Source organism: Chrysemys picta, chromosome 1, assembly GCF_011386835.1.
Source record: "Chrysemys picta bellii isolate R12L10 chromosome 1, ASM1138683v2, whole genome shotgun sequence".
Taxonomy (NCBI): Eukaryota; Metazoa; Chordata; order Testudines; family Emydidae; genus Chrysemys; species Chrysemys picta.
This window is the reverse complement of record NC_088791.1, coordinates 352497187-352569097: the sequence shown is the minus strand read 5'-3', so window position 1 is coordinate 352569097 and position 71911 is coordinate 352497187. Positions and strand designations below refer to the sequence as shown.

Here is a 71911-nt window from a genome sequence, read left to right as displayed (position 1 = left end):
CAACACTAGCAAATACCTTTGATGCCAGAATCCTAAGAGAAGAAAGCCTTTTCCAGGCTCTTCAGCCTGCAACAATTCAGCATCAGGTCATTTGGCCTCCACAGGGTGTCAGTGAATTTCAGAGGCTAATGGACTGCATATTACAAATGAATGGGCAGTATGCAGCAGAACGCTGCTACGATCAATTGAAAATGGTTTTTGGTTCCGTGTCTCATGGCAGCATTCCCACACACAGTGCAGAGGGCATTACTCTATGCACAGAAAAGACAGCCAGAATCAGTTGCTAGGCTGAACAGTCTGCAAGACTCAGTTTGCTCTGATATTCTGAGCCCCTGGTATCAGCAAATCATTTCTTCACTCCCACGGGATGATCTGAGGCTGAAGTTCTCCAGGGTCTATTTTCTGCTCTTCCCAGTGCTCATGGTGGCAAGGGAATTGTCTGGGATTCCTTCCAGCTTGAGAGTCTGCAGAGACTGTACAGGGGATTCATAAAGGTCGCTGTCCAGCACGCCAAATTTCAGACATATGAGATTCATACACTTATTCTCAGTGCTCTGCCTTCCTGTCACCATAAGGAGATTTCCTCTGTCTGCTGAGCAGGATTTTGGTGAGTTGCCTGTTTCTGCATTAAAGTTAGTGCTCAGGGTTCATGTCATCCTTTGATAGCAGACTCCTAGGAGAAGAAAGCCTTTTCCATGCCCTTCGGCTTGCACCAATTCAGGATCACATCATTTGGCCTCCACAGGGTGGCAGTGACTTTTCAGAGGGTAATGGACAGGATATTACAACTGCATGGGCAGTATGCGGCGGTACACTGCCACAATCAGTTGAAATGTTTTTTGGTCACATATCTTGTGGCAACATTTCCACACATAGTCCAGATGACTGTACTTTACACACAGAAAAGACAGCCATCCTTCACTGCTAGGCTGAACAGTCTGCAAGACTCATTTTGCCATGACAATCTGAGCCCCTGCTATTGATTAATTATTTCTTCACTCCAGGGGGAGGATCTCAAGATGTAGTTCTCTAGTGTGTATTTTATGTCTTTCTGCTGCTCACAGAGCTTAGGGAATTGTCCGGGAGTCCTGCCAACCTGAGAGTCCGTAGGGATTGTACAGTGGAATCATAAAGGCTGCCCAGTGAGAGGAATGCCAGACATGTGAGATTCATAAGCAGATTCTCAGGGCTCTGGATTCATGTCGCAGTAAGGAGACTCCTTCTCTCTGTTGAGTGGGATTTCGATGAGTTGCCTGTTCCTGCATTAAAGTCAGTACTAAGGGCTCAGGAAGAATTCCTGGGGTCATGTCAAGAACCATCTGGGCAGGAATTCACCAGGACAGCGACTTTAGTATTGACAGAAACACCAAGGGATTTACCTGGTAAAATTGGAACTACAAATGTATTGAAAATAGTTTAGACAAATATTTGTTTTTAAGATCAGTTCCTTGTCTCTTACTGTGTTCTTCTATCTGTCTCAGCAGCTTCCTTTTTTGGGGTGGTGTGGTTTTTCCTCTGGTTCGCACAAGTTTCCCAATTCAGAAACTTCACTTCTCTGTTAGGTAGAATAACAAAAACCTCTGCAGTGTGTATCTGATGGTATGGCTGATGTGATTAGGTCCTATGATGATGTCACGTGAACAGATATGTGGACAGAGTTGGCATCGGGCTTTGTTACTAGGATAGGCTCCTGGGTCAGTGTTTTTGTTCAGTGATGTGTGGTTGCTGGTGAGTATTTGCTTTAGGTTGGGGGGTTGTCTGTAAGCGAGGACAGGTCTGTCTCCCAATCACATCAGCCATACCATCAGGGGCTGGTTCACCTGCACATCTACCAATGTGATATATGCCATCATGTGCCAGCAATGCCCCTCTGCCATGTCCATTGGCCAAACCGGACAGTCTCTCCACAAAAGAAGTAATGGACACAAATCTGACATCAGGAATCATAATACTCAAAAACCAGTGGGAGAACACTTTAACCTGTCTGGTCATTCTATGACAGACCTGCGGGTGGCTATCTTACAACAGAAAAACTTCAAAAACAGACTCCAACGAGAGACTGCTGAGCTGGAATTGATATGTAAACTAGATACAATCAAATCAGGATTGAATAAGAACTGGGAATGACTGAGCCATTACAAACATTGAATCTATCTCCCCTTGTAAGTATTCTCACACTTTTTATCAAACTGTCTGTACTGGGCTATCTTGATTATCATTTCAAAAGTTTTTTTTCTTTTATTTAATTGGCCTCTCAGAGTTGGTAAGACAACTCCCACCTGTTCATGCTCTCTGTATGTGTGTATATATATCTCCTCAATATATGTTTCACTCTATATGCATCCGAAGAAGTGGGCTATAGTCCACGAAAGCTTATGCTCTAATAAATTTGTTACTCTCTAAGGTACCACAAGTACTCCTGTTCTTTTTGCGGATACAGACTACATCTGCAATTATGGTGCCCATTCACCTGTCTTGGTTATCTCCCTCTGAGGACTTCTCTGGACTTGGCTTTGCCCTGAATAATCAGGTGACATCTGTAAATGTTGACATCTCACTGCTCACCCCCCTTTCTAGATTGGTGATAAGTATAAAATCGTTATCGTACTATTTGTTAAAAACCGTGTAACCCCCCTCGCTATGCTTCTTTTCTTTCACAGGCACCTTGAGTATTTCTAAGCCAGATCACTGCATCGACCACCTCATGGCAGCTTTCAACCTCACCCACTCTGACTATTCAACATTCTTCCTAATGGGCATCCCTGGCATGGAAGCTGCCCATGTCTGGATTTCCGTCCCTTTCTCTATGTTCTACATTATCACCCTGTTGGGAAATTTCATGGTTCTGTTTGTTGTAGGCAAAGAGCAGACCCTGCACAAGCCAATGTTCCTGCTGCTTTGCATGCTGGCGCTCACAGACATTGGCATGACTAACTCTGTCATGCCAAAGGCACTGTGTATCTTTTGGTTCAATTTGAAAGGCATTACTATGGGTGGATGTCTCACCCAGATGTTCTTCCTTCATGCGGGTTCTATTGCACATTCAGCTGTCCTCGTCACAATGGCCCTTGATCGGTATGTTGCCATATGTAAACCTTTGAGATACGCCTCCATCCTCACCAATGCACGAATAGCTAACCTAGGGCTACTGTGTTTGATGAGGGCTGTTCTCTTCATCCTGCCTCTGCCCCTGCTCCTGAGCAGGCAGCCATTCTGTAACAACCACAATATCCCCCACACGTACTGTGACCACATGGCTGTGGCGAAGATATCGTGTGGGGACATCTCAGTCAACATTAGGTATGGATTGGTAATGGGGTTGATACTCATTGGGTTAGACCTGATGCTCATTGCCCTGTCCTACGGTCTGATCATGAGGGCTGTCCTCAGAATCTCCTCTGAGAAATCCCACCAGAAAGCCCTCAGCACTTGCACAGCCCACATCTGTGTGATGCTGACATCTTATACTTCCTATCTCTTCGCTGTTCTGACACAGCGGTTCAGTCAGAGCATCCCTCCCCATGTTCTCATCATCTTTGTCAACCTCTATGCCGCCATCCCCCCCATGATCAACCCTATTATTTATGGAGTCAAAACCAAAGAGCTTCGTGAAAAACTGGGCAAATACATCTGCAGAATGTGATTGCCTGGGGCCAGTGACTTTAAACCTGTGCGACAAGAAGCAGAACAGGTATCGCCTTGTTAATCAGGGCTGTTCTGGCCCAGTTTGGCTGAGCTCAGCATTGTTATCACTCCATCACCAAGCACTGCTCTCTCCATTGCCGAGTTCTCTCTCTCTGACCATCACCTGACTTCTTTCAGCATCACCTGTAAGCCCCCACACCACACACACTGTTACTTGGCTTTTCTGTGACTTCCAGATGACCAGAAGATACTGCAGATTTCTGACATTAGGTGGCTTTCCATTCGACCCTGTTTGAACAAGGTTCTTGATCTGTTCAATGAACTGAAGCAACACTTTCAGATAGCCAAAGACAAAGAAAGAAATCACAATGCTGGAGTTCTTTATTATATGTGCAGTGATCTGGTGAACCAAATTTACCTGATTTTTCTACTTCCAATTCTTCAGGAAGTCTGAGGATAAACCAAATATTTCTGTTGGAAAGTGCTTATATGGAAAAACTGCTGCAGGAATTGAGGACATTCTACCGGAGCTTGTTGGTGAAAGTTATGGAACAGTTTGTTTTTGAGAAATGGACTACTGTGTTAAACTATGACATCAACTTTGAGTCAAATAACTTACCAATTTTCATGGTTGATTTTGGAACTGCTTTTCAGCTGAAACTTTCAAAATACACACTAACTGTTCCCGTTGTTGAAGATGTCAAAAGTAGGTGTTGAGATTTCATGTTGGAGTTTGTGAAATTGTTAAAAGAGGAATTGCCACCAAACATCCAGGTGATTGAATCGATTGCAGTACTCAGCCCTTCCTGACATAGATTGGCTGAGACCTCATTTTTGCCACTGTTTTGTGGAGTCCTCAAACAGTTAAAGCAGCAGTGGAGAATTTTACCTATGGTTCACTGGCCTCATACTCAGGACAACCAAGTTGAACAGTTTTGGGTTGAATTTCTTGAACCCATGGATGCCGCTGAGGACAAAGACTTTTGTGAACTTGGCTCGCTTGCTCTTTCATTGCTGTCACTACCTGTTAACAATGCTGCAGCTGAGAGATTGTTTTCTCAGATGAACATGATAAAAACAAAACTGTGCAACAAGATATTTTAGAAAATATTCCTCTTCATAGGGCATATATGCAATGACCCAAAATCTGTTGTGAACAGTTTACACTAATAAAAGAAATGATTGAACTGATCACTGCTGATATATGACCAACAGCAGATGCATTCTACTTCCGATGAAGACAACGAGGATGAAATATTGCCTTCTAGAGACTAACGGTAAAAAACTAATTCAATACAAAAAATGGACATTGACAACTATCACTGAATGCATTTAGAAATAAAAAATATAATAATCTTATCTTTGTTTTTGAACTACATACATTTTGGGCTCCTTTTGGGCTATTTTTAACACCGCAGTGCTTGGTCATGCACTGATAAGATGTTAGATGTGAGGACCTTCTCAGACTGTGAACTTCCGCAATGCGGTGCTCAGCCAAATTTGGACAGAGCACCCATGATTAACAAGTAGATGTCATTTCTCCCTTTTGTCATACAGGTTTAAAGTCAGTGTCCCACTGCGATTACCTTCTCCTTGTTTATTTCCTTTCCTTCACAACCCTCACCAATCAGCTCTAGTAGAATGTCCTCAATTTCTGCAGCAGCTTTCCTGTATTAGCACTATCCAACTGAGACACTTCATTTATCATCGAGGCTTCCTGAAGGATTGAACGTAAAAAAATCAGGTTAATTTTTCTCACTAGATAACTATACGTACAATAAAGAAGTTCAGCATTATTGTTGCTTTCTTTGTCTTTGTCTGTCAGAAACCATTGCTTCAGTTCATCAAACTGATGATTAACCCTGTTCACACACGGTTCAATGGAAAGCCAACTTTCTTCAGAAAGCTGCAGTATCTTTTGGTGGTCTGGAAGTCAAGGAAAGGCCGAGGGGGTGTGCGGAGGTAGGGTCTGATGGGAGATACTGAAAGAGATCACGTGACGCAGCAATGGAGAGTGCAGTGCTTGGTGATCCAGTGATAACAGGTTAGGTGTGAGTAACTTTTCAGACTGTGAACTTCCGCAATGGTGAGCTCAACTGAACTGGTACAGAACACCCTTGATTAACGAGGAGATAGTCTTTCCCCCTGTCATCACTCAGGTTTATAGTTTTTGTCCCTCGGCAATCATCTTTTGAAGATGTATTTTCCCACTTTGTCATGAAGCTCTTTGGTTTTGACCCCATAAATGATAGGGTTGAGTATGGGGGGGGATGAGGAAATAGAGCTTTGACAAGATGATGTGAACATGGGGAGCAATCACCTGACCAAACCGCTGTGTCAGATTGGAGAAGTGGCCTGGACGATAAGCCATCGTCAACACACAGAGGTGTCTGATGTAGGCTGATGTAATAGCCTCTGACGTAGAGGAAACAGCTGATGGTCCCATCGAGGAACCCCAAAGTAACCCTGAAAATGCAGATGCTCAAACAGATGTGTATATGGGTGAGTGAGAAGTTGGTAATGGAAATTACCTAGATTGGGGGTTCGGTGTATGGTGAGGAATTTTGTTCTGTCAATCTTGAGCAAATCAATTAACCTCAGCAGGTCGTTGAAGACATACACAGGGATGCAGTTAGTTCTCGAAGACGTTAACAGCAAGATAACCCCTCACGATTACTTTAGGTTACATTTAGGGTAGGTCTACACTACGGGGGGGGCAGTCGAGCTAAGATATCCAACTTCAATCGTAACGGAGGCATCGTCGAAGATTATCCAGCCCTCTGAGTACTACGCCATGCTACTCATCCATGTGGGCACAAATGATACTGCGCAGTGTGACACTGAGCAGATCAAGAGTGATTCCGGGCTCTGGGAGTACGGGTGAAGGAGTTTGGAGTGCAGGTGGTATTCTCTTCAATTCTTCCTGTCAAAGGTAGGGGACCGGGCAGAGATACATCATGGAGGTGAATGTGAGAAGTATGGAGAATAAGCAGGAAGAACTGGAAGTGCTAATGAATAAATACAACTATGACATTGTTGGCACCACTGAAACTTGGTGGGATAATACACATGATTGGAATGTTGGTGTGGATGGGTTCAGCTTGCTTAGGAAGGGTAGACAGGGGAAAAAGGGAGGAGGTGTTGCCTTAAATATTAAAAATGTACACACTTGGACTGAGGTAGAGATGGACATAGGAGACGGAAGTGTTGAGAGTCTCTGGATTAGGCTAAAAGGGCAAAAAACAAGGGAGATGTCATGCTAGGAGTCTACTACAGGCCACCTAACCAGGTGGAAGAGGTGGATGAAGCTTTTTTTAAGCAACTAACAAAATCATCCAAAGCCCAAGATTTGGTGGTGATGGGGGACTTCAACTCTCCGGATATATGTTGGGAAAATAACACAGCGGGGCACAGACTATCCAACAAATTCTTGGACTGCATTGCAGTCAACTTTTTATTTCAGAAGGTTGAAAAAGCTACTATGGGGGAAGCTGTTCTAGACTTGATTTTAACAAATAGGGAGGAACTCGTTGAGAATTTGAAAGTGGAAGGCAGCCTGGGTGAAAGTGATCATGAAATCATAGATTTGCAATTCTAAGGAAGGGTAGAAGGGAGAACAGCAGAATAGAGACAATGGATTTCAGGAAGGCAGATTTTGGTAAGCTCAGAGAGCTGATAGGTAAGGTCCCATGGGAATCAAGACTGAGGGGAAAAACAACTGAGGAGAGTTGGCAATTTTTCAAAGGGACACTATTAAAGGCCCAAAAGCAAGCTATTCCGCTGGTTAGGAAAGATAGAAAATGTGGCAAAAGACCACCTTGGGTTAACCACGAGATCTTGCATGATCTAAAAAATAAAAAGGAGTCATATAAAAAATGGAAACTAGGACAGATTACAAAAGATGAATATAGGCAAACAACACAGGAATGCAGGGGCAAGATTAGAAAGGCAAAGGCACAAAATGAGCTCAAACTAGCTACAGGAATAAAGGGAAACAAGAAGACTTTTTATCAATACATTAGAAGCAAGAGGAAGACCAAAGACAGGGTAGGCCCACTGCTTAGTGAAGAGGGAGAAACAGTATCAGGAAACTTGGAAATGGCAGAGATGCTTAATGACTTCTTTGTTTTGGTCTTCACCGAGAAGTCTGAAGGAATGCCTAACATAGTGAATGCTAATGGGAAGGGGGTAGGTTTAGCAGATAAAATAAAAAAAGACCAAATTAAAAATCACTTAGAAAAGTTAGATGCCTGCAAGTCACCAGGGCCTGATGAAATGCATCCTAGAATACTCCAGGAGCTAATAAAGGAGGTATCTGAGCCTCTAGCTATGATCTTTGGAAAATCATGGGAAACATGAGAGATTCCAGATGACTAGAAGAGGGCATAAATAGTGCTCATCTATAAAAAGGGAAATAAAAACAACCCAGGAAACTACAGACCAGTTAGTTGAACTTCTGTGCCAGGGAAGATAATGGAGCAAGTAATTAAGGAAATCATCAGCAAACACTTGGAAGGTGGTAAGGTGGTAAGGTGATAGGGAACAGCCAGCATGGATTTGTGAAGAACAAATCATGTCAAACCAATCTGATAGCTTTCTTTGATAGGATAACGAGCCTTGTGGATAAGGGTGAAGCTGTGGATGTGGTATACCTAGACTTTAGTAAGGCATTTGATACGGTCTCGCATGATATTCTTATAGATAAACTAGGCAAATACAATTTAGATGGGGCTACTATAAGGTGGGTGCATAACTGGCTGGATAACCATACTCAGAGAGTTGTTCTTAATGGTTCCCAATCCTGCTGGAAAGGCATAACGAGTGGGGTACCGCAGGGGTCTGTTTTGGGACCGGCTCTGTTCAATACCTTCATCAACGACTTAGATATTGGCATAGAAAGTACGCTTATTAAGTTTGCGGATGATACCAAACTGGGAGGGATTGCAGGGAATTTGAAGACACAGTCTAGGAAGGAGTACGTCAGAAAGGGATCTAGGGGTTATAGTGGACCACAAGCTAAATATGAGTCAACAGTGTGATGCTGTTGCAAAAAAAGCAAACATGATTCTGGGATGTATTAACAGGTGTGTTGTGAGCAAGACACGAGAAGTCATTCTTCCGCTCTACTCCGCTCTGGTTAGGCCTCAGCTGGAGTATTGTGTCCAGTTCTGGGCACCGCATTTTAAAAAAGATGTGGAGAAATTGGAAAGGGTCCAGAGAAGAGGAACAAGAATGATTAAAGGTCTTGAGAACATGACCTATGAAGGAAGGCTGAAAGAATTGGGTTTGTTTAGTTAGGAAAAGAGAAGACTGAGAGGGGACATGATAGCAGTTTTCAGGTATTTAAAAGGGTGTCATAAGGAGGAGGGAGAAAACTTGCTCACCTTAGCCTCTAAGGATAGAACAAGAAGCAATGGGTTTAAACTGCAGCATGGGAGGTCTAGGTTGGACATTAGGAAAAAGTTCCTAACTCTTAGGGTGGTTAAACATGGGAATAAATTGCCTAGGGAGGTTGTGGAATCTCCATCTCTGAAGATATTTAAGAGTAAGTTAGATAAATGTCTATCAGGGATGGTCTAGACAGTATTTGGTCCTGCCATGAGGGCAGGGGACTGGAGTCGATGACCTCTCGAGGTCTCTTCCAGTCCTAGAATCTATGAATCTATGAATCATTCATTTAGCTGAGTGATGTCTTTTCTGTTCACCTTTTCCACCAATGACTCCCACAAGACATGGTCACTTTCCTCCTCTAGGGATGTGGATGCCAAGAGGCCTTCAAGTGCATCCATCTTCCTCACGAGCACTTGTGTTTTGGTGTCGGGTCTGGCATATCCAACAACGGTGGGGCCAAAGGACTCCCGTTGGCCACTGCCTCCTCCTCCTTGTAACTGTAACTGATGTAGTGCTTTCTCCGCGGGTGGTCAAATGCCCTCAGAGCTAAAACAGTTCAAAGTTCTCATGGGGATGGTGAAGCACTCCATATTTCTGTGACTATACCTCCTAAAAAGCTTTATGAAAATGTGCTTAAAATGTGTTTTATGCTACATATGCCATGTAACATATCTCCGTAAGAGTTATGATTTACTGAATGTATTAATTCTAGTTGTATGCATGTATTATTTTTGTATTCGAAGGTATGAATGTTATAAATGTTGGCTGTGCACTGGCTTAATTTCTAAATAACCTTAGTAGAGCATTTGGTCAGTTCCTCGAGAAAGGAATGTTGAAATTAAGGACCTAATTAAGAAACACTTAAACGAGAATGGATCTTGGAATGCTTCAATCCACATAAGAAGTCTACTTGAGGATGTTCATTGTAGCATGTAAACAATGGATGCTACCTTTAAAAACTGTGAGTCATGCATGGACATGTGACTTACCCAGGTGACTCCAAAACTGCATCTTGGAGCTGGACTTTTCATACGAGCAAGGAGGGGTTCTCCACTCACAAGAGAAAGTCTCTTTAAACCCCTGGGAGACTCCTCCATTTTGTTTTCAGCTAGCTAAAGAGAGAGCTTCTCCAACCCCAAGGATACTTGAAAGAAACTGGGACAAAGGAGAGTGTGCAAGGGATGTGAGTGATTGCTGGACCCAGTCTAAAAGGAGATTAGTCTGTAAAAGGGAGCATTCTGGAACTGGTGAGGATTTTATTTGTATTCAGTTTGATTAGACATAGATTTGCAGATTTTATTTTATTTTGCTTGGTGACTTAATTTGTTTTGTCTGTTACTACTTGGAACCACTTAAGTACTGCTTTCTGTATTTAATAAAATCACTTTTTACTTATTAATTAACCCAGAGTATGTATTAATACATGGGGGAGCAAACAGCGGTGCACATCGCTCTATCAGTATGACAGAGGGCAAACAATTTATGAGTTTACCCTGCATAAGCTTTATACAGGGCAAAATGGATTTATTTGGGTTTAGACCCCATTGGGAGTTGGGCATCTGAGTGTTAAAGACAGGAACACTTCTGTTAACTGCTTTCAGGTAAACCTGCAGCTATGGGGCAAGTAATTCAGACCCTGGGTCAGTGTTGGAACAGACGGGAGTGTCTGGCTCAGCAAGACAGGGTGCTCGGGTCCCGAGCAGGCAGGGAAAGCAGGGGTAGAGGTAGCCTTGGCACATCAGGCGGCAGCTTCCAGGGGGTTTCTGTGATCCAACCCGTCACAGTTTCCTCTCAGCGTATTCATGGTTTCTAAAACATTTTTCTTCGAACAAAATGCCTTTTCTGTGTGGCACTGGGATTCCCAGGGCAGTGCTGTACTCTTCTTGGTAGAGAACAGTAGCAGGAGGTCTTGGAGGGGGTCACAAGACCCTCTTCTGGGCGGGTCACCCCTCCCTGGAACTCCCCCCAGTTGGTCAAATCTGCTCTACGGGAGGTCTTCCGTGGCAGAAACCCATCCTGATTGGTAGAGAGTGGTGGTAGGAGCTCTCAGTGGGGTCACATGACCCACTTCTTGACTGATCACCCCATCCCAGAATACCCCATGATTGATCAAATCTTCTCCTGGGGTGGTCCTACAGGGGCAAAACCCATCCTGATTGGTAGAGGGTAGTACCAGGTGTTATTAGAGGGGTCACACAACCCTCTCCTGGCCTGGTCTCTCCTCCCTGGAAACCCCTGATTGGTCAAATCTCCTGTTGGTGCAGACCTACAGGGGGTAACACCCATCCTGATTGGTAGAGGGCTGTGGTAAGAGTTCTTAGAATGGTCACATGACACCTTTTGGTTCCATTCATGAGTCCATTTTCATCCTGGATATAATATCCCCTAGGGGGTGGATCTTAGTGTGAAAGGTGTGTGGGGCCTGATGGTGTCAGGGGGCGGGGCTTACATTTGATTGATTGATGGTAGGCCCTTTATAATTTCTGGGAATTTTAATGCTGGATCTTGCATCTTGTATCAAGGCTTGTTTTAAATTACAGAAAGCTTTTTCTTGTTTAGGCCCCCACTCCAATTCTACTTTCTTGTTTAGTAAATGTCACAAGGCTCCAGTTATAGTGGCAAAATTCCAGATGTGTTTCTTTGAATAGTTAAACCCTCCTAACATTACCCTCAACACAAGAGAATCCTTTGGCCTTGGTAAATTCATGAATGGTTTCACGTTTTGTTGATCCACCTGAATTCCCTGTTTCCCTAGGGTCACCCCCAAATAACTCACTCTCCTCTGCACTAGTTGGGCTTTCTCTTTATTAGCCTTGAAACCTATTTCCTAGATGTGTCTCAACACTTTTTTAGTCCGCTCAGTCACCTCCTCTTCTGTGTCCCCCCACACTAATATGTCATGTACATATGAGGTGACATTCTTCTGATCCTCTTTGGATAATTCATCCAGCATTTACACCACATGTTGGTATGCAATAGCCAAAGTGCAGTGTAGACTCTGGGGAATTCGTTTAAACAAGTACTGATGTCTCTTAAAAGTAAAGTGGGCCCAAGAATCGGGATGCAATGGGATGACAAAAAAACAATTTGCCAAATTTATGACAGAGAACCATGTAGGAGCCCCCTGTATTCTTACCATCGCTTGAGGTAGATCTGCTGCTATTGGTGCCATTTTATTAAGTAATTATTAATTAATTGGTGCCAATTTAGTAATTGGTCTAAAATCCATTGTCAGTCTCCAATGTCCTGAGGCTTTTAATGCAGGCCAGATTGGGCTATTGTATACAGAATTCCCCTTTTCAATCATTCTCTATTGTTTTCATGATTCAATTATTGTCTAAGTTCCTGCCTTTGCTTGCACAGGATATTGATATTGTCTCTCTGGTGGCACTGCGTCCCCCACAATTTTACCTCATTTTGCTTTATTATGAATCCATATATCGGGAAACTCCATCACCCACACATCCTGTTGATCCAGTGTCATCTGCTCCACTGCTTCTGCAGCACATATTCTTGGAATGTTCCCTGCAGTAGGGCACTTTCTATCCAGCTGGGCACATGATGATTACATGTTCTATTCATTCCCAATGAAGCACCTGGTATTGGCCACTATTGGAGGACAGGAGACTGGGCTAGATGGACCATTCCTCTGACCAAGGATGGCCATTCTTATAAAGAGAAAAATTTGAGGGGTTCCCTTGTCAGAAGTTTTCCTTATCCCTCTAGAACAAATGCAGATAGTAGATGAACTACTAGTACTGTAAAAGCAGCAAAGAGTCCTGTGACACCTTATAGACTAACAGACATATTGGAGCATGAGCCTTCGTGGGTGAATACCCAATTCTTTGGATGCATGTAGTGGAAATTTCCAGAGGCAGGTATAAATATGCAAGCAAGAGTGAGTAAGGCTAGAGATAACGAGATTAGTTCAATCAGGGGGGATGAGGCCCTCTTCTAGCAGTTGAGGTGTGAACACCAAGGGAGGAGAAACTGCTTTTGTAGTTGGCTGGACATTCACAGTCTCTGTTTAATCCTGAGCTGATGGTGTCAAATTTGCAGATGAACTAAAGCGCAGCAGTTTCTCTTTGAAGTCTGGTCCTGAAGTTTTTTTGCTGCAGGATGGCTACCTTTAAATCTGCTATTGTGTCTCCAGGGAGATTGAAGTGTTCTCCTACAGGTTTTTGTATATTGCCCTTCCTAATATCTGATTTGTGTCCATTTATCCTTTTACGTAGGAACTGTCCAGATTTGCGGATTACATAGCGGAGGGGCATTGCTGGCACATGATGGCATATATAACATTGGTGGACGTGAATGAACCGGTGATGGTGTGGCTGATCTGGTTAGGTCCTGTGATGGTGTCGCTGGTGTAGATATGTGGGCAGAGTTGGCATCGAGGTTTGTTGCATGGTTTGGTTCCTGAGTTAGGGTTACTATGGTATATTTACAGGTGAGAATATGCTTCAGGTTGGCGGGTTGTCTGTGGGCGAGGACTGGCCTGCCACCCACGGCCTGTGAAAGTGAGGGATTGTTGTCCAGGATGGATTGTAGATCACTGATGATGCATTGGAGAGGTTTTAGCTGGGGACTGTATGTGATGGCCAGTGGAGTTCTGTTGGTTTCTTTCTTGGGCTTGTCTTGCAGTAGGAGGCTTCTGGGTACACGTCTGGCTCTGTTGATCTGTTTCCTTATTTCCTCGTGCCAATATTGTAGTTTTGAGAATGCTCGGTGAAGATTGTGTAGGTGTTGGTCTCTGTCTGAGGGGTGGGAGCAGATGCGGTTGTACCTCAGTGCTTAGCTGTAGACAATGGATCGTGTGGTGTGTCCGGGATGGCAGCTGGAGGCATGAAAGTAGGTATAGCTGTCGGTGGGTTTTTGGTATAGGGTGGTGTTAATGTGACCATCACTTATTTGCACCGTGGTGTCTAGGAAGTGGACCTCCTGTGTAGATTGGTCCAGGCTGAGGTTGATGGTGGGGTGGAAGCTGTTGAAATCGTGGTGGAATTTTTCCAGAGTCTCCTTCCCATTGGTCCAGATGACGAAGATGTCATCAATGTAGCATAGGTAGAGAAGGGGCATGAGTGGGCAAGAGCTGAGGAAGCGTTGTTCCAGGTCAGCCATAAAAATGTTGGCATATTGTGGGGCCATTCGGGTGCCCATAGCGGTGCCACTGGTCTGGAGGTATATATTGTCATCAAATTTGAAATAGTTGTGTGTGAACATAAAGTCACAGAGCTCAGCAACCAGTTGTGCTGTGTCATCATCAGGGATACTGTTCCTGACAGCTTGTATTCCATCTGTGTGTGGGATGTTTGTGTAGAGAGCCTCTACATCCATGGTGACTAGGATGGTGTTTTCTGGAAGGTCACCAATGCATTGTAGTTTTCTCAGGAAATCAGTGGTATCACGGAGATAGCTGGGAGTGCTGGTGGCGTAGGGCCTGAGTAGAGAGTCCACATGTCCAGACAGTCCTTCAATGAGAGTGCCAATGCCCGAGATGATGGGGCCTCCAGGATTTCCAGTTCTGTCGATCTTGGGTAGTAGATAGAATAACCCCAGTCGGTGCTCTATGGGTATGTTGATTTCTTCCTGTGTTAGTGTAGGGAGTGTTCTGAGTAGATGGTGCAGTTTCTTAGTGTATTCCTCAGTGGGATCTGAGGGAAGTGGCCTGTAGAATTTGGTATTGGAGAGTTGTCTGGCAGCCTCCTTCTGGTAGTCAGACCTGTTCATGATGACAACAGCACCTCCTTTATCAGCCTCTTTGATTATAATGTCAGGGTGGTTTCTGAGACTGTGGATGGCATTGCGTTCTGCACAACTGAGGTTATGAGGCAAGCGATGTTGTTAGTACTGGTGGGAACTGCCATATATATATATATATACACTTTAGATCTCACAAAGGGATACAAGCAAATACCTTTGATGCCAGAATCCTAAGAGAAGAAAGCCTTTTCCAGGCTCTTCAGCCTGCAACAATTCAGCATCAGGTCATTTGGCCTCCACAGGGTGTCAGTGAATTTCAGAGGCTAATGGACTGCATATTACAAATGCATGGACAGTATGCAGCGGAACGCTGCTACGATCAATTGAAAATGGTTTTTGGTCCCATATCTCATGGCAGCATTCCCACACACAGTGCAGAGGGCATTACTCTATGCACAGAAAAGACAGCCACAATCAGTTGCTAGGCTGAACAGTCTGCAAGACTCAGTTTAATCTGATATTCTGAGCCCCTGGTATCAGCAAATCATTTCTTCACTCCCAGGGGACGCTCTGAGGCTGAAGATCTCCAGGGTCTATTTTCTGTTCTTCCCGGTGCTCATGGTGGCAAGGGAATTGTCTGGGATTCCTGCCAGCTTGAGAGTCTGCAGAGACTGTACAGGGGATTCATAAAGGTCGCTGTCCAGCACGCCAAGTTTCAGACATGTGAGATTCATACACGTATTCTCTGTGCTCTGCCTTCCTGTCACTGTAAGGAGATTTCCTCTGTTTGCTGAGCGGGATTTTGGTGAGTTGCCTGTTTCTGCATTAAAGTTAGTGCTCAGGGTTCATGTCATCCTTTGATAGCAGACTCCTAGGAGAAGAAAGCCTTTTCCATGCCCTTCGGCTTGCACCAATTCAAGATCACATCATTTGGCCTCCACAGGGTGGCAGTGACTTTTCAGAGGCTAATGGAATGGATATTACAACTGCATGGGCAGTATGCGGCGGTACACTGCCACAATCTGGGGAGGGATAGCTCAGTGGTTTGAGCATTGGCCTGCTAAACCCAGGGTTGTGACTTCAATCCTTGTGGGGGCCACTTAGGGATCTGGGGCAAAATCAGTACTTGGTCCTGCTAGTGAAGGCAGGGGGCTGGACTCGATGACCTTTCAAGGTCCCTTCCAGTTCTAGGAGATGGGATATCTCCATTAATTTATTTATTTATAATTTAATCAGTTGAAATGTTTTTTGGTCACATATCTTGTGGCAACATTTCCACACATAGTGCACATGACTGTACTTTACACACAGAAAAGACAGCCATCCTTCACTGCTAGGCTGAACAGTCTGCAAGACTCATTTTGCCATGACAATCTGAGCCCCTGCTATTGATTAATTATTTCTTCACTCCCAGGGGAGGGTCTCAAGATGTAGTTCTCTAGTGTGTATTTTATGCCTTTCTGCTGCTCACAGAGCTTAGGGAATTGTCCGGGAGTCCTGCCAACCTGAGAGTCCGTAGGGATTGTAGAGGGGAATCAGAAAGGCTGCCCAGTGAGGGGAATGCCAGACATGTGAGATTCATAAGCAGATTCTCAGGGCTCTGCATTCCTGTCGCAGTAAGGAGACTCCTTGTCTCTGCTGAGTGGGATTTCGGTGAGTTGCCTGTTCCTGCATTAAAGTCAGTACTAAGGGCTCAGGAAGAATTCCTAGGTCATGTAAAGAACCATCTGAGCAGGAATTCACCAGGACAGCGACTTTAGTATTGACAGAAACACCAAGGGATTTACCTGGTAAAATTGGAACTACAAATGTATTGAAAATAGTTTAGACAAATCTTTGTTTTTAAGATCAGTTCCCTGTCTCTTACTGTGTTCTTCTATCTGTCTCAGTAGCTTCCTTTTTTGGGGTGGTGTGGTTTTTCCTCTGGTTCGCACAAGTTTCCCAATTCAGAAACTTCACTTCTCTATTAGGTAGAATAACAAAAGCCTCTGCAGTGGGTATCTGTGTTACCAGAGATTTCACAGCAAGAATTGGTGACACACTGGCCAGATTCTGCTCTCACATTCTGCCTTCACTGGGTCACTCCAGAATGACACTGGCTTCCCTGAGAGCGAAATCAGGGCTCACATGTTTTGAAATCCTAATCTTTCATGCCCGGTCTCAGAACGCCACATAAACTGGGTGCTTCTTTCAGACTCTTTCAGCACCATGACAGAATAGCACTGTCTGTAGCAGGACCCGAAGCTGTGATATGCAGAGCTGTGAGACGAAAGTTAGACATTAAGGGTGCCACAGTGGCCCCATTAAGATCACCCTAAATCTACATGTAAGGACTTAAATAAATGGCCTCATTTACACAGCCCATGAGCCTGCAGTGACTTCAATTGGCCTCTAAGGACGGGTGAGCTTGTTTGGTCCAAGGAAAAACTGACAGGAGAGGAGAATTGCTGAAATCTCAAACTAACAGCTTTAAAGTTTTAAAACAGTTCGGATAACTTTTTTTTCAGGGAGGGAGATTGGTCTGCTCTCTCCACAGCCCTGCAGCTCTGGGTCTGGAAAGGATGAGAAGCACCAAAAGGCAGTAAACATAAAAATATGTTTCTGGCTTAGAGGAAACCAGGCAGTGTTGGAAATCTCTTCGGGGGAGTTCCAGGAATGCACAGTGTGTGTGTGTTGGTGGTGGTGGGGCAGGCGGGGGGGTGGAGGGGTGGGGGAAAGGCAGTATCCAAATCACAATGGCACAGAGTCCTGAAACTGGGTGAAATAGGGAATGGACACCCTGCCAAATACACAGACCAAAGAGGCGAAAGGAAGCGTCCTGGGACAGGGGGCTGTCTCAGACAGTAACGTAATGTGGACCACACTGCAGCATATTGTCTCTGACACCATCCCCCATCCAGACCATTCATCCTCCTGTGAGCAACCTCACTACAGCCTTGTGGTAACATCAGCAATTGCCAACATGGAAAGTCAGCCTCAGGAAGGGGTGTCCGGGTTTCTAACGGGCTGCAATATGTTAGAGCTGTGCATTATTTTGAGGAAGAGTTACTCACACTGGCTCCTTTTAGTCTCCATGTTGTCTCTCCCTCCTGCCCTGTCTGTCCCTCTCTCCTTCCCTGCACAGCCTGAGCTGCTGCTGCTGCTGAGGTTCCCTTCACCCACAGCGACAGATCACAGAAATTCTCAGTGATGGAGAATCTGCCATGACCCTTGGTAAATTGTTCCAATACTTACTCTCACCGTTGAAAATATACGCCATATTTCCATTCAGAATGTCTTTAACTTCATCTTGCAGCCATTGGATCCTGTTACACCTCTGTATGAAAAGCCTATGATTAATTATTTGTTCCCCATGTAGGTACTTACAGACTGTTATCAAGTTACCCATTAACCATCTTTGTTCGACTAAATAGGTCGACTCCTAGAGTCTATTATAGGAAGGCAGGTTTTCTAAACTTTTACTAATTCTTGTGACTCTTTTCTGAACCCTCTTCAGTGTATCGACATCCATCTTTAACCAGGGACACCAGAACTGGACGCAAGATTCCAGCACGAGTGCCAAATAGAAAGGTAATATAACTTCTCTACCGCTCGTTGAGATTCCCCTGGTTATCATCCAAGGATCAAATTGGTTCTTTTGGCTGCAGGGTCACACTGGGAGCTCATGTTAACTAATTACCCCTTCATGCCCCCTAATCTTGTTCAGAGTCATTGTGCTTCCCACAAGAGTCCCTCATCATGTTAGCATCACCTACATTCTTTGTTCGTAGATGTAGATATCTACATTCTCATTGCCCTTCCCTGAACCACTCTAGTTCTCAAATGGCAAGTTTGAGAAGGGTGCTTGGTATTGCAGAGAAATCTAAATGAGGGTGAAACATTGACTGACCTATCTCGTGCCGGTATATTTTCTGTGTGATTCCCCATCCCATGCATACTGGATCCCAAGGTGTTGCCTAATATCTGGCCATGCTTGCGTTATGGGCAGGATTTCTCAGAGCTGTGTGTCATGATGCCCAAGTCCCTCTCCTGAGTTCATAAAGTTAAATTAGAACCTTGTAAGGTATTTGAGTAGTTCAAGTTTTTCCCTCCAATGGTCAGTTACGTTGCAGTTATTGACATAGAAATTCATCTGCATTTATGGTGCCCATTCACCTGACTTGGTTATCTCCCTCTGAGGACTTCTCTGGACTTGGCTTTGACCTGAATAATTGGGTGCCATCTGTAAATGTTGACACATCACTGCTCACCCCCCTTTCTAGATTGGTGATAAGTATAAAATATTTATCGTACTATTTGTTAAAAACCGTGTAACCCCATCGCTATGCTTCTCTTCTTTCACAGGCATTGAAAGCCTTGAGCATTTCTAAACCAGATCACTGCATCGACCACCTCATGGCAGCTTTCAACCTCACCCCCTCTGACTCTTCAACATTCATCCTAATGGGCATCCCTGGCATGGAAGCTGCCCATGTCTGGATTTCCATCCCTTTCTCCATGTTGTACATTATCACCCTGTTGGGAAATTTCATGGTTCTGTTTGTTGTAGGCAAAGAGCAGACCCTGCACACGCCGATGTTCCTGCTGCTTTGCATGCTGGCGCTCACAGACATCACCATGTCTAACTCTGTCATGCCAAAGGTACTGTGTATATTTTGGTTCAATTTGAAAGACATTACTATGGGTGGATGTCTCACCCAGATGTTCTTCCTTCATGCGGGTTCTACGGCACATTCAGCTGTCCTCGTCACAATGGCCCTTGATCGCTATGTTGCCATATGTAAACCTTTGAGATACGCCTCCATCCTCACCAATGCACGAATAGCTAACCTAGGGTTACTGTGTTTGATGAGAGCTGTTCTCTTCATCCTGCCTCTGCCCCTGCTCCTGAGCAGGCAGCCATTCTGTAACAACCGCATTATCCCCCACACGTACTGTGACCACATAGCTGTGGCGAAGATATCGTGTGGGGACATCACAGTCAACAATATGTATGGATTGGTAATGGGGTTCCTAATCATTGGGCTAGACCTGATGCTCATTGCCCTGTCCTATGGTCTGATCATGAGGGCTGTCCTCAGAATCTCCTCTGAGAAATCCCACCAGAAAGCCCTCAGCACTTGCACAGCCCACATCTGTGTGATGCTGACATCTTATACTTCCTATCTCTTCGCTATTCTGACACACCGGTTCGGTCAGAGCATCCCTCCCCATGTTCTCATCATCTTGGCCAACCTCTATACCGCCATCCCCCCCATGATCAACCCTATCATTTATGGAGTCAAAACCAAAGAGCTTCGTGAAAAACTGGGCAAATACATCTGCAGAATGTGATTGCCTGGTGCCAGTGACTTTAAACCTGTGTGACAAGAAGCAGAACAGGTATCTCCTTGTTAATCAGGGCTGTTCTGGCCCAGTTTGGCTGAGCTCAGCATTGTTATCACTCCATCACCAAGCACTGCTCTCTCCATTGCCGAGTTCCCTCTCTCTGACCATCACCTGACTTCTTTCAGCATCACCTGTAAGCCCCCACACCACACACCATGTTACTTGGCTTTTCTGTGACTTCCAGATGACCAGAAGATACTGCCGATTTCTGACATTAGGTGGCTTTCCATTCGACCCTGTTTGAACAAGGCTCTTGATCTGTTCAATGAACTGAAGCAACACTTTCAGATAGCCAAAGACAAAGAACGAAATCACAATGCTGGAGTTCTTTATTATATGTGCAGTGATCTGGTGAACCAAATTTACCTGATTTTTCTACTTCCAATTCTTCAGGAAGTCTGAGGATAAACCAAATGTTTCTGTTGGAAAGTGCTAATATGGAAAAACTGCTGCAGGAATTGAGGACATTCTACCGGAGCTTGTTGGTGAAAGTTATGGAACAGTTTGTTTTTGAGAACTGGACTACTGTGTTAAACTATAACATCAACTTTGAGTCAAATAACTTACCAATTTTCACGGTTGATTTTGGAACTGCTTTTCAGCAGAAACTTTCAAAATACACACTAACTGTTCCCGTTGTTGAAGATGTCAAAAGTAGGTGTTGAGATTTCATGTTGGAGTTTGTGAAATTGTTAAAAGAGGAATTGGCACCAAACATCCAGGTGATTGAATCGCTTGCAGTACTCAGCCCTTCCTGACATAGATTGGCTGAGACCTCATTTTTGCCACTGTTTTGTGGAGTCCTCAAACAGTTAAAGCAGCAGTGGAGAAATTTACCTATGGTTCACTGGCCTCATACTCAGGATAACCAAGTTGAACAGTTTGGGGTTGAATTTCTTGAACCCATGGATGCCGCTGAGGACAAAGACTTTTGTGAACTTGGCTCACTTGCTGTCACTACCTTTTAGCAATGCTGCAGCAGAGAGATTGTTTTCTTAGATGAACATGATAAAAACAAAACTGTGCAACAAGATATTTTAGAAAATATTCCTCTTGTTAGGGCATATATGCAATGACCCAAAATCTGTTGTGAATTGTTTACACCAATAAAATAAATGATTGAATGGTCACTGCTGATATATGACCAACAGCAGATGCATTGTCCTGCCGATGAAGACAGCGAGGATGAAATATTGCCTTCTAGAGACTAACGGTAAAAAATTCAATACAAAAAATGGACATTGACAACTATCACTGAATGCATTTAGACATAAAAATATATAATAATCTTATCTTTTTTTTTGCACTACATACATTTTGGGCTCCTTTTGGGCTATTTTTAACACCACCTTTTGCCCTTTTTTGTGTGAAACATCACCCAACCCTCAATCGTGATACAAGTACCAAAATTGGGATTTTGAATGTGAATTTGATTTTCATCTCATCGTTTTGATGCTAATGTGGATGAACTCCTGCTGGGGCTTGTAGCTTTTTTTAAATCCCATCTGTATTTGGTACCTAAGAAAATCTTTTAATTTGTTACTTGACGTATAGACCGATGTGTTAATAAAAAACTCCTTTGTTGAAGGGCTTTCCCTTCACCCTCTCCCCTTGTTCCTGTCACATACACAAAAAGAAGAAGACCAGAAGTCCAAAGTGCAAACAATGCAATCTTTATTGGGGTTAGTTTCCAATCAAGCATATTCTGAAGTCAGGCTTCACACTGGTCGGGTGTGACGGGGAAGGCCAGATGCTTATAGTAAAGTAGTGAGGAACAGGTATGTTAGCCCCAAGCTAAAGAAATCCCTGGTACCATGGTAACCAAATGGCAGTTGCTACAGAATAATCGAGAAACTGTGGCCAATTAAGATAATTCTAGAAAGCAGTGGAGATAGCTAGGTTGATTGGGACACCTAAAGCCAATCGAGGGCTGGCTGGAACTAGTTAAAAACCTCCAGTGAGGCGCGTGTGTCAGGAGCTGTAAGAGGAAGCCGCACTGTTGGAGGAACTAAGCAGTCCAAATCCACATCATGTGCGCTGCTGTGGGGAAGTGACCAAGAGATTTGTTCAAATCTTATTTCCAAAAACACAGCTACCATAGCTTCTACTATTAGGTCCCTGGGCTGGAGCCTGGAGTAGACGGCGGGCCCGGGCTCCCCCCTTCCCTCCCCGATTAATCACTGAGATTGGGAGACAACAGAGACTGTGCGAGGGAGGGTTGTCTCTCCTCCCCTCCCTTGTTGGCTTATGATGAAAATGGCTTAATAGGCTGTGACCCTTGTCTCTATCTTGTCACAGTGAGCCCCTGAGTCATTTTTGCACAGGAGAATCATTTCTGTGGGTGCCTTCATTGTGTCTAAATCCTCAATATGGGAGGAAGCCTGCTTGACCGAGTTTTAATTTGTTATGAAATATGTTCAATAGGCCAAATAAAAAATGTCAGGTTTACTGCTCTTACCCCATAATAAAATAGTACAGGAAAAAAGGTTTAATATGATACCAGTCTCTGGGAAGCCATCTTGTGCATTAATGTTCCATTCACCTTATGCAGAAAGTGTGCTCCCCAAAGATACGCATTTCAGCTTTTATCATTTATGTGGAGATTTCACAAGTTACACATATATTTACATGTCACTAACATCCAACCCATCAATTTCTCCCAGTTCCCAAGTGTAAGTGGGGAACTACTGTAGTGAACTTTCATGAGTTAAGGCACTACCCCACGGGAACTGGCTAACAAATGTGTCTAAGACACCACTCCTACCCCATTGACACAGAGGCCTACCTGCAGTGCTTGGTCATGCACTGATAAGATGTAAGATGTGAGGACCTTCTCAGACTGTGAACTTCCACAATGCGGAGCTCAGCCAAATTCGGACAGAGCACCCATGATTAACAAGTAGATGTCATTTCTCTCTCTTGTCATACAGGTTTAAAATCAGTGTCCCACAGCGATTACCTTCTCCTTGTGTATTTGCCCACTTTGTCACGAAGCTCTTTGGTTTTGACCCCCTAAATGATAGGGCTGAGCATGGGGGGGAACGAGGAAGTAGAGGTTGGCCAAGATGATGTGAACATGGGGAGCGATGCCTTTACCGAATCGGTGCGTCAGAGTGGAGAAGAGGGAGAGGATACAAGAAGTCAGCATCACACAGATGTGGGCTGTGCAGGTGTTCAGGGCTTTCTGGTGGGCTTCCTTGGAGGAGATTCAGAGGACGGCCCTGATGATCAGACCATAGGACAGGGCAACAAGCATCAGATCTAACCCAATGACTACAAAGGCTACCACCAAGCCATATGTCCTGTTGACTCTGGTGTCCCCACATGACATCTTCACCAGGGAAAGAATGAACAGAACAGCTCTTATCAAACCCACCAGCCCTAGCTTAAATATCCGTGCATAGGTGAGGCTGGTGGTGTATCTCAGAGAGTTACGTATGGCAATGTAGTGATTGAATGCCATTGTCACGGGGATGGCTGAGTGCACAGCAGAAACCAGATGAAGTAAAAACATCTGGGTGAGGCAGCCACCCTCAGTAATGCTTTTCAGATTGAACCAAAATATACACAGTGCTCTGGCACAATGGATGTAGACGTTCCGATGTCTGTGAGTGCCAGCATGCAGAGCAACAGGCACATCGGCTTGTGAAGGGTCTGCTCTTTGCCTACAACAAGCAGAACCATGAAATTTCCCAAGAAGCCCATAATGTAGAACTATTTCACTCCAGGCGGTGGCAGGAATAAATCAATGGGAACACAGGAATTCTTTCTGATCATGGATTATATCATGGCGTAGAGAGCATGATGCCCAGAGACAAAGCCGAATTTCTTGACTGCTATCGGAACAGTTCAACTTGCAGAAAGAACTCGCCCACTATTGTCAGTAGGATGTCAAAATTTTCAGACAGGCCTGTATCCTGTACAGAGAAGAGATCATGAAAATGATATAGACAGGGGATATCGGAGAGAGAGGACCTGATAGATTCAGAGAGATAAAATTGTGGTGAAATCCTTTCCGGTACATAACGCTGGCATTTGTTGCAAGGCTATGTACAGATTCATGTTTTGCAGCCTAACACAGTAGCTCTTCTCACTCCAGACAACTATCACAGGCAGAAAAAGAGATATTCAACCTCCTCTATTCAGTGTCAGTTGTATATCGCTCACAAAGAAAATAGGGAGATACGGTACGCATTGTCGAGGATTATCAAGCCCTCTGACTACTAGCCCATGCTACTCATCCATGTGGGCACAAATGATACTGCGCGGTGTGACACTGAGCGGATCATGAGTGACTACAGTGCTCTGGGGGTATGGGTGAAGGAGTTTGGAGCGCAGGTGGTATTCTCTTAAATTCTTCCTGTCAAAGGTAGGGGCCCAGTCAGAGACAGATGCATCATGGAAGTGAATGCCTGGCTGGGAAGATGGTGTCCCCAGGAGGGCTTTGGCTTCCTAGACCACGGGATGCTATTCAAGGAGGGACTGCTAGGCAGAGATGGCGTTCACCTTTCGAGGAGGGGAAAGACCTTATTTGGACACAGACTGGCTAACCTAGTGAGGAGGGCTTTAAATTAGGTTCGACGGGGACAGGTGAGCAAAGCCCACAGGTAAGTGGGGAACATGGAGACCTGGGAGATGGGTCGGAAATGAGAGGAAGTGTGGGCTATATTGGCAGAGAGAAAGGAGGGTCAGGACAAAACTGGGAGGAAAGATCAAACCAGTATCTTAGATGCCTATATACAAATGCAAGAAGTATGGGGAATAAGCAGGAAGAACTGGAAGTGCTAATAAATAAATACAACTATGACATTGTTGGCACCACTGAAACTTGATGGGATAATACACATGATTGGAATATTGGTGTGGATGGGTACAGCTTGCTCAGGAAGGATAGACAAGGGAAAAAGGGAGGAGGTGTTGCCTTATATATTAAAAATGTACACACTTGGACTGAGGCAGAGATGGACATAGGAGACGGAAGTGTTGAGAGTCTCTGGGTTAGGCTAAAAGGGGTAAAAACAAGGGAGATGTCATTCTAGGAGTCTACTACAGGCCACCTAACCAGGTGGAAGAGGTGGATGAGGCTTTTTTTAAGCAACTAACAAAATCATCCAAAGCCCAAGATTTGGTGGTGATGGGGGACTTCAACTCTCCGGATATATGTTGGGAAAATAACACAGCGGGGCACAGACTATCCAACAAATTCTTGGACTGCATTGAAGTCAACTTTTTATTTCAGAAGGTTGAAAAGCTACTAGAGGGGAAGCTGTTCTAGACTTGATTTTAATAAAGAGGGAGGAACTCGTTGAGAATTTGACAGTAGAAGGCATCCTGGGTGAAAGTGATCATGAAATCATAGAGTTCGCAATTCTAAGGAAGGGTAGAAGGGAGAACAGCAAAATAGAGACAATGGATTTCAGAAAGGCAGATTTTGGTAAGCTCAGACTTTGCGGATGATACCAAATTGGGAGGGATTGCAACTGCTTTGGAGGACAGGGTCATAATTCAAAATCATCTGGACAAATTGGAGAAATGGTCTGAGTTAAACAGGATGAAGTTTAACAAAGACAAATGCAAAGTGCTCCACTTAGGAAGAAAAAATCATTTTCACACATACAGAATGGGAAGAGACTGTCTAGGAAGGAGTACGGCAGAAAGGGATTTAGGGGTTATAGTGGACCACAAGCTAAATATGAGTCAACAGTGTGATGCTGTTGGAAAAAAAGCGAACATGATTCTGGGATGTATTAACAAGTATGTTGTGACCAAGACACGAGAAGTCATTCTTCCGCTCTACTCCGCTCTGGTTAGGCCTCAGCTGGAGTATTGTGTCCAGTTCTGGGCACCGCATTTTAAAAAAGATGTGGAGAAATTGGAAAGGGTCCAGAGAAGAGCAACAAGAATGATTAAAGGTCTTGAGAATATGACCTAGGAAGGAAGGCTGAAAGAATTGGGTTTGTTTAGTTTGGAAAAGAGAAGACTGAGAGGGGACATGATAGCAGTTTTCAGGTATTTAAAAGGGTGTCATAAGGAGGAGGGAGAAAACGTGTTCACCTTAGCCTCTAAGGATAGAACAAGAAGCAATGGGTTTAAACTGCAGCAAGGGAGGTCTGGGTTGGACATTAGGAAAAAGTTCCTAACTGTCAGAGTGGTTAAACACTGGAATAAATTGCCTAGGGAGGTTGTGGAATCTCCATCTCTGGAGATATTTAAGAGTAGGTTAGATAAATGTCTATCAGGGATGGTCTAGACCAGAGGTTCCCAAAGTGGGCGATACCACCCCCTGTGGGGCGCTGGAACGATCCAGGGGGGCAGTAGTAGCCTTGGATGCAATTGGGGGGCGTTGAATAAAAATAAGGGGGCGGTGGAAGCATAAAGAAGGAATATAAGAAAATTTTGAAAAACCGTTAGAACATGTTTCATCTGTTGTGTAACATAGAGTTAAAATTGTAGTGATTACTTTATTTTCCAAATAAATTCACAAATTATAACCGATCAGGTGTCAAGTCCGCCAACAGCTCTTAACAAGCAAGTGTTGGCAGGCGAGCGTGTCGCGCATTGTCGGGAAGTCCAGCATCATCGGCAGGAATATGTGCGTGTAATGACTTGTTTACAATACGATACTATAAATAGGCGACATGTATGAAATCTAATTTAGATTGTTTCTGAGTTGTGTAAAAAGCAGTTAACAATAGTGCAATAAGTATTTAAATTTTTTTATTCATATTCAAGACCTTCGATCTTTACGGATTACGGATCACAGACAAAGCAAATTGTATTATTGTTGTTTCAATAAAACAGCAATTTACACGTGAGTATTTTTATACATTTTCTTACATATCTACCGTACGTTTCTGTGTCTCTAGTGCTTACTACTAATAAAATCGTAGCAGGCTTGTGTCGGTACAGTACTATTTGAAGTGTACAGTCAATATATTTGTCATATTTTTATTACAATATTAACGAAAACGGGAATGAAATCGTAAAAAAAATGTTAACTAACAACATTTATTTATATCTATCGAATCATCTGTGTTAATTGGTAAATAAGGCGTGTGTTAATAAGGAACAATTATTTAAATAAGGGCAAACTAAATTAAAACTATTAACTGATTTTTAATTGCATATTGATTATTTTTTAATTAATTATTTCTTGATAAATTTAGTTTGATATTTGACAGTTTAATATCAAATACATATATCTAATGCTGAGCAAAGAACAAAACCCAGTTTATTAGTTTCATTAGTATTTTAGTTTGGTTGTCTTTTGCTGTCTTATGCAAAAACCGCTGTATACCTGATGTCGTGGGCGATATTCTAATAACACATCTTTCTTTACTATATTGTAGGACGTAGGTAGAAATATAGATACATAAAAGAACACAAATTTGTCACTGCATCTTTCTGTTTGTTCGCTTAAAGAAGGTAGATTTCCAGGGGGGGCGCTGAGTAATTTTTTTTTCTGAAAAGGGGGCGGTAGGCCGAATAAGTTTGGGAACCTCTGGTCTAGACAGTATTTGGTCCTGCCATGTGGGCAGGGGACTAGACTCGATGACCTCTCGAGGTCCCTTCCAGTCCTAGAATCTATGAATCTATGAATCATTCATTTAGCTGAGTGATGTCTTTTCTGTTCACCTTTTCCACCGATGACTCCCACAAGCCATGGTCACTTTCCTCCTCTAGGGGTGTGGATGCCAAGAGGCCTTCAAGCGCGTCCATCTTCCTCATGAGCAGTTGTGTTTTGGGGTCGGGTCTGGCATATCCAACAACGGCTGGGCCAAAGGACTCCCGTTGGCCACTCCCTCCTCCTCCTTGTAACTGTCGCTGATGTAGTGCTTTCTCCGCGGGTGGTCAAATGCCCTCAGAGCTAAAACAGTCCAAAGTTCTCATGGGGATGGTGAAGCACTCCATATTTCTGTGACTATACCTCCTATAAGGCTTTATGAAAATATGCTTAAAATGTGTTTTATGCTACATATGCCATGTAACATATCTCCGTAAAGGTTATGATTTACTGAATGTATTAATTCTATTTGTATGTATGTATTATTTTTGTATTCGAAGGTATGAATGATATAAATGTTGGCTGTGCACTGGCTTAATTTCTAAATAACCTTAGTAGAGCATTTGGTCAGTTCCTGGAGAAAGGAATGTTGAAATACCCACTTCGTTGGATGCATGTAGTGGAAATTTCCAGAAGCAGGTATAAATATGCAAGCATGAGTGAGTCAGGCTAGAGATAACGAGGTTAGTTCAATCACAGGGGATGAAGCCCTCTTCTAGCAGTTGAGGTGTGAACACCAAGGGAGGAGAAACTGCTTTTGTAGTTGGCTAGACATTCACAGTCTTTGTTTAATCCTGAGGTGATGGTGTCAAATTTGCAGATGAACTGAAGCTCAGCAGTTTCTCTTTGAAGTCTGGTCCTGAAGTTTTTTTGCTGTAGGTTACCTTTAAATCTGCTATTCTGTGACCAGGGAGATGGAAGTGTTCTCCTGCAGGTTTTTGTATATTGCCATTCCTAATATCTGATTTGTGTCCATTTATCCTTTTATGTAGAAACTGTCCAGATTTGCGGATTACATAGCAGAGGGGCATTGTTGGCATATGATGGCATATATTACATTGGTGGACATGCATGTGAATGAACCGGTGATGGTGTGGCAGATCTGGTTAGGTCCTGTGATGGTGTCCCTGGTGTAGATATGTGGGTAGATTTGGTGTCGAGGTTTGTTGCATGGTTTGGTTCCTGAGTTAGGGTTACTATGGTATAGTTACTGGTGAGTACATGCTTCAGGTTGGCGGGTTGTCTGTGGGCGAGGACTGGCCTGCCACCCATGGCCTGTGAAAGTGAGGGATCAATGTCCAGGATGGGTTGTAGATCATTGATGATGTGTTGGAGAGGTTTTAGCTGGGGACTGTATGTGATGGCCAGTGGAGTTCTGTTGGTTTCTTTCTTGGGCTTTTCTTGCAGTAGGAGACTTCTGGGTAAATGTCTGGCTCTGTTGATCTGTTTCCTTATTCCCTCGTGCCGATATCATAGATTTGAGAATTCTTGGTGAAGATTGTGTAGGTGTTGGTCTCTGTCTGAGTGGTTGGAGCTAATGTGTTTGTACCTCAGTCCTTGGCTGTAGACAATGGATCGTGTGGTTTGTCTGGGATGGCAGCTGGAGGCATGAAGGTAGGCATAGCTGTCAGTGGGTTTTTGGTATAGGGTGGTTTTAATGTGACTGTCACTTATTTGCACCATGGTGTCTAGGAAGTGGACCTCCCATGTAGATTGGTCCAGGCTGAGGTTGATGGTGGGGTGGAAGCTGTTGAAATCGTGGTGGAATTTTTCCAGAGTCTCCTTCCCATGGGTCCAGATAATGAAGATGTCATCAATGTAGCATAGGTAGAGAAGGGGTCTGAGTGGGCAAGAGCTGAGGAAGAGTTGTTCCAGGTGACCCATAAAAATGTTGGCATATTGTGGGGCCATGCGGGTGCCCATAGCGGTGCCACTGGTCTGGAGTTATATATTGTCACCTGTCATAACTATAAAGGGAAGGGTAACAGCTGTCCTGTGTACAGTACTATAAAATCCCTCCTGGCCAGAGACTCCAAAATCCTTTTCCCTGTAAAGGGTTAAGAAGCTCAGGTAACCTGGCTGGCATAGAATCATAGAATCATAGAATATCAGAGTTGGAAGGGACCTCAAGAGGTCATCTAGTCCAACCCCCTGCTCAAAGCAGGACCAATTCCCAGCTAAATCATCCCAGCCAGGGCTTTGTCAAGCCGGGCCTTAAAAACCTCCAAGGAAGGAGACTCCACCACCTAGGCATCTGACCTAAAGGACCAATAAGGGGACAAGATACTTTCAAATCTTGGGCGGGGGAAGACTTTTGTTTGTGTTCTTTGTTTGGGAGTGTGTTCGCTCTCGAGACTGAGAGGGACCAGACATCAATCCAGGTTCTTCACATCTTTCTAAACAAGTCTCTCCTATTTCAAACTTGTAAGTAAATAGCCAGGCAAGGCGTGTTAGTTTTCCTTTGTTTTCTCAACTTGTAAATGTACCTTTTACTAGAGTGTTTATCTTTGTTTGCTGTACTTTGAACCTAAGACTAGAGGGGAGTCCTCTGAGCTCTTTAAGTTTGATTACCCTGTAAGGTTAATTTCCATACTAATTTTACAGAGATGATTTTTACCTTTTTCTTTAATTAAAAGCCTTCTTTTAAAGAACCTGATTGATTTTTCCTTGTTTTAAGATCCAAGGGGTTTGGATCTTAATTCATCAGGAGTTGGTGAGAGGAAGGAGGGGAATGGTTAATTTCTCCTTGTTTTAGATCCAAGGGGGTTGGATCTGTATTCACCAGGAGTTGGTGGGAGGAAGGAGGGGGAATGGTTAATTTCTCCTTGTTTTAGATCCCAGGGGGGTTGGAACTGTATTCACCAGGAGTTGGTGGGAGGAAGGAGGGGAATGGTTAATTTCTCCTTGTTTTAAGATCCAAAGGGTTTGGATCTTAATTCACCAAGAGTTGGTGAGAGGAAGGAGGGGAATGGTTAATTTCTCGTTGTTTTAGATCCCAGGGGGGTTGGAACTGTATTCACCAGGAGTTGGTGGGAGGAAGGAGGGAAATGGTTAATTTCTCCTTGTTTTAAGATCCAAGGGGTTTGGATCTGTATTCACCAGGGAATTGGTGAAGGTTTTTCAAGGCTTCCCAGGGAGGGAATCCATTGGGATGGTGGCAGCGGAACCAAAGCTAAGCTGGTAGTTAAGCTTAGAAGTTTTCATGCAGGCCCCTACATTTGTACCCTAAGGTTCAAAGTGGGGATACAGCCTTGACATCACCAAATTTGAAATAATAGTGTGTGAGGATAAAGTCACAGAGCTCAGCAACCAGTTGTACTGTGGCATCATCAGGGATACTGTTCCTGACAGCTTGTATTCCATCTGTGTGGTGGATGTTTGTGTAGAGAGCCTCTACATCCATGGTGGCTAGGATGGTGTTTTCTGGGAGGTCACCAATGCATTGTAGTTTTCTCAGGAAATCAGTGGTGTCACGGAGATAGCTGGGAGTGCTGGTGGCGTAGGGCCTGAGTAGAGCGTCCACATGTCCAGACAGTCCTTCAGTGAGAGTGACAATGCCCGAGATGATGGGGCCTCCAGGATTTCCAGGTTTGTGGATCTTAGGTAGTAGATAGAATAACCCCAGTCGGTGCTCTATGGGTATATTGATTTGTTCCTGTGTTAGTGTAGGGAGTGTCCTGAGTAGAGGGTGCAGATTCTTAGCGTATTCCTCAGTGGGATCTGTGGGAAGTGGCCTGTAGAATTTGGTATTGGAGAGTTGTCTGGCAGCCTCTTTTTTGTAGTTAGACCTGTTCATGATGACAACAGCACCTACTTTATTAGCCTCTTTGATGATAATGTCAGGGTGGTTTCTGAGGCTGTGGATGGCATTGCGTTCTGCACGACTAAGGTTATGAGGCAAGCGATGTTGTTAGTACTGGTGGGAACTGCCATATATATATATATATATATACACTTTAGACCTCACAAAGGGATACTAGCAAATACCTTTGAGGCCAGAATCCTAAGAGAAGAAAGCATTTTCCAGGCTCTTCAGCCTGCAACAATTCAGCATCAGGTCATTTGGCCTCCACAGGGTGTCAGTGAATTTCAGAGGCTAATGGACTGCATATTACAAATGCATGGACAGTATGCAGCGGAACGCTGCTACGATCAATTGAAAATGGTTTTTGGTTCCGTATCTCATGGCAGCATTCCCACACACAGTGCAGAGGGCATTACTCTATGCACAGAAAAGACAGCCACAATCAGTTGCTAGGCTGAACAGTATGCAAGACTCAGTTTGCTCTGATATTCTGAGCCCCTGGTATCAGCAAATCATTTCTTCACTCCCACGGGAGGCTCTGAGGCTGAAGTTCTCCAGGGTCTATTTTCTGCTCTTCCCGGTGCTCATGGCGGCAAGGGAATTGTCTGGGATTCCTGCCAGCCTGAGAGTCTGCAGAGACTGTACAGGGGATTCATAAAGGTCGCTGTCCAGCAAGCCAAGTGTCAGACATGTGAGATTCATACACTTATTCTCAGTGCTCTGCCTTCCTGTCACTGTAAGGAGATTTCCTCTGTCTGCTGAGCAGGATTTTGGTGAGTTGCCTGTTTCTGCATTAAAGTTAGTGCTCAGGGTTCATGTCATCCTTTGATAGCAGACTCCTAGGAGAAGAAAGCCTTTTCCATGCCCTTCGGTTTGCACCAATTCAAGATCACATCATTTGGCCTCCACAGGGTGGCAGTGACTTTTCAGAGGCTAATGGACTGGATATTAGAACTGCATGGGCAGTATGCGGCGGTACACTGCCACAATCAGTTGAAATGTTTTTTGGTCACATATCTTGTGGCAACATTTCCACACATAGTGCAGATTTCTGTACATTACACACAGAAAAGACAGCCATCCTTCACTGCTAGGATGAACAGTCTGCAAGACTCATTTTGCCATGACAATCTGAGCCCCTGCTATTGATTAATTATTTCTTCACTCCAGGGGGAGGGTCTCAAGATGTAGTTCTCTAGTGTGTATTTTATGCCTTTCTGCTGCTCACAGAGCTTAGGGAATTGTCCGGGAGTCCTGCCAACCTGAGAGTCCCTAGGGATTGTACAGGGGAATCATAAAGGCTGCACAGTGAGATGAATGCCAGACATGTGAGATTCATATGCAGATTCTCAGGGCTCTGCATTCCTGTCCCAGTAAGGAGACTCCTTGTCTCTGCTGAGTGGGATTTCGGTGAGTTGCCTGTTCCTGCATTAAAGTCAGTACTAAGGGCTCAGGAAGAATTCCTGGGGTCATGTCAAGAACCATCTGGGCAGGAATTCACCAGGACAGCGACTTTAGTATTGACAGAAACACCAAGGGATTTACCTGGTAAAATTGGAACTACAAATGTATTGAAAATAGTTTAGACAGATATTTGTTTTTAAGATCAGTTCCTTGTATCTTACTGTGTTCTTCTATCTGTCTCAGTAGCTTCATTTTTTGGGGTGGTGTGGTTGTTCCTCTGGTTCGCACAAGTTTCCTAATTCAGAAACTTCAATTCTCTGTTAGGTAGAATAACAAATGCCTCTGCAGTGGTTATCTGTGTTATCAGAGATTTCACAACAAGAATGGGTGGCAGACTGGCCAGATTCTGCTCTCACATTCTGCCTTCACTGGGTCACTCTAGAATGACACTGGCTTCCCTGAGAGCAAAATCAGGGCCCACGTGTTTTGAAATCCTAATCTTTCATGCCCGGTCTCAGCACACCACATAAACTAGGGATTTACTTCAGACTCTTTCAGCGCCATGACAGAATAGCGCTCTCTGTAGCACGACAGGAAGGTGTGATATTCACCTCTGGGAGATGAAGAGGGTTAAACAGTGAGGGTGCAACATTGGCCCCATTGAGATCACCCTATATCTACATGTAAGGACTTAAATAAATGGCCTCATTTACACAGCCCATGAGCCTGCAGTGACTTCAATTGGCCTCTAAGGATGGGTGAGCTCATTTGGTCCAAGAAAAAACTGACAGGAGAGGAGAGTTGCTGAAATCTCAAACTCACAGGTTTAAAGTTTTAAAACAGTTTGGATAACACTTTTTTTTTCATGGGAGAGAGAGGTCTGCTATCTCCACGCCCCTGCAACTCTGGGTCTGGAGAGGATGAGAAGCTCCAAAAGGCAGTAAACATAAAAATATGTTTCTGGCTTAGAGGAAACCAGGCAGTGTTAGAAATATCTTTGGGGGAGTTCCAGGAATGCACAGTGTTTGTGTGTGTGTGGAGGTGGGGCGGGCGGCGTCAGGGAGAAGGCAGGGGCATGCAGTATCCACATCACAATGCCACAGAGTCCTGAAACTGGGTGAAATAGGGAATGGACACCCTGCCAAATACACAGACCAAAGCGGTGTAATGAGGCCTCCTGGGACAGGGGGCTGTCTCAGACAGTAACGTAATGTGGACCACACTGCAGCATATTGTCTCTGACACCATCCCCCATCCAGACCATTCATCCTCCTGTGAGCAACCTCACTACAGCCTTGTGGTAACATCAGCAATTGCCAACATGGAAAGTCAGCCTCAGGAAGGGGTGTCTGGGTTTCTAACGGGCTGCAATATGTTAGAGCTGTGCATTATTTTGAGGAAGAGTTACTCACACTGGCTCCTTTTAGTCTCCACGTTCTCTCTCCCTCCTGCCCGGTCTGTCCCTCTCTCCTTCCCTGCACAGCCTGAGCTGCTGCTGCTGCTGGGGTTCCCTTCACCCACAGCGACAGATCGCAGAAATTCTCAGTGACGGAGAATCCGCCATGACCCTTGGTAAATTGTTCCAATACTTACTCTCACCGTTGAAAATATACGCCATATTTCCATTCAGAATGTCTTTAACTTCATCTTGCAGCCATTGGATCCTGTTACACCTCTGTATGAAAAGCCTATGATTAATTATTTGTTCCCCATATAGCTACTTACAGACTGTTATCAAGTCACCCATTAACCATCTTTGTTCGGCTAAATAGATTGACTCCTAGAGTCTATCACTATAAGGCAGGTTTTCTAATCTTTTACTAATTCTTGTGACTCTTCTCTGTACTCTCTTCAGTGTATCAACATCCATCTTTAACCAGGGACACCAGAACTGGACGCAGGATTCCAGCACGAGTGCCAAATAGAAAGGTAATATAACTTCTCTACCGCTCGTTGAGATTCCCCTGGTTATCATCCAAGGATCACATTAGTTCTTTTGGCTGCAGGGTCATACTGGGAGCTCATGTTAAGTAATACCCCTTCATGCCCCCTAATCTTGTTCAGAGTCATTGTGCTTCCCACGAGAGTCCCTCATCATGTTAGCATCACCTACATTCTTTGTTCCTAGATGTAGATATCTACATTCTCATTGCCCTTCCCTGAACCACTCTAGTTCTGCAATGGCAGGTTTGGGAAGGGTGCTTGGTATTGCAGAGAAATCTAAACGAGGGTGAAACATTGAATGACCGATCTCATGCCAGTATACTTTCTGTGTGATTCCCCATACCATGCATCCTGGATCCCAAGGTGTTGCCTAAAATCTGGCCATGCTTGCATTATGGGCAGGATTTCTCAGAGCTGTGTGTCATGATTCCCAGGTACCAATCCTGAGTTCATAGAGTTAGATTAGAACCTTGTAAGGTATTTGAGTAGTTCAAGTTTTTCCCCTCCAATGGTCAGACACCTTGCAGTTATTGACATAGAAATTCATCTGCAATTATGGTGCCCATTCACCTGACTTGGTTATCTCCCTCTGAGGACTTCTCTGGACTTGGCTTTGACCTGAATAATCGGGTGCCTTCTGTAAATGTTGACACATCACTGCTCACCCCCCTTTCTAGATTGGTGATAAGTATAAAAGATTTATCGTACTATTTGTTAAAAACCGTGTAACCCCCCTCTGGGTGCTTCTCTCTTTTCACAGGCACTTTGAGCATTTCTAAGCCAGATCACTGCATCGACTACCTCATGGCAGCTTTCAACCTCACCCACTCTGACTCTTCAACATTCATCCTAATGGGCATCCCTGGCATGGAAGCTTCCCATGTCTGGATTTCCGTCCCTTTCTCCATGTTCTACATTATCACCCTGTTGGGAAATTTCATGGTTCTGTTTGTTGTAGGCAAAGAGCAGACCCTGCACAAGCCGATGTTCCTGCTGCTTTGCATGCTGGCGCTCACAGACATCACCATGTCTAACTCTGTCATGCCAAACGCACTGTGTATCCTTTGGTTCAATTTGAAAGGCATTACTATGGGTGGATGTCTCACCCAGATGTTCTTCCTTCATGCGGGTTCTGTGGCACATTCAGCTGTCCTCGTCACAATGGCCCTTGATCGCTATGTTGCCATATGTAAACCTTTGAGATACGCCTCCATCCTCACCAATGCACGAATAGCTAACCTAGGCCTACTGTGTTTGATAAGAGCTGTTCTCTTCATCCTGCCTCTGCCCCTGCTCCTGAGCAGGCAGCCATTCTGTAACAACCGCATTATCCCCCACACGTACTGTGACCACATAGCTGTGGCGAAGATATCGTGTGGGGACATCACAGTCAACAATATGTATGGATTGGTAATGGGGTTCCTAGTCATTGTGTTAGACCTGATGCTCATTGCCCTGTCCTATGGTCTGATTATGAGGGCTGTCCTCAGAATCTCCTCTGAGAAATCCCACCAGAAAGCCCTCAGCACTTGCACAGCCCACATCTGTGTGATGCTGACATCTTATACTTCCTATCTCTTCGCTATTCTGACACACCGGTTCGGTCAGAGTATCCCTCCCCATGTTCTCATCATCTTGGCCAACCTCTATTCCGTCATCCCCCCCATGATCAACCCTATCATTTATGGAGTCAAAACCAAAGAGCTTCGTGAAAAAGTGGGCAAATACATCTGCAGAATGTGATTGCCTGCGGCCAGTGACTTTAAACCTGTGTGACAAGAAGCGGAACAGGTATCTACTTGTTAATCAGGGCTGTTCTGGTCCAGTTTGGCTGAGCTCAGCATTGTTATCACTCCATCACCAAGCACTGCTCTCTCCATTGCCGAGTTCCCTCTCTCTGACCATCACCTGACCTCTTTCAGCATCACCTGTAAGCCCACACACCACACACCCTGTTACTTGGCTTTTCTGTGACTTCCAGATGACCAGAAAATACTTCAGATTTCTGACATTAGGTGGCTTTCCATTCGACCCTGTTTGAACAATGTTCTTGGTCTGTTCAATGAACTGAAGCAACACTTTCAGATAGCCAGAGACAAAGAAGGAAATCACAATCCTGAAGTTCTTTATTATATATGCAGTGATCTGGTGAACCAAATTTACCTGATTTTTCGAATTCCAATTCTTCAGGAAACCTGAGGATAAACCAAATGTTTCTTTTGGAAAGTGCTAATATGGAAAAACTGCTGTAGGAATTGAGGAGATTCTACCGGAGCTTGTTGGTGAGAGTTATGGAACTCTTTGTTTTTGAGAACTGGACTACTGTGTTAAACTATGACATCAACTTTGAGTCAAATAACTTACCAATTTTGGAATTGCTTTTCAGCTGAAACTTTCAAAATACACACTAACTGTTCCTGTTGTTGAAGATGTCAAAAGTAGGTGTTGAGATTTCATGTTGGAGTTTGTAAAATTGTTAAAAGAGGAATTGCCACCAAACATCCAGGTGATTGAATCGCTTGCAGTACTCAGCCCTTCCTGACATAGATTGGCTGAGACCTCATTTTTGCCACTGTTTTGTGGATTCCTTGGACAGTTAAAGCAGCAATGGAGAGTTTTACCTATGGTTCATTAGCCTCATACTCAGGACAACCCAGTTGAACAGTTTTGGGTTGAATTTCTTGAACCCATGGATGCCGCTGAGGACAAAGACTTTTGTGAACTTGGCTCGCTTGCTCTTTCATTGCTGTCACTACCTTTTAGCAATGCTGCAGCTGAGAGATTGTTTTCTCAGATGAACATGATAAAAACAAAACTGTGCAACAAGATATTTTAGAAAATATTCCTCTTGTTAGGGCATATATGCAATGACCCAAAATCTGTTGTGAATAGTTTACACCAATAAAATAAATGATTGAATGGTCACTGCTGATATATGACCAACAGCAGATGCATTCTCCTGCCGATGAAGACAACGAGGATGAAATATTGCCTTCTAGAGACTAACGGTAAAAAACTAATTCAATACAAAATATGGACATTGACAACTATCACTGAATGCATTTAGAAATAAAAAATATAATAATCTTATCTTTGTTTTTGCACTACATACATTTTGGGCTCCTTTTGGGCTATTTTTAACACCGCCTTTTGCCATTTTTTGTGTGAAACGTCACCCAACCCTCAATCGGGATACAAGTACCAAAATTGGGATTTTGAATGTGAATTTGATTTTCATCTCATAGTTTTGATGCTAATGTGGATGAACTCCTGCTGAAGTTAGGCTTCACACCGTTTGGGTGTGACAGGGAAGGCCAGATGCTAATAGTAAAGTAGTGAGGAAACGGTATGTTAGCCCCAAGCTAAACAAATCTCTGGTAGCATGGTAACCAAATGGCAGTTGCTCCAGGATAATCGAGAAACCTGTGGCCAATTAAGATAATTGTAGAAAGTAGTGGAGACAGCTAGGTTGATTGGGACACCTGAAGCCAATCAAAGGCTGGCTAGAACTAGTTAAAAGCCTCCAGTGAGGTGCGTGTGTCAGGAGCTGTAGGAGGAAGCCACGCTGTTGGAGGAACTAAGCAGTACAAATCCACATCAGGTGGGCTGCTGTGGGGAAGTGACCAAGGGATTTGTACACATCCTATTTCCAAAAAGTCAGCTACCATAGCTGCTACTATTAGGTCCCTGGGCTGGAGCCTGGAGTAGAAGGCGGGCCCGGGCTCCCCCCTTCCCTCCCCGATTAATCATTGAGATTGGGAGACAAGAGGGACTGTGCGAGGGAGGGTTGTCTCTCCTCCCCTCCCTTGTTGGCTTATGATGAAAATGGCTTAATAGGCTGTGACTCTTGGTTCTATCTTGTCACAGTGAGCCCCTGAGGCTATCAAAATCCACCAGGAAGCACGGGACCCACTGAGACAAGGACAGAGCTTTGTCACATGGGCTTATCTCTATATACAAATCAAGTCTGTTCCTCAGTATTCCTTTCCCAGCTGTGATGCTGCAGAGCCTTGCCTGCGTCCCTGATCCCCATTCCTTATTTTCTTTCCTTTTACCCCTTCCCCTTAGCAAACATGAGTCCAATTTTCCCTTCCACTTCCTGTTTGATCCCAGTTTATATAGTAATATTCTCAGCTATACCTTAACCAAAAAATGTATTGAAATTTAACTGACCAATACTAACATATTGTAACATCATTATGGAACCTATAATATCTCCCAACCCTAATTAACTTACACCAGCAAAATTAATTATACAGCAGACAGAAACAATTACAGAACCAGGCAGATTAACAAGAGAAAAGCGGGGGCCATAAAGATTAAAAAATACAGAAAAGAGGGTTTCACAAACACAACCATTAATAACTGATTTCTTGTCAGACAGGATGCTATCAAACTAAGTTTTCTTTAACCATCTTAAGATCTGGTTTTTTATCAGGTGGTGATGGGCACTATCAGGACACGATTGTCTTCCTAACTGCCAAATAGCATCTTATTTCAGTGTGACTGGTTTGGGATGTGAAGATATGACCATATGCTTCACAGTTTATGGCTGTCCCTGCTGCTTAGCCGAAGGCCTTAGCCTAAGAACAAGGCCTCAGACTGTCACAGTGAGAAAAGGCCCAGACACAGGCAGAGTTATGATTTTGATTCTTTGTTTTATATCTCTATAAATAACTAAGTGATAAAAATACACCTAAGTTGTTAAAGTATAGGCCTTTACAGGCAGGCCTGAATATCTATATTCTAACACCCTCTTTTCAATAAATAGATTAGCCTAATTAATCACCATGACTTTTGTTCACTGCGGGTCTAAAGAGTGTACCAAATCCGAACTAGACTTGTTCCAAATAGCCCCTATGCAGACCAGCATCAAGAAAAGCATCTATATCAAGGTGCCGCCTCTATCAATCGTTACATAGGCAGTCCCCATCAACTTTTTTATAGCAGGGAATGACATCAATTTATATGGATTTAAACAACACGCTGCTATACCTATGTTGCAAGATAGTAAAAGGAGATGGAACTGAACTCACCGGGGATGCTGAGGTGGGCCTGGTGAATTACACCATGACTTCTATTTTCAGTCAGTTGGATGTCACACTGGGTGACCTCCTCCTAAGCCAAAGCAACAACTGTTACCCTTACAGGGCCTTTATAGAATCAGTGCTCAATTACAGTGACGACACCCTCACCACACAATTTCCACCGGTCTGTGTTACAAAGACACTCACAAACAACATGAAGAAATGGAGCTGGATGGCAGGAATCTAAGGTTTGTGGGGCGGGAAAAGCTGACAGCCCTGAGCATGACGATAGAGCTCTTGGGTCAGCTGCACAGAGACCTGCTTTTTCAAGAAAAAAATTGTTAAATGGTGTGGATGTGAAAATTAAACTGATGTGCAGTGGAAGGCTTGAAACTGTGCATTGTATCAGCATCCCTTTTTGTGAAGAAAGTATGGGTGGCCCCGGGCGTCCGTCTGGGGCAGATGGAGACCCAGCTTACCGCTAATACTTAATACCCCATGGACTGTGTGGGAATAAAAGTGTTTAGCATCCCCACGGGCAGCAGGGTCAGTAACGAGGAGAATCTGCTCTTGGGAGAATTACCCAAAATGCTTGTCCTAGGGTTTGTGGATAACGTCACATTTAGCGGAAGTTACAGTAAAAACCAAATCGCTGTGTCAGATTGGAGAAGAGGCCAGGAGGATAAGCCATCATCAACACACAGAGGCGTCTGACAGATCTGGTGGTCCCATAGAGGAACCCCAAAGTAACCCTGAAAATGCAGATGCCCAAACAGACTGTGCACCAAAAAACCAAGTCGAATGCCTGTCTAAAACTTTATGTGATAAGTGTCAGTCTTACATGGACAAGGGGCACAGGTGTAAAAGAGAGACTTTGTAAGCAGTGTCTGCGGGGTTTGATCACCAGTAATGTAGACAGCCACCTGTGTTTTAAAGATATCCTAAGAAAGGCCAAATAATCAGAAAAGTATATTTTTTAATTATTTTGAATGCATGCAGGAGACGGGATTGCATGTGCCCAATGACATTTTTGCTATGTCCCTAAAACCGAAAAAATCCTTGGAATTTAAGGGTGGTGAGTACCTTTTTACTTTTGTTAAGACCTTCATGGGCAAAACGTTCCGGGACTACAGCGCACAATTCTAAAGGTTATGATGCATAATTCATTGGTAGACAGTTACTGTCTATGAACTCCTGAGGTTTTAATTCATTTAATATTAATCAGCGCTCACCATCTTACCTCCTTTACCATGGGTGTACACCCATCAAACTTAATTACTTATCACTCATGTGTTTAACCCTGATGGTAACAACGGTGGGTAATCACATCTAGACCTACAGATACAATAGAGTCACACTTACTATTCAGTGGGGGTGTGGTTAAACCAGGGGTAGGCAACCTATGGCACACGTGCCGAAAGCAGCATGCGAGCTGATTTTTAGTGGCACTCACACTGCCCGAGTCCTGGCCACCGGTCCCTGGGGGGCTCTGCATTTTAATTTAATTTTAAATGAAGCCTCTTAAACATTTTAAAAACCTTATTTACTTTACATACAACAATAGTTTAGTTATATATTATAGACTTATAGAAAGAGACCTTCTAAAAACGTTAAATGTATGACTGGCACGCGAAACCTTAAATTAGAGTGAATAAATGAATATTCGGCACACCACTTCTGAAAGACTGCCGACTCCTGGGTTAAACCATCAGCTCTCTTGTATTCAAACACATGTCTCAAATATCTCTGTTTTATATAGAAGCCTTTTTTGTTGGCTTTTATTTTAAACACATTTTTGGGGGGTCCCCACAATATTCTACTACACACATTGCAGCTTTTTGCTGTAAATGGGTCTCGTTTACACAAAGACACAAGAGCTAGTTTTTAACACACTATTTTTTTTTTATTTAAAAGACATACAGCCCCTTGAAAACAAACCAAGATGCTCCATCAAAATGTTTATCTATCTTAAGGGCCACACAGACCTTCTAACTGAAATACAGATAGTCACAAAGCCCTTTTCAATAGATATTTTTAATTACAGCTACCAAGTTTTAAATCACATATTTGTCCCCTCACCATTCTCTAACAAGCCTTTTAGATTTCTTACAAATAATCATTTTCTTAAGTAGGGTTCTGTAACTTTTTGTGTGGACCAGACAGTCAATAAAATGCTGCAAGCAGGCATCTTCCAGTTTGGTCATTTTCTTTAATACACGGTCAGGATCTTGAATTGCACAGTATTTACCAAGGTTACCCTTTGCGCTACATTTTCTCGGGTTAGGCACAGACATTACAAAGCATAACCTATGGCAGTAACCATGTTTAATAAGCTTTCCAAACACAGGTCAGCGCACACGTCTCGGAGCTTGCAGTTTATATCTTGCGAAGTCCAACTCACACAGTCATGGTGTCGTTGGGCTGGCGCATCTAGGACACTGCTCTCACAATCTTTGAAAATCTTTTCCTTAAGGCAGTGATTAAGGACAGCATAAACAGCAACACGTACAAAAGCATGACTCTTTTATGTTCACAACGTGTCACTGGCTCAGTTAGTTCCATGCAAGCCTCTTCCTTAAATCAATACAGCCATCATCCTAGGCATCCTCGTCAAGAATTTGTACCGGTGTTGAGCAAAACCAAGATGGACCCATTTCCTCTTCATTGTCTGACGCAATGCTGTCCAGGGCCTTTGGGTCCTCTTGAAAGGCATTGTCAAGATGTCAAGAGACTTTCAGAAAATCAACAACTGTAAGAACCCACTGCTTGTTTTTAGATTTATGCAACCCTGGGTTGGTTCCTAACCCCATTATACCACATCCTCGACCATCATTCATTTACCTGAGTGACATCTTTTCTGTTCATCTTTTCCACCGATGACTCCCACAAGCCACGGTCACTTTCCTTCTCTGGGGGGGGGGGGGGGGGGTGGACGCCAAAAGGCCATCATGCACATTGGTCTTCCTAATGAACCGTTGTGTTTTGGGGTTGGGTTCCGGTGTATCCATCAATGGTTGGGTCAAAGGGCTTCCTTTGTCTGCTCCCTCCCCCTCATAACTATCGCTGATGTAGTGCTTTCTCTGCGGGTGATGAAATGCCCTCAGAGCTAAAACAGAGTCCGAAGTTCTCACAACGGTGGTGAAGAACTCCATCTTTCCTCTCAGCATATTCACGATTTCTAAAACAGGCTTTCTTGGAACAAAATGGCCTCTTCTGCACGCTGCTGGGACGTCCTCGGGCAGTGCTCTATTCTTATTGGTAGAGGGCAGTAGCAGGAGGTCTTGGAGGGGGTCACATGACCCTCTTCTGGGCGGGTCATCCCACCCTGGAACTCCCCCCAATTGGTCAAATCTGCTCTACTGGAGGGCTTCTGTGGCAGAAACCCATCCTGATTGGTAGAGAGTGGTGGTAGGAGCTCTCAGTGGGGTCACACGACCCACTTCTTGACTGATCACCCCACCCCAGAATACCCCATGATTGATCAAATCTTCTCCTGGGGTTGTCCTACGGGGGCAAAACCCATCCTGATTGGTAGAGGGTAGTAGCAGGTGTTCTTAGAGGGGGTCACACAACACTCTCCTGGCCTGGTCACTTCTCCCTGGAACACCCCTGATTGGTCAAATCTCCTCTTGGGGCAGATCTACAGGGGGTAACACCCATCCAGATTGGTAGAGGGCTGTGGGAAGAGTTAGACTGGTCACATGACACCCTTTGTTTCCATTCATGTGTCCATTTTGATCCTGGAAGTAATATACCCCAGCGGGTGGATCTTAGTGTGACAGGTGTGTGGGGCCTGATGGGGTCAGCGGGCGGGGCTTACATTTGATTGATTGAAGGTAGGCCCCTTGTAATTTCTGGGAATTTTAATGCTGGATCTTGCATCTTGTATCAAGGCTTGTTTTAAATTACAGAAAGCTTTTTCTTGTTTAGGCCCCCACTCCCATTCTACTTTCTTGTTTAGTAAATGTCACAAGGCTCCAGTTATAGTGGCAAAATTCCAGATGTGTTTCTTTGAATAGTTAAACCCTCCTAACATTACCCTCAACACCAGAGAATCCTTTGGACTTGGTAAATTCATGAATGGTTTCACGTTTTGTTGATCCACCTGAATTCCCTGTTCCCCTAGGGTCACCCCCAAATAATTCACTGTCCTCTGCACTAGTTGGGCTTTCTCTTTATTAGCCTTGAAACCTATTTCATGGATGTGTCTCAACACTTTTTTCGTCTGCTCAGTCACCTCCTCTTCTGTGTCCCCCTCACTAATATGTCATGTACATATGAGGTGACATTCTCCCGATCCTCTTTGGATATTTTATCCAGCATTTACACCGCATGTTGATGTGCAATAGCCAAAGTGCAGTGTAGGCCCTGGGGAATTCGTTTAAACAAGTACTGATGTCCCTTAAAAGTAAATGCAAAGTGGGCCCAAGAATCGGGATGCAATGGGATGACAAAAAAACAATTTGCCAAATCTATGACAGAGAACCATTTAGGAGCCCCCTAAATGGTTCTCATCGCTTGAGGTAGATCTGCTGCTATTGGTGCCATTTTATTAAGTAATTATTAATTAATTGGTGCCAATTTATTATTTTTTCTAAAATCCATTGTCAGTCTCCAATCTCCTGAGGCTTTTAGTACAGGCCAAATTGTGCTATTGTATGCAGGATTCCCCTTTTCAGTTATTCTCTGTTGTTCTACTAATTCAATTATTGTCTCAATTCCTGCCTCTGCTTCCACACGATATTTATATTGCCTCTGTGGTAGCACTTCAGCCCGCACGATTTTAACACATGCTTTTATTTTACCCCATTCTGCTTTATTCTTAATCCATACATCAGGAAACTCCTTTACCCACATCCTGTTGATCCTGTATAATCGCCTCCACTGCTTCTGCAGCACATATTCTTGCACAGTACCCTGCAGTAGGGCACTTTCTATCCAGCTGGGCACACGATGATTACATGTTCTGTTCATTCCCAATGAAGCACCTGGCATTGGCCACTATTGGAGGACAGGAGACTGGGCTAGATGGACCATTGGTCTGACCCAGGATGGCCGTTCTTAAAAAGAGCAAATGTTCAGGGGTTTCCTTGTCAGAGGTTTTCCTTACCACTCTAGAGCAAATGCAGATATTAGATGAACTATTAGTGTTGGTGGGAGATTGCCAGATATATACACACATTAGACCTCACGAAGGGATATTGGCAAATACCTTTGATGCCAGACTCCTAGGAGAAGAAAGCCTTTTCCACGTCCTTAAGCCTGCACCAATTCAAGATCACATCATTTGGCCTCCACAGGGTGGCAGTGACTTTTCAGAGGCTAAAGAACTGGATATTACACCTGCATGGGCAATATGCGGCGGTACACTGCTACAATTAGTTGAAATGGTTTTTGGTAACATATCTTGTGGCAGCATTCCCACACATAGTGCAGATGGCAGTACATTACACAAAGAAAAGACAGCCATCCTTCAGTGCTAGGGTGAACAGTCTGCAAGACTCATTTTGCCCTGACAATCTGAGCTCCTGCTATTGGCTAATTATTTCTTCACTCCTGGGGAAGGATTTCAAGATGTAGTTCTCTAGGGTGTACTTTCTGCTCTTCCTGCTGCTCACAGAGCTGAGGGAATTGTCCGGGAGTCCTGTCAACTTGAGAGTCCGCAGGGAATGTACAGGGGAATCATAAAAGCTGCCCAGTGCTGTGAATGTAGACGTGTGAGATTCATATGCCGATTCTCAGGGCTCTGCATTTCTGTCGCAGTAAGGAGAATCCTTCTCTGCTGAGTGGGATTTCGGTGAGTTGTGTGTTTCTGCATTATAGTTAGTGCTAAGGGTGGGAGGTGGGAAGGGAGGGAAGGCAGGGACATGCAGTATCCAAATCATAATGGCACAGAGTCCTGAAACTGGGTGAAATAAGCAATGGACACCCTGACAAATACACAGACCAAAGAGGCGTAAGGAGGCTTCCTGTGGCAGTGGGGGGGTGTCTCAGGCAGTAACGTAATGTGGATCACACTATAGCAGATTGTCTGTGATGCCATCCCCCATCCAGACCATTCATCCTCCCGTGAGCAACCTCCCTACAGCCTCATGGTAACATCAGCAATTGCCAACATGGAAAAGCAGCCTCAGGAAGGGGTGTCTGGGTTTCTAACGAGCTGCAATATGTTAGAGCTGTGCATTATTTTGAGGAAGAGTTACTCACACTGGCTCCTTTTTGTCTCCCTCCTACCGGGTCTGTCACAGGCTGAGCTGCTGCTGCTGCTGGGGTTTCCTTCACCCACAGCGACAGATCACAGAAACACCTCCTCAGAGGAGGTTAAACTCAGTGTCTGCCTGCACCGGGGAAAAGAGGGGGATCAGCCTGAAAAGCCTTTATGGGGTCTGACACCTGGTTTTGGACCTGGGTGAGGGGTATAACCATTACAGCCTCATGGTAACGTCAGCAATTGCCAACACAGAAACAGCCTCAGGAAGGTATGTCCGGGTTCCTAACAGGCTGCAATATGTTAAAGCTTTGTTACTCACACTGGCTCCTTTTTGTCTCCATGTCGCCTTTCCCTTTCACCGGGTCTGTCCCTCTCTCCTTCCCTGCACAGGCTGAACTGTTGCTGCTGCTGGGGTTCCCTTCACCCACAGTGACAGATCGCAGAAATTCTCAGTGACAGAGAATCTGCCATGACCCTTGGTAAATTGTTCCAATACTTATTCTCACCGTTTAAAATAAGAAGTGCCAGTAAGAAACAAGGGAAGTAACAGATGTAACCCTAAATATCAAGACCCATGTGCCCTTCATCCCCATTCTGTTAAGAACAAAGTCATAGCCCAGCATGAAAATGTCTGTTTCCATGGGGGAAATTTGGCTCCTTTCCAACATAAGAATTGCATCGTGAATCAGACCCATTGTCCATGTAGTCCAAGTGTCCTCTCTCTGACAGTGATAGCATCAGGAGCTACAGAAGAAAGTGTACGAAACCCAGCAGTAGATAGATAGGGGGTGACTTGACCATGATGAGGGTGTCACCCTAATGCCTGACAGCTAGAGATTGGCTTTTCCCCTGAAACACATGGGTGTACGGGCTTTCCAAAACATTTATTTAGCTGTAACTACTGTAACTGCATAGTCTCACTATCCATGTAAATGTCCAAACCCTTTGTTATTCTTGCTTACCTCATTGCCTCAACTACATCTTGTGGCAATGAGCTCCTCAGTATAATTAGGCATTGAGTGAAGAAAGCACTCTTTTCTTATCTGTTCTGAATTTGCAACATTTCAGCTTAATTGAATGTCCTCTTAATCATGTGTTATGAGACAGTGAGAACTCAATCTCGATCTACTCTCCAGCAGTCAGTAATTTATACACTTTCCTCATTTCCCCTCTTATTCATTTCCTTTCTAAGGTAACAATCCCAGTCCATATGAGCCCCCGGCCCTTGATCATTCTCACTACCCTTTCCGGAATCACTCTAGTCCTGCAATGTCAGGTTTGAGATAGGTACTCAGTACTGCACAGAGAAATCTAAAGGAGGGTGAAACTGATTGACCGATCTCGTGGCAGGGTATTTTGTGTATGATTCCCCATCCCACTTCTCCTAGATTCGAAGGTTTTTCCTAATATCTGGCCATGCTTGCACTTTGGGCAGGATTTCACAAAGCTATGTGTAATGATGTCCAGTCCCTGTCCTGAGTTAATAGACTTAAATTAGAACCTAGTAAGGTATTTGAGTAGTTCAAGTTTTTCTCTCCAATGGGCAAACACATTGCAGTTATTGACATAGAAATTAATCTGCAATTATGGTGCCCATTCACCTGACTTGGTTATCTCCCTCTGAGGACTTCTCTGGACATGGCTTTGACCTGAATAATTGGGTGCCATCTGTAAATGTTGACACCTCACTGCTCACCCCCCTTTCTAGATTGGTGATAAGTATAAAATATTTATCGTACTATTTGTTAAAAACCGTGTAACTCCCCTCGCTGTGCTTCTCTTCTTTCACAGGCACCTTGAGCATTTCTAAGCCAGATCGCTGCATCAACAACCTCATGGCAGCTTTCAACCTCACCCACTCTGACTCTTCAACATTCATCCTAATGGGCATCCCTGGCCTAGAAGCTGCCCATGTCTGGATTTCCATCCCTTTCTCTATGCTCTACATTGTCAGCCTGTTGGGAAATTTCACAGTTCTGTTTGTTGTAAGCAAAGAGCAGACCCTGCACAAGCCGATGTTCCTGTTGCTTTGCATGCTGGCGCTCACAGACATCACCATGTCTAACTCTGTCATGCCAAAGGCACTGTGTATATTTTGGTTCAATTTGAAAGGCATTACTATGGGTGGATGTCTCACCCAGATGTTCTTCCTTCATGCGGGTTCTACGGCACATTCAGGCGTCCTCGTCACAATGGCCCTTGATCGCTATGTTGCCATATGTAAACCTCTGAGATACACCACCATCCTCACCAATGCACGAATAGCTAAGCTAGGGCTAGTGGGTTTGATAAGAGCTGTTCTCTTTATCCTGCCTCTGCCCCTGCTCCTGAGCAGGCATCCATTCTGTAACAACCGCATTATCCCCCATACGTACTGTGACCACATAGCTGTGGCAAAGATATCATGTGGAGACATCACAGTCAACAATATGTACGGCTTGGTAACGGGGTTCCTAGTCATCGGATTAGACCTGACGCTCATTGCCCTGTCCTACAGTCTGATCATGAGGGCTGTCCTCAGAATCTCCTCTAAGAAATCTCACCAGAAAGCCCTCAGCACTTGCACTGCTCACATCTGTGTGATGCTGACGTCTTATACTCCCTACCTTTTCTCCATTCTGACACACCGGTTTGGTCAGGGCATCTCTCCCCATGTTCTCATCATCTTGGCCAACCTCTATTCCCTCGTTCCCCCCATGATCAACCCTATAATTTATGGAGTCAAAACCAAAGAGCTTCGTGAAAAAGTGGGCAAATACATCTGCAGAATGTGATTGCCTGGGGCCATTGACGTTAAACCTGTGTGACAAGAGGGGGAACAGGTATCTCCTCATTAATCAGGGGTGCTATGTCCCAGTTTGGCAGGGCTCAGTGTGGTGGGAGTTCACAGTCTGAGAATTTTCTCACACCTAATGTTTTATCACTCCATCACCAAGCACTGCTGAATTCCCTCTCTCTGACAATCACCTGACCATTTTCAGCATCACCTGTAAGCCCCCAACCCACACACCCAGTTACTTGGCTTTTCTGTCACTTCCAGATGACCAGAAGATACTGCAGATTTCTTACACAAGGTGGCTTTCCATTAGACCCTGTTTGAACAAGGTTCTTGATCTGTTCAATGAACTGAAGCAACACTTTCAGATAGCCAAAGACAAAGAAGGAAATCACAATGCTGGAGTTCTTTATTATATGTGCAGTGATCTGGTGAACCAAATATTCCTGATTTTTCTACTTCCAATTCTTCAGGAAGTCTGAGGATAAACCAAATGTTTCTGTTGGAAAGTGCTAATATGGAAAAACTGCTGCAGGAATTGAGGAGATTCTACCAGAGCTTGTTGGTGAGAGTTATGGAACGCTTTGTTTTTGAGAACTGAACTAATGTGTTAACCTATGACATCAACTTTGAATCAAATAACTTACAATTATCACAGTTGATTTTGGTATCTCTTTTCAGCTGGAACTCTCAAAATAAACACTAACTGTTCCCATTGTCAAAGTAGGTGTTGAGATTACATTTTGGAGTTTGTGAAACTGGTGAAAGAGGAATTGCCACCAAAAATCCAGGTGATTGAATCGCTTGCAGTACTCAGCCCTTCCTGACATAGATTGGCTGAGACCTCATTTTTGCCACTGTTTTGTGGAGTCCTCAAACAGTTAAAGCAGCTTTGGAGTGTTTTGCCTATGGTTCACTGGCCTCATACTCAGGACAACCAAGTTGAACAGTTTTGGGTTGAATTTCTTGAACCCATGGATGCCGCTGAGGACAAAGACTTTTGTGAACTTGGCTCGCTTGCTCTTTCATTGCTGTCACTACCTTTTAGCAATGCTGCAGCTGAGAGATTGTTTTCTCAGATGAACATGATAAAAACAAAACTGTGCAACAAGATATTTTAGAAAATATTCCTCTTGTTAGGGCGTATATGCAATGACCCAAAATCTGTTGTGAACAGTTTACACCAATAAAAGTAATGATTGCAGTGGTCACTGCTGATATATGACCAGCAGCAGATGCATTTTAGTTCTGATGAAGACAGCAAGGATGAAATGTTGCCTTCTAGAGACTAACAGTAAAAAACTAATTCAATCCAAAATATGAACATTGACGACTGTCACTGAATGCATTTAGAAATAAATAATATAATAACATTATCTTTGTTTTTTCACTACATACATTTTGGGCTTCTTTTGAGCTATTTTTAACACTGTCTTTTGCCATTTTTGGTTTGAAACATCACCCAACCCTCAGTCAGGAAACATGCACCAAAATTGGGGTTTTGAATGTGAATCTGATTTTCATCTCCTAGTTTTGTTGCTAATGTGGATGAACTCCTGCTGGGGCTTGTAGCTTTTTTTTTTTAATCTCATCTGTATTAGGTATCTAACAAAATCTTTAATTTTTTACTTGATATATAGACCAATGTGTTAATAAAAAAACCCTTTGTTGAAGGGCTTTCTCTTCACCTTCTCCCCTGGTTCTTGTCACATACACAGAAAGTAGAAGACCAGAAGTCCAAAATGCAAACAATGAAATCCTTATTGGGGTTAGTTTCCAAGTAAGCATATTCCGAAGTCGGGCTTCACACCAGTTGAGTGTGTCGGGGTAAGGCCAGATGGTTATAGTAAAGTAGTGAGGAACAGGTATGTTAGCCCCAAACTGAACAAATCCCTGGTACAATGGTAACCAAATGGCAGTTGCTCCAGGTTAATCAACACCTGGGGCCAATTAAGATCATTCTAGAAAGCAGTGGAGAGAGCTAAGTTGATTGGGACACCTGAAGCCAATCAAGTGTTGGCTAGTATTAGTTAAAAGCCTCCCAGTTAGTCAGTAAGGAGCGTGTGTCAGGAGCTGTAGGAGGAAGTCGTGCTGTTGGAGGAACTAAGCAGTACAAATCCATATCAGGTGCAAGGAAGAAGGCCCTGAGGTAACAGTGAAGGAGATATTGAGTGGGGGCTGTTGTGGGGAAGTGGCCCAGGGAATTGTACATGTCTTATTTCCAAAAAGTCAGCTACCATAGCTGCTAGTATTAGGGTCCCTGGGCTGGAGCCCGGAGCAGAGGGTGGCCCGGGCTGCCCCCTCCTGTCCCCGATTAATCACTGAGATTGGGAGACAACAGAGACTGTGCGAGGGAGGGTTGTCTCTTCTCCCCTCCCTTGTTGGCTTATGATGAAAATGGCTTAATAGGCTGTGACCCTTGTCTCTAGAGAGAGAAGGGCTATGTGGAGGGTCACAGTGAGCCTCTCAGGCTAGTGAAATCTGCCAGGAAGCGCGGGACCCACTGAGAAAAGGACAGAGCTTTGTCACACGGGCTTATCTCTATATGCAGATCGAGTCTGTTCCCCAGTATTCCTTTCCCAGCTGTGATGCCGCAGAGCCTTGCCTGTGTCCCTGTTCCCCATTCCTTATTCCCTGTTCCTATTACCCCCCCCTTAGCAAACATGATTCCAATTTTCCCTTCCACTTCCTGTTTGATCCCAGTTTATATAGTAATATTCTCAGCTATATCTTAATCAATAAATGTATTGAAATTTAACTGACCAATACTAACATATTGTAACATCATTCTCTAATCAATAATATCCCACAACCCTAATTAATTATACAGCAGACAGAAACAATTAGAGAACCAGACAGATTAACAAGAGAAAAGTTGGGGGCATAAAGTTAAAACAATACAGAAATGAGGGTTTCACAATCACAACCATTAATAAGTGATTTCTTGAGAGACAGGATGCTATCAAACTAAGTTTTCTTTAACCATCTTAAGATCCGTTTTTTTTATCAGGTGGTGATGGGCACTATCAGCACACGATTGTCTTCCTAACTGCCAAATAGCACCTTATTTCAATGTGACTGGTTTGGGATGTGAAGATTTGACCATATCCTTCCCAGTTTATGGCTGCCCCTGCTGCTTAGCCGAAGGCCTTAGCCTAAGAACAAGGCCTCAGACTGTCACAGTGAGAAAAGGCCCAGACACAGCGAGACTTATAATTTTGATTCTTTGTTTTATATCTCTATAAATAGCTAAGTGATAAAAATACACCTAAGTTGTTAAAGTATAGGCCTTTACAGGGAGGCCTAAATATCTATATTCTAACACCCTCTTTTCAATAAATAGATTAGCCTATTTAATCACCATGTCTTTTGTTCATTGTGGGTCTAAAGAGTGCACCAAATCCGAACTAGACTTGTTACAAATAGCCCCTATGCAGACCAGCATCAAGAAAAGCATCTATATCGAGGTGCCGCCTCTATCAATCGTTACATAGGCAGTCCCCATCGACTTTTTTATAGCAGGGAATGACATTGATTTATATGGATTTAAACAACACACTGCTATACCTATGTTGCAAGATAGTAAAAGGAGATGGAACTGAACTCACCGGGAATGCGGAGGTGGGCCTGGTGAATTACACCATGGCCTCTATTTTCAGTCACTTGGATGTCACACTGGGTGACCTCCTCCTAAGCCAAAGCAACAACTGTTACCCTTACAGGGCCTTTATAGAATCAGTGCTCAATTACAGTGACGACACCCTCGCCACACAATTTCCACCGGTCTGTGTTACAGCAGCAATTTGTAAAAGCTCGTTTTCAGTTGAGTGGTATGTGACATTGAAAGAACCACTTTTGTTTGTTTGTTTGTTTGTTTTCTTTTATGTGAAGGCTTCATAATACCATGAAAACAAATTGCATAATCATAGAATCATAGAATATCAGAGTTGGAAGGGACCTCAAGAGGTCATCTAGTCCAACCCCCTGCTCAAAGCAGGACCAATTCCCAGCTAAATCATCCCAGCCAGGGCTTTGTCAAGCCGGGCCTTAAAAACCTCCAAGGAAGGAGACTCCACCACCTCCCTAGGAAACGCATTCCAGTGTTTCACCACCCTCCTAGTGAAATAGTTTTTCCTGATATCCAACCTGGACCTCCCCCACTGCAACTTGAGACCATTGCTCCTTGTTCTGTCGTCTGCCACCACTGAGAACAGAATAATTCCAGAAAGTTTCCACAGTTTGAGGATGCTTCTCTCTCATCCTGCCCCCGCAGTGCTATTCCTTTGTTAGCCAGGTAAAGCAGTACATTGGTGATTTTTGAAGCATAGTCTCTGTTTTCATGTAACCCCATCGTGTGAGAATTTGAACTGTGCCACCAGAGAGCCCACTTCTTTTGACTTTTTGAATAAAATGCCACCTTTCAGATCACTGCTTCTATATGGCAGATTGTATATTTTTCTGAAGGTTTTTTCCTATATTTTTCTGGTCTCTTGCTCCATTTTCAGTGAATGCAGAGTCTCTCAAACCACTGGAAAACTGTCTGCAAAGAAAGCAGAAAACGGCATCTGCCTGCTGGCTGTAATCGAAAAATAAAAATGTCTTGTAATATAACAATGTAACTGAGAAAGACCGAGACACAACTTGTGTCCCCAGTTCACTTTCTTTCCATCTTTGGACTTTTTGCCACCTAGCCGCCTCTGCTCTTTGGTTGATGTCCGGCTCCTATACCTGGACCAGCTGTGGGACTGCTCATGCTTCAGTGCTTGCTGATGCTGGAACAACTCATCTAAGGGGGCTGGAACCTGGGGGGCCAGGAGGCCAGGGCCCAATTTTAAATGTGGTTCTGTGTTTCACGGATGAGCAGAAGGTGGTAGGCATCTCGGGGAAGGGGGAGTCAGGGTGGAGGAATGGAGGGACTCAGCAAGCAATGGGAAGGGAGGTGGAGGAGAGGAAGGTCTCAGCGAGCAGCAGTCGGAGGTCCATGGGGAAAGGTAGGTGGAGGAGAAGAGGGACTCAACGAATGGTTGGCGGGGGGACAGGAGAGGAGGGACTCAGCAAGCTGTGGGTGTACGGGACACGTAGGAGGAGCATGGACGAGAAGAGGGAGTCAGGACTCAGCTAACATATAAATAAACATATAAATAAATAACTCAATCTATATCTTGAAACAAAGAATGTTTTTAATTAACACCTTGGTCTATAGATCAAGTAACAAATGAAAGCTTTAGGTAGATACCCTAGTATAGATTTTGTCCCCATTAGCATCAAAGCTATGAGATGACAATCAAATTCAAAATAAAAACCCCAGTACTGGTACTTGTATCCTGACTGAGGGTTGTCAGGTGTTTCAAACAAAAAAAAAGGCAAATTAAGGTGTTAGAAGCCCAAAAGGAGCCCAAAACGTATGTAGTGTAAAAACCACAATAACTTGACAATATTATTTATTTCTAATTGCATTCAATGATGGTAGCCAATGTCCATATTTTGAGTTGTATTAGTTTGTTACTGTTAGTCTCTAAAAGGCAACATTTCATGATTACTGTCTTCTTTGGAAGTGGAATGCTTCTGTTGCTGGTCATACATATCAGCAGTGACCAGTGAAATCATTTATTTAGTTGGTGAAAACTCTTCACAATATATTTTGTGGGTTGCATGTACACCCTAAGATGAAGAACATTTTCTAAAAGTTCCTCTTGCATCATGTTGTGCAGTTTTGTTTTTTATCAAGTCCATCTGAGAAAACAGTCTTTCAACTGCAGCGTTGCTAAAAGGTAGCAACATCAATGAAAGAGCAAACGAGATAAATTCATTAAAGATTTAATCCCCAGTGGCATCCATGTGTTCAAGACCTTCAATCCAAAAGTGCTCTACTCAGTTATTCTGAGTATGAGGCCAGTGAACCAGAAGCAAAATTCTCCACTGTGTTGCTCCAATTGTCCAAAGTCTTCACAAAACAATGGCAAAAATGAGATATCAGCCAATTTAAATCATGAAGAACTTAGTATTGGAAGCGATTCAATCACTTGGACATTTGGTGGCAATCTCTGTTTCATCTGTTTCACAAACTCCAAGATGAAATCTTGACACCTACTTTTGATGTCTTGGACAATGGGAATGGTTAGAGTGAATTTTGAAAGTTTCAGCTGAAAGCAACTGCAAAATCAACTGCACAAAGTGGCAAGTTATTGGACTCCAAGGTGATGTCATAGTTTAACACAGCAGTCTATTACCCGCGGTCTTTAGAATCCCCAGGAAGGGCAAATTAACTATTTCACTCCAGGCGGTGGCAGGAATAAATCAATGGGAACACAGCAATTCTGTCTGATCATGGATTAAATGCAAGTAAGCATGCTCATGTCTAACACCACAGTTTATTAGATTTAAGCACACACAGACATAAGCAAAAGGTTTAGAACATCCCAGATATGTCCCTAACATTTGGAATGGTACTGAATAATTAACAGCAGGTTAGCAGTGGCCAGTTGCTCACCCGCTGAGGAGAAAGGGTGTCAGAAAAAACATTTCTCAAGATTACTTCAGATAACTCCTCTAAAGTACACTGTATTAGCTAATCTTTTATAACGTCTACAAACAAATAGGTCATAGTGACTTCTACTGGATCATCACTTTGCTTAACTTTCAATAAACTTCTAATATTAGAGGCATCTAGACTCAAGGTTTACATCCATTTATCTTTTTTTCTTTCTCATTTATTTACTTACCTATACACTTTTTTTAGTGGGAACTGCCAGCTTGATTTTGACCTTGCATCTTAAAGCCTGCTTTCCAATTAACCCTGAACTATTTGGTGTTCTATTTTATTAATTCATAGTGGCTGAGTGCACATCATATGGTTGCAATTGGGTTGAACAAGTTCTGTAGTACACACTCCTCAAATCCAGGGTAACACGGTCCAGTTATCAAAAACACACTGTTTCAAAACCCTCACCAATGAGCTCTAGAAGAATGTCCTCAATTCCTGCAGCAGCTTTCCTGTATTAGCAGTATCCAACTGAGACACTTCATTTATCATCGAGGCTTCCTGAAGGATTGAACGTAGAAAAATCAGGTTAATTTTGCTCACTAGATAACCCTACATACAATAAAGAAGTTCAGCATTGTTGTTGCTTTCTTTGTCTTTGTCTGTCAGAAACCGTAGCTTCAGTTCGTCAAACTGATGAAGAAGCGTGTTCACACATGGTTTAATGGAAAGCCAACTTTCTTCAGAAAGCTGCAGTATCTTTTGGTGGTCTGGAAGTCATGGAAAGGCTGAGGGAGTGTGCAGAGGTAGGGTCTGACAAGTGATGCTGAAAGAGATCAGGTGACACAGCAATGGAGAAACCAGTGCTTGGTGATCCAGTGATAAAAGGTTAGGTGTGAGTAACTTCTCAGACTGTGAATTCTGCAATGGTGAGCTCAGCCAAACTGGTATAGAACACCCTTGATTAACGAGGAGATATTCTTTCCCCCTGTAATCACTCAAGTTTACAGTTTTTGTCCCCCAGCGATCACCTTCTGCAGATGTATTTTCCCACTTGGTCATGAAGCTCTTTGGTTTTGACCCCATAAATGATAGGGTTGAGCATGGGGGGGATGAGGAAATAGAGGTTTGACAAGATGATGTGAACATGGGGAGCAATGCCCTGACCAAACCGCTGTGTCAGATTGGAGAAGAGGCCAGGAGGATAAGCCATCATCAACACACAGAGGTGGGATGTGCAGGTGCTGAAGGCTTTCTGGTGGGCTTTCTTGGAGGAGATTCTGAGGATGGCCCTGATGATCAGACCATAGGACAGGGCAATGAGAGTCAGGTCTAACCCGATAACTACAAATGCTACCACCAAGCCGTACATCCTGTTCACTGTGATATCCCCACACGACATCTTTGCCACAGCTATGTGCTCGCAGTACGTATAGGGGATAATGTGGTTGCCACAGAATGGCAGCCTGCTCAAGATAAAGGGCAGAGGCAGAACGAAGAGAACAGCTCTTAATAAAGCCAGGAGCCCTAACTTCGCTATTCGTACATTGGTGACGATGATGGCGTATCTCAGAGGGTTACATATGGCAACATAGCGATCGAAGGCCATTGTCACGAGGACGGCTGAGTGCATAATAGAAATTGTGTGAATGAAGAACATCTGGGTGAGGCAGCCAGCCACAGTAATGCCTTTGAAATCGAACCAAAATATAAAGAGTGCCTTCGGCATGATGGAGGTCGACGTGCTGATGTCTGTGAGTGCCAGCATGCAGAGCAGGAGGTACATCGGCTTGTGCAGGGTCTCCTCTTTCCCTACAACAAACAGAACCGTGAAATTTCCCAACAGGCCCATCATGTAGACGATAGAGAAAGGGATGGATATCCAGATGTGGGCAGCTTCTAGGCCAGGGATGCCCATTAAGATGAATGTTGAAGGATCAGAGGGGGTGAAGTTGAAAGCTGCCATCAGGTAGTCAATGCATCTGTCAGGCTCAGAAATGCTCAAGGTGCCTGTGAATGGAGAGAAGCACAGCGAGGTGGGTAGCACACTTTATAACAAATAATATGGTAAATACTTTATAATAGGGCTGTTGATTAATCTCAGTAAACTCATGTGATGAACTCAAAAAAATGAATCTCGATGAATCACACTGTTAAACTATAGAATACCAATTGAAATTTTTAAAATATTTTTGGATGTTTTCCTACATTTTCAAATATATCGATTTCAGTTACAACACAGAGTAAAAAGAGTGCAGTTCTCACTCGATATAATTTTTTATTACAAATTTTGCACTGTAAAAATGATAAACAAAGAAATAGTATTTTTCAATTCACCTCATTCAAGTACTGTAGTGCAGTCTCTTTATCCTGAAAGTGCAACTTACAAATGTTTTTTTTTTGTTATATAACTACTATCAAAACCAAAACAATGTAAAACTTTAGAGTCTACAAAACCACTCAATCCTACTTCTTGTTCAGCCAATTGCTAAGAGAAACAAGTTTGTTTTCATTTATGGGAGATAATGCTGCCCACTTCTTAATCACTGATCATTTTCATTTCTGTCCACTGGACTTTCTCCAATTTGTCCACATCCTTTCTGTAGTGGGGGCCCAAAACTGGATGCAATACTCCAGATGTGGCCCCACCAGTGCCGAATAGAGGGGAATAATCACTTCCCTCGATCTGCTGGCAGTGTTCCTAGTAATGCAGCCCAATATGCCATTAGCTTTCTTGGCAACAAGGGCACACTCCTGACTCATATCCAGGTTCTCATCCACTGTAATCCCCAGGTTCTTTTCTGCAGAACTGCTGCTTAGCCAGTCGGTCCCCAGCCTGTAGCGGTGCATGGTATTCTTCCATCCTAAGTTCAGGACTCTGCACTTTTCCTTGTTGAACCTCATCAGATTTCTTTTGGCCCAATCCTCCAATTTGTCTAGGCCACTCTGGACCCTATCCCTACCCTCCAGCGTATCTACCTCTCCCCCCATATTAGTGTCTTCTGCGAACTTACTGAGGGTGAAATTCATCCCATGAGCCAGATCATTAATAAAGATGTTGAACAAAACTGGCCCCAGGATTGACCCCTGGGGCACTCCAATTGATACCGCTTGCCAACTAGACATCAAGCCATTGATCACTACTCATTGAACATGACAATCTAGCCAGCTTTCTATCCACCTTATAATCCGGGTACTGAGGTGAGGCTGACCAGTTGTCCTTATTCCCTTTTTAAAAGATGGGCACTATATTTGCCTTTTTCCAATCATCTGGGACCTTCCCGATCACCACAAGTTTTCAGAGATAATGGCCAGTGGCTCAGCAGTCACATCATCCAATTCCATGGACTTGTGCATGTCCAGCTTTTCTAAATAGTCCTTAACCTGTTCTTTCATCACTGAGGGCTGCTCACCTCCTCCCCATACTGTGTTGCCCAATACAGTAGTGTGGGAGCTGACCTTGTCTGTGAAGTCCGAGGCAAAAAAAAGCATTGAGTACTTTAGCTTTTTCCACATCATCTGTTACTAAGTTGCCTCCCCCATTCAGTAAAGCTCCCACACTTTCCCTGACCTTTTTTCTTTTTGCTAACATACCTGTAGAGACCTTTCTTGTTACCTTTCACATACCTTGCTAGCTGCAACTCCAGTTCTGTTTGGCCTTCCTGATTACATCCCTGCATGCACGAGCAATATTTTTATACTCCTCCATAGCCATCTGTCCACATTTACCCTTCTTGTAAGCTTCCTTTTTGTGTTTAAGCTCACTGAAGATTTCACTGTTAAGCCAAGCTGGTCGCCTACCATATTTGCTATTCTTTCTGCACATCGGGATGTTTGTTTCTGCGTGCTCCATAAGATTGCTTTAAAATACAGCAAGCTTTCCTGGACTCCTTTCCCCCTCATATTAGCTTCCCAGGGGAGCCTGCCCATTAGTTCCCTATGGGAGTCAAAGTCTGTTTTCCTGAAGTCCAGGGTCCATATTTTCTACTCTCCTTTCTTCCTTTTGTGAGGATCCTGAACTCAACCATCTCCTGGTCACTACTGCCCAGGTTGCCTCGCACTTCTACTTCCCCTACCAATTCTTCCCTGTTTGTAAGCAGTAGGTCAAAAGGATGATCTTCAATGTCAATAACTGCAACGAGTATGCCCATTGGACGGGAAAACTTCAACTCCTCAAACACCTAACAAGATTCTAATTTAACTGTATGAACTCAGGACAAGGACCTGGGTGTCATGGTACACAGCTCGGTGAAACCCTGCTCACAGTGCAAGCACAGACAGAAACTAAGCAAAACATTGGGATCCAGGAGAAGTCAGATGGGAAATCATACAGAAAATACACTGCCATCAGATCAGTCAGTCAATATCTCATCCTCATCTGGACTCCCCTCTGTACTACTGGGCGTCCTTCTCACACAGTATATTGCAGAACTAGAGGGGTTCAGGCAAGGTCAATGAGCATGATCAAGGGCCTGGGGAAACTCTCACATGGAGAGAGGTTGAAAAGACTGGAATTGTTACCCTACAAAGGAGATGAATAAGAGGGGACATGAAAAAAAAAACTATAAAATATTGACTGGTAGAGAGTATGTCGAGAATGTAATGTGACTGTCTCTTAACACCAGATCAAGAGGATATTCAATTAAACTGTAACGTGGCATATTCAAAACAGATTAAAAAAAATGCTTTCTTCACTCAATGCCTAATTAGACTGAAGAACTTGTTGCCACAAGAAGTAGTTGAGGCCATGAGCTAAGTAAGAATCAGGAAGGGTTTGTACATTTACATGGATAGTGACACTATCCAGTTACAATAGTTACAGCTAAATAAATATTTTGGAAATATTAAAATATTAATATCCACGTGTTTCAGGGCACAAGCCAATCTCTAGCTGTTCAACATTAGGGTGACACACTCAGGATGGTTAGGTCATCCCCCCATCCACCTACTGCTGGGTTTCTTACACCTTCTGCAGCACCTGTGGCTGTCACTGTGACACTGGATTAGATGGGCCATTGGTCTGATCCATGATGCAATTCCTATGTCAGAAAGGAGCCCAGGTCCTCCATGGAGACAGACACTACCATGCTGGGCTATCACTTTGTGCTCAGCAAATTGGGCAGGATGCGCACAAGGGTCTTGGTATTTAGAACTTTTCAGCCTATTATACAGAGGTGTAAGAGGATCCAGTGGCTGGAAGTTTAATTTAAAGAAATTCTGACTGGAAATAAGGCATGCATTTTTTAAACGGTGAGAATAATTAACCATTGGAAAAAATTATCAAGGGTCTCGGCAGAGTCTTCATCACTGAACATTTTAAATCTAGTTTGGATGTTTCTCTAAAATATATGCTCTAGGAATAATTTTTTGGGAAATTCTCAGGCCTGTGTTATACAGACTAGATGATCACAATGGTCCCTTCTGGCCTTGGAATCTATGAAGATGTCCCCAGGAGTCAGCTAGAGTCGTTTTGCCTGTAAGCTCATGCAGGAGCTTACTGACGGCATTTTTTCTATTCATGACCGTGTTGCATTTAGCCCTATGGGGAGAAATTGTCATGAAATTGCGGCACCTTGGAAACATGACACTAGGTGTGCATTTCATGAGGCTGAGGGATCCTATGAGGCACTGCGTGGATGAACATTTTAGGTGGGAAAAATAATGACTTGAGCTCATAAAATCTCCTCACTGAGGAATGAATGTACAAAACCTCACCATTAATGGCTAACAGAACTGTCGAGCACATGATCCCAGAGCAGCCTGGGTTTAACGGCTGTGTCGCAGTGGCCCCCTGTTTCAGGCAGCTACCAGTGGTTCCTGAACATGGCAGTGGTATTTATCTAGTCCTTCACATGTCCCAGAATTTCCCACTCTCATTATTTAATGTGCATACTACTCAGCTTGTGAGTTGTTCCTGCGTAGCAATCCCTAAAGCACTGTCTGGTGTGTATGGGTGTAACAAGAGAATCTGCACAGGTGCCTGCTTTGGCATTTGTCACTTGTGAGATTTCTATCTGGTTAGACACAGTCTATGATTACCCGCCAGCCAAGGAAGGAGATGTGACATGAGACACCTCACCCCTTGCAGAGGAAGAGTTCTGCAGAGTGTGGGGTGTCTCGGAGGTTGTGGGAGCCAGGGAGGACTGGAGAGCAAGGAGAAAACACTGGTGACCAGCATGTTGTTGTGATCAGGGCAGCTTGGGATGGGGAAGGAGAGTATGGATAGGAGGTCAGAATATGAGGGGAGACTGAAGCAGCTGAGGAACAAAGTGTGATGGTTTCCCCCCCAGGATGCCACCTGGAACTGGTGTAACACTGAGCCCTCTGACTCACCAGCCTGGGCTCCTTCTGTCAATGTGCTCCTGTGACAAGCTGCAGACCCGCTACTGGTCCTTCATCTCCAGGAGCATTCACACAGGCAGGGAGACACCCAGCTGCAGTTACATTCAGGCTCTCTGACCAGCCACTGCATGAACCAACAGTAGCGAGGCTACAGCCAAAATAATCCCTAGCCTAGGACCCCAGAGCTGTACCATCTTGCCATGATCCAAACTCCAACCAGTATGGATTTGTTACCTGGTTTGCTCCTCCCTCAATGTGGGGAGGTCAATGCAAACTTGTGGTAACCAAGCTGAGATTTTCCCCCAAGACACTTCACTTAAAATGTATCTTTTGTAGTTAGTATGCTTGCTTTATGTTTTAATCTAAACCCAGTATCCCTGTAAGTGTTTATAAGGATTAGCAAACAGATCACCTAGCAAATAAACCATAACCCAAACTGTATTTATAAACTTGGTTAGATTGAGTATGAATTAGCAGTTTCTCACCCTGATTGAGGATACAAGCCGTCTGGAAGATTCTCAAGGCACAAGCTGCATTTGTTTTGCAGTTTGGGTTTCTCAGGTTTCCATACAAAGACTAGAAATCTCTTTAGCATTGGTCCAGCACTTCCCCAGGGTCAGTCTTTGTTCCTCAGGTCTTTTGAGTAGTCCTTTTGTGTGGGGAGTAAAGAACCATCCATGATGTCACTCCCTGCCTTATATAGTTTTAGCACATGGCAGGAACCCCTAGTTTCAAAACATAGCTCCCAAAGAATATTGTGGGAAAAGCACAGACATTGCAAGATGGAGTCCAGAGTTATGCGGCCTGGTCACATGCCCTTGTAGAGTCATAGCATACATCACTCACAGGCTGCCTGCATAAACCTTCCTCCCTGTCCCCACAAGTCCCAGTGCTGTCCGCATGAAAGATTTGGATTCCAAAACACAGGGGCCCTGATTTTGCTTTCAGGGAAGCCAGTGTCAATCTGGAGTGACCCAGTGAAGGCAGACTGTGAGAGAAGAATCTGGCTACTGTGCGGCCCATTATTGTTGTGAATCCTTTGTAACACAAATACTCAAACTACTGAGACAGATAAGAGGACACAGTAACAGACAAGGAACTGATCTTAGAAATAAATATGTGTCTAAACTATTTCCAATACATTTGTAGTTCCAATTTTAAAAGGTAAATCCCTTGGTTTTCTGACAATATTAAACAGTTCAAGTTGCTGTCCTCATGAATTCCTGCCCAGATGGTTCTCGACTTTAACCCTGGAACCCTTTCTTATCCCTTAGAACTAACTTTAATGCAGAATTAGGCAACTCACCAAAATCCAGCTCATCAGAGAGAAGAAATCTTACTGTGACAGGAAGGCAGAGCCCTGAGAATCAGTGTATGAATCTCAGATGTCTGACACTCACCTTGCTGGACAGCGACCTTTATGATTTCCCTGTACAGTCCCTGTGGACTCTCACATTGGCCAAGGCTCCCAGACAATTCGCTTGGTTCCATGAGCAGAGGAAAGAGCAGAAAATAGACCCTGGAGAACTTCAATCTGAGAGCCTCCCCCGGGAGTGAAGAAATTATTCTCCGATACCAGGAGCTCAGATTCTCAGGGCAAACTGTGTCTTGCAGACTGTTCAGCCTAGTAATTGGTGATGGCTTTTTTTTCTCCATATAATGTATGCTGTTGAGGCCAAATGACATGATCTTATGATTCTATGATTCTATGATCCTGAATTAATGCAGGTTAAAAGGTGTGGAAAAGGCTTTCTTCTCCTGGGATTCTGACATCAAATTTCAATACTGTGTTTATCTTTCTGAAACTGATGCAGAAACAGGTTGTGTTATCCTGCATCGGCACTAGTACCATGGATCTTCTCCACTCCCAGTGTGATTCCTTCACCACTCCCAGGGCCAAAATCACCTGGAGTTCATCTCACATGGTATCCCACATTTTACAAGGGAACACCCTGCTGGGGTGAAAACACAGTGGTAAAGGAATCAAACAACTGCTACATCTCAATCTTTTGTTCATGTTACAGCCTCTCCCCTTTATTTACATCACACATGCCTGGGGGCCTAATTTGGGCTCCACAGGGTATGCAGGTGATGGGTGAACTCTGGGAGTGGTGGGAACTGCTGCTCCCCTGTAACCACCCAGCTAGCCTTGCCCTTTTTCACAATAGTTTGCTGGTGATTCTTAAGGCCCTGTTATCATAAAATCAAAGAAGCATAGAAGATAAGGATTGAAAGAGACCCCAGGAGGTCATTTAGTACAACCCCCTGTTATCAGCCAACATGACAGCACATGGCACTGTGATGTTGCACTCCATATGCTTATCAATGTGTTTTGCTTTATTTTGCTTGGTGACTTAGTTTGTTCTATTACTTGAAATCACTTAAATCCTACTTTTTATACTTAATAAAATCACTTTTGCTTATTAATGAACCAAGAGTAAGTGATTAATACCTGGGGGAGAAAACAGCTGTGCATATCTCTCTATCAGTGTTATAGAAGGCGGACAATTTATGAGTTTACCCTGTATAAGCTTTATACAGAGTAAAATGGGGTTTGGATCCCACTGGGAGCTGGAGGCAAGTAACTTGCTGAGAAGTTTTTAGTTAAAGTCTCCAGCTTTGGGGGTGTGGACCAGACCTGGGTCTGTGTTGCAGCAGGCTAGCATGTCTGGCTTTCTGGAGTCCCAAACTGGCAGGGAAACCAGAGTCAGAGATAATCTCAGTGCGTCGGGTGGCGGTCCCAAAGGGATCTGTGTGACTGCACCCGTCACAGTGGCGTAGTCGAGCAGGGCCTGTGCATAGTTGATTGCTGTAATGATTTTAAGTGATTTTTAAGTGTGGTGGCTGGAGAACAGACAAAGTTACTGATTTGTTAGTTTCTGTTTTCTGTTTGCTTATTTTGGCAAAGGGAAGTAGAAACAGGAAAATAAGGAAAGCAGTAAAGCAATTGCAAAGTTTTTAGGTTGCAAGTTGCAGAAAAGGAGAGGAAGCACCAGAGATTCTTGCAACTGAAAGAACTGGGGATAAAAGAAAAAAAGGAAAAGAGTCAGTCAGAGAGGAGGCTGCACACAGAAGGCCTATGGAAGCCCAGCTGCTTAGGAGGAAAAGGAAAGAGAGAGGTAGCTAGCTCAAGAGGAAAAGGAAAGAGAGATGCAGCTAGCCCTGGATTTAAAAGACAAAGAGACTGAGGCTCAGATTGCAACCCAGAAGCATGAACTGGCTCTAATGGAGTGGAAGAGACAAAACCCTTCAGCAGCTAGCTCCACTTCCCCAAAAATCCACAAGTGGGAATGGTTATGCCCACCATATGATGAATCCAGTGATATTGCCAAATATTTAATCACCTTTGAAAGACTGTGCACTTTCCATGTGAGTCCTGACGATCCAAAAATGACTACTTTGGTTGAGGAATTGAGTGGGAGAGCTCTGGACGTATTCAATAAGATGCCTATTGCCGATGCTTCAAACTACGGTGTATTTAAGGAACTGATTTTGAAACAGATCCAGATTACACCTGAAACCTACAGGGTAAAATTCAGGAGTCTTAAGAAGGGATCTGGATTAAGTAATGTGGCCAATGTAAATGAAATGAGAGATTTGTTAGACAAGTGGGTGAGGGGAAAAGCATTACAAACGTGAAAGAAATGTGTAATTTGGTTACTCAGGAACAGTTTCTGAATATGTGCAGTGATGATGTAAATCAGTATTTGTGGGACAAAAAGGGAATTGCAGTGGGTGAATTAGTTGGGTTTGCAGACTCTTATGAGCAGTCACAAGCTGCAATTAAACACAAACCACTGGCAGAGGGGTGCAGGGTTGGTGAAAAGCAGAATCACCGTTTTACCCATGGGAAAAAGGAGGCTGGGCATTCACCTTCCCATTCCCCTGTTACTCATCCCAAGTCTCCTGTACAAGCAGAGGAGAGCAGAAGGTGCTATCATTGTAAGTCCACTGAGCACCTGAGGAATAATTGTCCTGGGCTGAGTGGGAACAGGCACCAGGTAACACATGAAGCTGCTGCTTCTCAGAGCACAGGGGTTTCCCAGGCTACTGCCTCTTACCACACAGGATTTGTAAATGTTGCTTCTACACAACCAAGCAGTGAGCATAGGCATGTTTTTAAGTTTAACGGCAAGATGCTCCAAGGTTGGAGGTATAGTGGTGAAGAAATTTCTGTGGTAAGGAGGGACCTGATCCAGGAGAAGGATTTGTTGCCAGGGAAAATGGCAGAATTAGAACTGGTGGGGAGGACCTTTAGCTAAGGTACACATGGAAACTGGTGATTTTCAGGCTGAACCAACTGTTGCAGTGGTGGCACAGAATTTTGCACTCTTTCTCCTGGGGAATGATTTTTTTGATGTGGCAGAATCTGTCCCAGGGTTTGTTAGCAGCAAGAAGGAATCTCGTGCTGAAAGCCCCAGAGGGGAGGGTGAAGTCACATGTGCTGCTGAGGAAATAGGAGACTGTCTCTTTAATTCCTCCGTAACAGTGGAAGATCTGCTTTTGGGGGCAGGAATGGTCCAGGCCAGTTCCTGTCACCCTGGGGCTCAAGGCAGGTCCCCGTGGGAGGGCATGGGTAGAGCCAGCCTGTCCTGTAATCATCTCTCTGGGGGAGGGGGATGTAGCTGGAAGCAAGCCCAAGTGAAAGGGAGGGTGGATTTTGCTTGCAAGTGAAGGTCTGTCACAACTGGTAGTTGTGAGCCCACAGCTGGATCCGGGTCACCTTCCCTTTTGGGGGACATAGGAGTGTCTGCCTCAGAGGAGAGCCCAGAGGGAGAAGCCCAGACAGAAGGTGAGGGGGGACAGAAAGGTCTGCTCACCTTTTGTAGGAAAGCATTTCCCCAGGAGGAGAGTGAAGGATCCACATCTGAAATACCAGACCCCTCACCTGTGGATCACGTTTTAAGGAAAGACTTGGGGTCAGATCTCCTGGAGGGGGGAGCCCACCCAGATGACCTTTTGGGAACAGAGAGTGGGTGACCAAGGGGATCTTACCAATCCAAAACACTCCATTGGAAGATGTTGTTCCTGCTACCCTTGTGAAAGATAACATTGTCTCTTCAAGGCTGGAGGAAGAAAATTTTGCATTTGGGAAGTCAAGGGATTGGGAAATGCAATAGACACTGAACAAGCCAAACTGTCTGAACAGAGTCTGTCATAAATTGGCTGTTAATCTTCTGTCTTTTGCTACTCCACCTATAGGTCAAGATAAAGAAGTTAATACTAATGATAAACCCTTTGAAGATGTGTGACATACCTACTTTTGGGGGGGGGATTGTACCTGCTAGGGATGGTGACAAGACAGTCCCACAAGCATGTGTCCTTTCAGCTTATAATTGAAAACAGGCTGGAAACTTGGCACAACAGCAAAAGCATAACAGGCCTACACTGCTGTGTGGACAGGGAAACTGAGGCACACTACCTCATAGCAATCGTGGCTAAATGCCAAGAAACCTACACTTGAACAAACATTGCTATCTGCATTATTTTAGCAATACTACACCCCAACTAGTTTTCAGGCACTCAGGGACCAAGAACCCCGAACCTTGCTAGGATACCTCTGAATGACATCTTGGGGTTTAAAGGTACTGGAAGGGGGAGTGACCAGGGACAAACAGGGATTTTATATGTACTGCCTCCACCATGGACAGTGTCCAATGTTCTGGCAGTAAATTCAGGAGGAGGGTGTGATGTTTCACTCCATATGCTTATGAATGTGAATATGATGTAACTGGAATATGGTTCATGCAAAAGGTCTATTGTAAGATATCATTACTAAGCTTATAACCTAGTGAATATATCCCTCCTTTTCGTATGTATGTATCATTCTTGTATCTGAAGCTAGAAATATGAAATGTAACTCTGAGGTCCTATTGTAACTATGCAAAGTGTGAGCCATTAATGGTGGCTTAGAATCTTGGTCCTTTTGCGTTTCCAGGAGCTCTCTTGTGTGGGGCATGAGGCCCCTAGATGATGTCACACCCCACCTTATACAGCTTTAACATATGGCTGGAATCCTTTGTTCCAAAAACAGTTCCCAGTCCAGTTTGTGGAAAAATACAGGTACCCAAAATGGAGTTTAGTGTCATGTGGTCTGGGCACATGCCCTTACATGCCCTGCTGAGTCCTAGCAGCTATTATCTATAGGCTGTCTGGAGCATTCTCAGGATGGTTCACCAGGTGGAGGATAGGTTTCTCCTAAAGCCTTTTGTTTCCATTAATGGCCCATTGCCCCGAATAGGCCCTTCAGAACCAGCTGTCTAGCCTGGAAGCATTTTGCCTAGTGGCAGTCACCCAGGTGTAACTACATTTGAAAGTCAATATTCACAACTTCCTATACAAAAATGATACATGCACACAAATAGGATAATCCTTTTCAGCAAATCAAAACTTTCCCAATGATTCCTGACAAGACACATCTTGTACAAAATGTAAGTATGTCATAATTATATCATAATCATACAAATATGAAGAATATGGGATGCAGTGTCGCATTGAGGTTATGAGGAGGACCCCTTCTAGGCCTTAAAGAGATTCAAATGATAGCAGTAAAGCACTTTAGAAAACATGACCCTAACTATACATACAAAATGATGGCATCTAGGTGAGGGACAAGGGTTCCAAAGCCCAATGAGTTGAGAGAGGGTGGGGGACAGGTAATTGTACCTGGTGGTGTGGGCCCTGGTTAAGGATCCTAGACACCATTTGACCCTTCCTTTCTCTATGGTATAATAAAAGAGCTAACTTAGACTCAATTGAGAGTTTTGTTACACGCTGCAGAGCTGAAATCGCTGATACTGATGTCTAAGTATTAGACCTACTTGGGACAGTGTCTCTATTGCAAGAGACTGCCCAGTGTGCACCGGCAGTGAGGTTCCCCCACGGAGCGCTGAAATCACTGAGAGCTGTGCTAAGTGTGTGGGGGGGCCCTGAAGACACCTTGGAGAGTGGCCAGCAGGGCAGCTGGCGGCCAGGGGTGGCAAGCAGCCAGCAGAGACGCTTGTGGAGAAGGGCCAGAGCAGAGCCCTGCAGAGACATGGCAATTGGCCGTTGGGGCGATGAGCGAGTGCCCAAGCAGTGCAGCATGTAAGGTACCTCCTTCCCCCACCCCCCCATCCCCGCCTTCCACACAGGCTGGGAGGTGAACTCTGCGATGAACCTCTGAACTCTGGGGCTGCAGTGGCCAAGGACAACAACTGTGAGTGGGGTACAGAGAAGGGACGGGCAAGTTAAAGGGACTTTTGGGTTGCTGGACTTAAGACCCTGAGGGGAAAAGGACACTGCCCAACTTACTTGGGGATGGGCCTTTTGCTCATGGTTTGTGTTTATGAACCCTACTTGTGGTGTTTTCCTAAATTAATGTTGAGTTAATTCCCTCCTTTTATTAAAAGTTTTTGCTACGCTCGGACTCAGTGCTTGCGAGAGGGGAAGTATTGCCTCTTAGAGGTGCCCAGCGGGTGGTGTGTAATTGTCTCTGGTCACTGGGTGGGGGCTCGAGCCGGTTTTGTCTTGTATTGTAGAAAACGAACCCCTAGATACTGAACCCAGCCCTTGTTGCTCTGGTAATACCTGGCAGAAGGGTTACACAGATTGGCAACATTACTGTGCAGAAGAAAAATGCTGCTTTCCCTTTATTATTATTTTTTTTTTGTAGTTTATGTTTAACACAGGACTGTATTATATTTGCTCTCTTTTCGGTCTTTGCTGCTCCCTGATTGAGTAATTCCAGTTTCAAATGAGATGTGTGGTTGACTGGTCAGTTCATAGCTCTGAGGTTCTATTGTATCAGTAGACTCATCTATCTGAATTGAATAATATGGGCTCTGACAAACAGTTTCTAGGAACTGCTCTTTTACATCAGTGGCCATCTCCACAATACAGCGTGTAACTGTGTCATTAGAAAGTGAGATCAACTCTAGTTCTGAAGCTGCTTTCTCTCCTATCATCATCGCACACTTATCCTTTGCAGCTGGAAGTAGTAGTTTCTCACCTAGGTTGTGTGACTTACCATATTTGGCAATGCGCAAAGCCACACAGGAGCCTTCAGGAGCCTTCATGTTAACAGTGTGGTGCACTTCAACATCTTTTTTTGGTTCTCCATATTCATTGAGCTTCCTCTGAAAAAACTCAATGGGTTTAGATACTAAGGTAGGGTTTCTTATTTCAAGATGCTGGTGTAGCACAGTCAACCTGTGGAACTCCTTGCCTGAGGAGGTTGTGAAGGCTAGGACTATAACAGCATTTAAAAGAGAACTGGATAAATTCATGGAAGTTAAGTCCATTAATGGCTATTAGTCAGGATGCGTAAGGAATGGTGTCCCTAGCCTCTGTCTGTCAGAGGGTGGAGCTGGATGGCAGGAGAGAGATCACTTGATCATTACCTGTTAGGTTCACTCCCTCTGGGGCACCTGGCATTGGCCATTGTGAGTAGACAGGATACTGGGCTGGATGGACCTTTGGTCTGACCCAGTATGGCCATTCTTATGTTCTTATGTTCTAGACACTGTGATCTGGAAACTTCTGTTAGTTGTCCGAAGAAAGCCTTGTCTTCCTCATCCTCCTGGTCTGGTGGTCTATAGCAGACACCCACCATGACATCACCCTTGTTGCTCTCACCTCTAAACTTAATGCAAAGACACTCAGAAAGCATTTATCCAGTTTCATACTGGAGCTGTGAGCAATCACACTGCTCTCTTTCATACAGGTTAGCTCCTCCACCATTTTTCCCCTGCCTGTTTTTCCTAAGCAGTTTATGCAGATCCATGACAGTGAAAATCCTAGTTTAAATATAAATGTTTCCATCTCAGTATGCCCCCGAGGCAAACCCTCCCTACTCTCAGGGATGGATTTTTTGGCAGTTGTTCAGGGGGAGATTGTGCCTCCCTAAGTTCATCTCTCCTGGAGCTGCCTTTAGCAGGTCTCCTCTCCTCCCTGGTCTGCCACAAAATGAACTGCTCCCCTGCCTTTTTGTCTTTCTCAAACACGTCTCTTCGGATTTGTCTGCCCCGTTTTCTGATAATTTACTTGCTGAACATTTGACTTCTTTGAACTCAGTTTTAAATAAGCTACAAGTTGAGTGCCTTTACGAAGTAATCCTGCTGCTTTGTATTGATCTCTGTCTTTGGATTGTAGCAGTTTTTAAACAGCAGTTATCATTTCCACAATATTTGCTTGGAGTACAATAATAAAAACAAAACTAAAACTTTCCATTAATGTCTTTAATGCTGAAGGCTCGTAAATTCATCGGCTTTTTTGCTCAGGAAAATCATTTCTGTGGGTGCCTTTATTGTGTCTAAATACTGCATCTGACAGGAAGCTTGTTTAAATTTGTTATGAAATATGAAATATGTTCAAGGGGCCAAATAAAAAAAAGTCATGTTTACTGCTCTAACCCCATAATAAAATAGTATAGGAAAAAGGATTAATATGATACTAGTCTCCGGGAAGCCCTCCCATTAAGTAATGTCATATTCACCTTTCACAGAAAGTGCACTTTTATCATTTTTATGAAGATGTCACAAGTTACACATATATTTACACATCACTAAAATCCAACCCATCAATTTGTCCCTTTCACAAGTGTAAGTGGGGAACTACTGTAGTCAACTTTCCTGGCTTCTGCACAACCTCAGGGGAATTGGCTAGTTAAAGAGTCTCAGGCCCCACTCTACTCCATATATCCAGAGGCCTGTCTGCAGTGCTTGGTGATGCAGTGATAAGATGTTAGGTGTGAGGAACTTCTCAAACTATGAACTTCTACAATGCTGAGCTCAACCAACTGGGACAGAGCACCCTTCATTAAGGAAGAGATATCGATTCTCCCTATTGTCATACAGGTTTAAAGTCAGTGTCCCCCAGTGATCACCTTCTGCTGGTGTATTTGCCCATTTTGTCACAAAGCTCTTTGGTTTTGAAACCATAAATGATAGGGTTGAGCATGGGGGGGACAAGGAAGTTGAGGTTGGCCAAGATGATGTGAACATGGGGAGCAAGGTCCTGACCGAACCGGTATGTCAGAGCAGTGAATAGGAAGGGAGTAGAAGACATCAGTATCACACAGATGTGGGCTGTGCAGGTGTTGAGGGCTTTCTGGTGGGTTGTCTTGGAGGAGATTTTGAGGACAGCTCTGATAATCAGACCATAAGACAGGGCAATGAGCATCAGGGAAACATTAAGGGAAGTGATTATTCCCCTGTATTCAGCACTGGTGAGGCCACATCTGGAGGACTG

General features: G+C 44.0%; 5 protein-coding genes across 5 annotated transcripts; 4 read left to right on the top strand and 1 right to left on the bottom strand.

Annotated features, from left to right (window-relative positions):
• Positions 1-2704: 2704 nt before the first annotated feature.
• Positions 2705-3643, top strand: LOC101932765 (olfactory receptor 52E2-like). The gene has a single exon (XM_042847562.2). It carries the CDS (start codon positions 2705-2707, stop codon positions 3641-3643), a length of 939 nt encoding a protein of 312 aa, XP_042703496.2.
• Positions 3644-19134: 15491 nt separating this feature from the next.
• Positions 19135-20686, top strand: LOC135972271 (olfactory receptor 52N2-like). Its single transcript, XM_065549684.1, has one exon. It carries the CDS (start codon positions 19135-19137, stop codon positions 20071-20073), a length of 939 nt encoding a protein of 312 aa, XP_065405756.1. The 3' UTR covers positions 20074-20686.
• A 14962-nt stretch (positions 20687-35648) lies between these two features.
• LOC135972270 (olfactory receptor 52N2-like) lies at positions 35649-36611 on the top strand. Its single transcript, XM_065549674.1, has one exon. It carries the CDS (start codon positions 35649-35651, stop codon positions 36585-36587), a length of 939 nt encoding a protein of 312 aa, XP_065405746.1. The 3' UTR covers positions 36588-36611.
• Positions 36612-47917: 11306 nt separating this feature from the next.
• LOC101945260 (olfactory receptor 52N4-like) lies at positions 47918-48956 on the top strand. Its single transcript, XM_005312473.3, has one exon. It carries the CDS (start codon positions 47918-47920, stop codon positions 48854-48856), a length of 939 nt encoding a protein of 312 aa, XP_005312530.3. The 3' UTR covers positions 48857-48956.
• Positions 48957-56366: 7410 nt separating this feature from the next.
• On the bottom strand, positions 56367-57341 carry LOC101933862 (olfactory receptor 52E2-like). Its single transcript, XM_005312836.2, has one exon. The coding sequence runs from the start codon at positions 57303-57305 to the stop codon at positions 56367-56369; it is 939 nt and encodes a 312-aa protein (XP_005312893.1). The 5' UTR covers positions 57306-57341.
• Between the last annotated feature and the right edge of the window lie 14570 nt (positions 57342-71911).

Coding starts and splice junctions, on each gene's coding strand:
- LOC101932765 (XM_042847562.2), top strand. CDS start 2,705: ATGGCAGCTTTCAACCTCACCCACTCTGACTATTCAACATTCTTCCTA.
- LOC135972271 (XM_065549684.1), top strand. CDS start 19,135: ATGGCAGCTTTCAACCTCACCCCCTCTGACTCTTCAACATTCATCCTA.
- LOC135972270 (XM_065549674.1), top strand. CDS start 35,649: ATGGCAGCTTTCAACCTCACCCACTCTGACTCTTCAACATTCATCCTA.
- LOC101945260 (XM_005312473.3), top strand. CDS start 47,918: ATGGCAGCTTTCAACCTCACCCACTCTGACTCTTCAACATTCATCCTA.
- LOC101933862 (XM_005312836.2), bottom strand. CDS start 57,305: ATGGCAGCTTTCAACTTCACCCCCTCTGATCCTTCAACATTCATCTTA.